The sequence below is a fragment of the Bubalus kerabau genome, chromosome 4 (assembly GCF_029407905.1).
Source record: "Bubalus kerabau isolate K-KA32 ecotype Philippines breed swamp buffalo chromosome 4, PCC_UOA_SB_1v2, whole genome shotgun sequence".
NCBI classification, from domain to species: domain Eukaryota; kingdom Metazoa; phylum Chordata; class Mammalia; order Artiodactyla; family Bovidae; genus Bubalus; species Bubalus kerabau.
In genome coordinates this window covers 161,702,381-161,774,064 of record NC_073627.1, presented here as the reverse complement: position 1 = coordinate 161,774,064, position 71,684 = coordinate 161,702,381, and the positions used below count along the sequence as shown (strand labels likewise).

Below are 71,684 nucleotides of genomic sequence, written 5' to 3'. Positions count from 1 at the left end.
TGTAGTTAACAGTGTCCTCCTTTGTGAATCTACTCAAAGTTCCAAGGGTCCACACCAAGTTTCTCCAGCTGATCTGAGGTTTCCCTTGAGTATGCGGATGAGGTCTTTTATTTCTGCTGAGTACCCTTCTCAGCTCTGGTCCCTTAGCCAGTGCTCAGCAAGCACTTGAATGAAAAGCTGAACAAAGAATGTTAGAGCATAGCATCCTATAACCCAGAGAAGGGATTTCCTAAGATTTCTGGGTCTGGAAGATCCTTTGGAGGAGGGAAGGGCACCCCTTTTCAGTATTCTTACCTGGAGAATCCCATGGACCGAGGAGCCTGGCGGGCTACAGTCCATAGGGTCGCACAGAGTCAGACATGACTTAAGCGACTTAGCACACACTGGAAAGGGAGTCCTTCTGGGAGGTGAAGAGGAGAGTTCGAGATTTGAGTGGTCTCTGCTCCCTGAAGCATGAGTGGGTTGAGATGTGCAAAGTGTGAGAGGGGAACTCTCCAGAGTCACAGAAGCAGCTGTAAAGTTCCAGCCAATTCCCAGTGCAGCCTGGAGAGGCTGGCGGCTGATGAGAAAGCAGTTTTTGTGTTGGTCCTCCTCTGGAGAGATCCCAGAGGCCCAGAGCTGTAGCTTTGAGCAGCCCAGAGAGATCAGCTGGTGTTCGCTTTGTTCATCCACATCCCACTTGCACTGCTCCCCGAAGGATAGAGTGGGGCCAGGTGCAGGTGACCGGCAGGACTCCTTTATGCTTCCTCCACACCAGAAAGATGCTAACGCGAGTCCAGGTCCTTTTAAAAGCTGTTGGAGCCCTGCTCACAGGTGCTCAGCAGATGGGTTCATTGAAGGCTGTTGGTATGGGAGATTAGCCTTTGGGGAAGGAGGGGTTCTGAGCAGGTCAAGGGACCACAGAGGGGTGGCAGCCTGTCTATGGGAGACCAACTGTCCAGGCCAGAGCCTTCTGAGTTCTTCGGAACTGCTGCTCTTTCCCTAAAGCTGGACCTTGCTGCAGCCTGCTCCATTCCTTCCCATTCACAGGTGGTATTTCCTTAAACAAGCAAAAGCTGCATGTGGGCCATGCTGGAGTACCTGTACACTGGCATGTTCACCTCCAGCCCCGACCTGGACGACATGAAACTCATCATCCTGGCCAATCGCCTCTGCCTGCCGCACTTGGTCACCCTCACAGGTAGCTAAGCCCAGGGGAGGAGCCTCCAGGGAGGAGGAGGAGGAGTCAGGGGATCCCCTGGGAGTCATGATTTCTTCTCTCACCTGTCTCCTCCTAGGGGACAGGCCACCAGCACCAAGGGGATATGCTAACATAGCGTGAGATACATCGGTGCGTATTGGGGTTGCGGTGAGGACGTGGATATAAAGAGATGTGTGAGACGGATGCTTGGTGGGGTCACCTTATAGGTCTCTCTAGAGGTTATTGCAGTGCAGCACGTGGGCACCAGTAGATGCCAGGGCTCGAGGTTCTCAGCTTGGCCACACTCAGGCAAGCTTAAGAAGCCAAAAAGAACAGAACACCATTCCTCATTCCTACCCTTGCATCTCCTCTTTCTGCCTTTCGTTTTTCTTCCCCTTTCTCATTTGCTTCTTCTCTTCTACCTTCCCTTTCTCTTTCTTCTTCTAGAAACACAGTAAACATTGACCTAATTGTTGGTCACTCCTAATTCTTTGATTCCTGGAAGATCCTGTGAGCTAGAGCTCAGGTTTCAGGATGGACCAACCCCAGAGGCTTGGGTGGAGCAGGGACTGGGGCAGGAGGGAGACAAGGAGCAGGGCTTGGGGTGCCAGGGCAGGAGGAGAGATGGTGCAGTGCAGATGAGAAGCCGTCTGGAGCCTGTGGTGCCCGCCGACAGGTGGTGCTCCTGAGCTGGAGTCAGCATGTGCGTTCCTTTGATGTTGGTGTTGGTACCTGTACTGGCATTGATGTCCAGGTTAATGTCCTTGGGTGGGTCGGCGGCAGAGAGCAAAGCCTCAGATACTGAGCTGAGGTTCAGGGAAGGACCTGGTGTCAGAGCTGCTGTGGCCCTCGGCAGATGATCAAGACTGGGACTTGGCTATGAGGGAAGCAGCGATCCTATGACGAGAAATGAATTGAAAGGTGGCGCTTGGTCCCTGGAAGAGGTGGACATGATTGACCAGAATCAAATGTTAAGAGCTGAGCCTGCAGAGGCAGGCCAGGGGACACTGAGGGCTTTAGGGCAGGGAGTAAGAGGCTTCTAGAGATTTCAACTGCAGAATTCCCTGGTGGTCTGGTGGTTAAGGCTGCACTTCCACTGCAGGGGGCATGGGTTCAATCCCTGGTTAGGGAACTAAGATCCTGCATGCTGAGTGGTGGGACCAATAAATAAATAAAAAATAAATAAGATCACAGCTGCAACAATTTGAAAAAGTGGTGCAACATTCCCAGAACACAGAAAACAGTCCAAACTCTTAGACTAAATAACTTTTGAAAGACTTGCTACAAAGAAATGGCCCAAATGAAAAAAAAATGTATTCAGGTGTTTCTTTAAGTTTGTTTCATCATAGCAAGCAATCAGAAACAAGTCAAACAGGCACACTGGTTAAGCACATGTGGATGGATTTTGCAAGGTAGCCATTAAAAATGTTACCTCTCACTGCTGCATGGAAAGGCTTATAGAAAATAACATTGAATGACCTTTCCTGGGAAATGCTTCATAATTGCTAAAAAGCATATTTAAAAAATATGTTTCTATGTACCTTGTAAAGGAACAGTGGAAAATGCCAAGTGTTGTATAATAAGTGACATGTTTTGTGATATAAGCTTACTATGAAGTTATTAATTTAAGCTTAATTTTTAAAATGTTAAATATTGCACGAAAACATGTAATATGTGTTCATCTTAATAAACTATTACAAACTGAAGTGGCCCTTGCTCGCCACACCAGAGCCCCCAGTCTGTCCCTCTCAACCATAGGCCCTCCCCACCCCAAAGTAACCGTTCTGCCTATTGCACTAAGATTTTATAACTGCTCTGCCTTACTCTTCTTCATAGTTATATCATCCAAGTGTACATCCCGAAACACTGTAGCATGATTTTATTTTTTATATATCTTTTAAGGTTTTTTTAATCTGTAAGTACCTTGTCTGTTAAAAACAAAAACAGAACTTGCCCTTGCGATACGTTGGAAAAACCCTCTGATCCAGGGAACCTAGAGTTTTTTACTGATCGCCTTTCTGTATCCACCATGTTTCCTTCCTATCAACTGGCCTTCAGGTCTAGAGGCTAGATTAGATCCAGTCTTCTTTTGGTGAGACTACATTTTGTAGGCTGTTTCTGCTTTTCATCAAGAAACATAGATCATCTGCTTTTCTCTCTTTTTGTGGTGTTAGCAGCCTTTGAGTTTTATTGCCTGGATCCATTTATTTATTAACTGTTGTGAAATGGTAATATTCCAGGTCTTTTTTTTTTCTTTTTTAATCTGTTAGAATACTTTCAAAAGGAGGGAAACTTTCCCTCACCTATGGTTTGATTTCCCAGTAGAATAGTTCATGTAGGAAAGGCAGGTGAATATGTGGCATTTTAATTTACCAGTTGTTTTTCTTTTCTCTCATATTCATGTACTTATTTGGCTGCAGTGGAGTCTTAGTGGTGGCATGAAGGATCTTCAGTTGCGGCATGTGGGATCTAGCTCCCTTACCAGGGGTTGAACCTGGGTCCCCTGCATTGGAAGTGTAGAGTTTTAGCCACTGGACCATCAGGGAAGTCCCTGTTTACCAGTTTTCAAGACACACATTTGTTTCCTATCATCCTTTGAGAGTAACCATTATTTGTTATTAATATTACATGTGATTATGAATTTTTGGACTTGAACATACTCTATTGGCTTTTAGTTCAGGTCACTTGCTCAGTCTTGTTCGACTCTTTGTGACCCCATGGACTGCAGCATGCCAGGCATCCCTGTCCATCACCAACTCCTGAAGCCTACTCAAACTCATGTTCACTGAGTCAGTGATGCCATCCACCCATCTCGTCCTCTGTCGTCCCCTTCTCCTGCCTTCAATCTTTCCCAGCATCAGGATCTTTTCAAATGGGTGGGTTCTTCACATTAAGTGGCCAAAGTATTGGAGTCTCAGGTTCAGCATCCGTCCTTCCAATGAATATTCAGGACTGATTTCCTTTAAGATTGACTGGTTGGATCTCCTTGCAGTCCAGGGGACTCTCAAGAGTCTTCTCTAACACCACAATTGAAAAGCATCAATTCTTTAGCACTCAGCCTTCTTTATAGTCCAACTCTCACATCCATACATGACTACTGGAAAAACCATAGCTTTGACTAGATGGACTTTTGTTGGTAGAGTAATGTCTCTGCTTTTTAATATGCTGTCTAGGTTGGTCATAGCTTTTCTTTCAAGGAGCAAGCATCTTTTAATTTCACGGCATCAGTCACCATCTGCAGTGATTTTGGAGCCCCCCAAAATAAAGTCTCTCAGTATTTCCATTGTTTCCCCATCTATTTGCCATGAAGTCATGGGACCGGATGCCATGATCTTAGTTTTCTGAATGTTGAGTTTTAAGCCAACTTTTTCACTCTCCTCTTTCACTTTCATCAAGAGGTTCTTTAGTTCTTTGCTTTCTGCCATAAAGATGGTGTCCTCTGCATATCTGAGGTTACTGATGTTTCTCCCGGCAATCTTGATTCCAGCTATCGGTTTTAAATCATTGCAATTAGCTTTATGGAAACTCAGATACTCTGCTGTTCCTTTAACCTGTAGAAGTCTTCTCGAGTTGGCTGCAGAGTCTCTAGAGGAGCTTTCGATGCTCTGGAATGACAAGATGTGCCAGGTTCATTGTGTACATTTCCTGCCCCATACCCGGTATCAGCCATTTCTCTAGGAAGTCTTGGCTTCCTGTAGTTGGAAATGGGATTTCAAGGCTACAGTATTTGCATTAGCAATGCTTTTGCTATTGGGATGGCTGTTCTTTCTGGGTCTTTTTCCATGGACTCAGCTGAGAGATATTACTTTTAAAGATAAAATACTTTATCAGTTTATACTGCTACAGTTAAAATTCAGAACTCAAAGTGTTTACTTCTTCCCTAGAAAGGTCTTAACATGAAATGCAAGGTTAGTACACAATTTGGTACAAAATTTAAATTAAAATGAACAACTTGATTTAATCCTTAGTTCTAATCTATAGTTCTCAGCAAATTTGAGATTTAATACCCTCTCCCATCAGTATCAGTGGCTGATTCTCAGGGGTGGGGGCTTTCACCCCACCTGTATAACTCCTTGCTGCAACATATGTAGCTTAAAAAACTTCATAGGTTATTCTAGTCTCTGCCTTCACTTCCCACCTCCTCTCCAGTGGGAAAGTCTTGCTCCAATCCTGGTTTTCTCACTGGTAGGAGCCGACTTAAATCTCCTGTGGCCTTTCCTGGCCTGTTGAGACTTGCCCTGGACCTCTCTTTGCCCTGCTGTGGGCCCCTGCTGGGGTCGGGGCGGGGATAAACAAGTGCCTGTCCACTCCTGTGGTTCTTCAGCCCATTCCTGGCTGTGTGTGTGTCACAGAGCAGTACACAGTGACTGGGCTGATGGAAGCAACTCAGATGATGGTGGACATCGACGGGGACGTCCTTGTGTTCCTGGAACTGGCTCAGGTAGGATGGCAGGGAAGGAATCTCTCCAACATTTTCAGCTCTGGGCTCTGCCTGTTGGCAGCAAACGGGGAGGGTTCGGGAGGTGGTGGGTAGGAAGGGAACCCATTGACAGACTTGGTTCCCCCAGGGGGCAGACCCATCTTATCCTGCAGGCCAGAGGATTCACCCCAACATGCCAAGAGAAGAGGCTGGCTGTGGCAGGAAGGGACGGAGACTTCAGGCAACCGTTGGGCCGGAGAGGGAATCCAGAGCCCTTGTATAGACGTGGTTGCTGCCTGCTGGGGTCATTTAAGGCACACTGGGGACTCTTCATCTAAGATGGACTTCCTTCCTCCAATTTCCCAAGTGATAGTGTCAGTTGCTCAGTCATGTCTGGCTCTCTGTAACCCCGTGCACTTTAGCCTGCCAGGCTCCTCTGTCTATGGGATTCTCCAGGCAAGAATACTGAAGTGGGTTGCCATTTCCTCCTCAAGGGGATCCTGCTGACCCAGGGATTGAACCCAGGTGTCCTGCATTGTGGGCAGATTCTTTACTGTCTGAGCCACCCAAAACAGGCAAGCAAAATCTCCCCTACGAATCCTCAGGGTGCCAAACATTCTAAAGATTAGTTTATGAAGTTAAAATATGGCAGATATGCCTGGGAGGCCAGCTCTCTAAGCCCGGTTGTCAGCACCTTAATGCAGGCTGCTCTGGTCCAGCATGGAGGATGAGGGGTCAGATCTGAGGAGGGCAGACCCAGTAAGAGGCTACCTCATAGGACTGTGGGTTTCTGGGGCTGCTGGGGGCAGGTCACGGGTGAGGTGGTGGTGGTGGTGGGGCCAAGGAGCAAATCCATGTCATTCCGTCATGGTTTTGTGTGGCCTTGCCTCTCGAGGTGGGTTCTTTGTGACTCAGGGCCTTTGCCCACCTGCGCCAAAGCTCTGGCTCTGAAGGCAAAAGTAGACATCTGTGTGCAGACCTTGGCCCAGAGGTCCCAGCACAGACATGCTCCTGTCTGTTCCCAGTTCCACTGTGCGTACCAGTCGGCTGACTGGTGTCTTCACCACATCTGCACCAACTACAACAATGTGTGTCGCAAGTTCCCCCAAGACATGAAGGCCATGTCCCCAGGTGAGCATCCCCAGCGGCATTTGTCATCTCCCTCTCCTTGGGTCCAAGCCTCTGACCCAGGGCGCCCAGAGGCTGCCAAAGACCCCTGTGGGTGGGGAGTAGCCTGCAAACATGCACCCAGCCCAGCGGAGGGGGTCCTGGAAAAAGCACTGGTGTGGAGGGCGGCCCCCCTGCCCCGGCCCACCAGAGACCTTGGGCAATTCACTCTGCCCCTCTGAGCTCCTGCTTTTCACAGGTACAGTCAGACTAGAGGTGATATTTTTTAGATGTTTGTGGACCAAACTCCACATTAAGAAAAACATTTTTGTTTGTTTGTTAATTTTTACAATGTTGGTTGGTTTCTGCCAAACAACAATGCAAATCAGCCATAATTATACATATATCCCCTGCCTCTTGAGCCTCCCTCCCATCCCCACATCCCACCCCTCTAGGTTATCAAGAATTACATTGTATCTTGTGACCTAGTACACATATTGAAAAATTCATCAGTTGTTTTTAATACTGTTCACGACTCATGACATTAATTTCATAACCTAGGAATGGGCACAAGTCACAGCTTGGACAACACAGATCTGGGCATCCTCTGGGGTCCCTGCAGCTTGGTCTCTGCTTAATTGATGTCTCAGGTCCTGGGGCCTGACAGGAAGCCAGGGGTCCAGGATTCATGGGATCCAGGGAGAGGTGTGGCTGGCCTCCCCCAGTTTCTTCACTGGGCACCGTCTGCTCTGCTGTGACCCTCCTCCCCACTAGTACTCTACCAGGTCTCCCACTCCTGCTCTCTCCTCGTCACCCTTCTAGCATTTTCTTTCTAAAGCACAGCTCCAACTGCCTCACTTCCCTGGCCCCAAACTTTCGTGGAGCCCCCACACCTTCTAGAAGAAGTCCAAACCCCTCAGCCTAGCCTTCCCTCCCATCTGACCTCCTGCATACCCCCACCCCCCACACCTCCCCTCTCAGAACCTCATCTCTGCCAGCTGCACCTGCTGTCGGCCCAGCCAGGCTGAGCATCTTCTTGCCCACAGCTCTTCTCACTGTTTCTCCCTCATCCGTTGTTGCAGCCTGCTTTATTCTCCAAGCCTTGATAGGATCTTCCCTCTGCCTTTGAAGAAAAACGCAAGTGGAAATGCCTTTCCCCGGTGTGGACTGTCGGCTCCACTCCTTGGGCAACTGACTCTCTTTGGGCGCTCAGTGAAGGCAGGGCTTCCGCTTCTGGTCCCCAGGGGTTGGCATGTGGGCCTAGGAGGACCAGAGGCATGTTCCATGGCAGCGGGGCAGGGGTGGGAGTCCCTCTGCCCCTCCTCCTGCGTCTTCCTCACCCAGCTCTACTGCCGTTCTGCCCCAGAAAACCAGCAGTATTTCGAGAAACACCGGTGGCCACCCGTCTGGTACCTGAAGGAGGAAGACCACTACCAGCGGGCCTGGAAGGAGCGTGAGAAGGAGGACTATCTGCACCTGAAGCGGCAGCCCAAGCGGCGCTGGCTGTTCTGGAATAGTCCATCCTCTGCGTCCTCTTCGGCCGCCTCCTCGGCGTCCCCATCCTCCTCCTCGGCTGTGGTCTGAGATGCTGCCACCCTCTTCTGACCCTGCTGCTGTAGTCCCCACTTGTCTTTGCCCCTCTGCTCCTCCGCATCGCCCCTTCCACCTCCCAGGGACAGAGGACTCGCATAACCAGGACCCTTTGCGTGGAGCTGCCCTCACCAGCCAACATAGCTCAGCACAGAGAGGAGGGAGCCTGGCCTCGTGGACCAGAGCAGTGGCCCTGTGCAGAGGTCCTGATTCCATGGCTGGCCGGGAGACAACTCTTGGAGGCGGGCATCGGGGAGAGAGCTGAGGACTGTGGCATCTTGTCTGTGGGTCGCAGAACCCTAGCATCAAAGGGGAAACTCTCCTGCTGGGAAGCTGTGTGTCCTGGTCTGCGCAGGCGGCCCCCTCCCAGGGAGCAGCAGTGGGCAGGCAGGGTCCTACCTCTGTTGGCCCCACGTCTCCATTTATGGACTTGAAGGGTTATAGAGGCTTTGTGGGCCTTTCCACGTGGAGCCTACTCAAACCCTCACTGGAAAAGTCAGGGCAGAAATTAAGCCTTCAGAGCCCAACTCCAGGCTTCCACCTCTGTGGTGCAGCTGCCAGAAGCCGCAAGCAGAAGGCTTGCCCTCTGCCAGCATTGCTTCCGGGGCTGTGGGCAACCAGGCCTGAGAAGGTGGCAGAGGTTTTTCAGAGCTTCAGCCCTGGAAGCAGTGCTTCTTGGTGCAATGAGAAACTTCTCTTTCCCCCATCCTTTACCGCTCAGGTTTGGAGATGGAAACAAAAGGAAACACTGGAACAGGGGGAGAGAAAGTAGAGGGTGATGGGACCTGAGTACAGCAATCCCATGCTCCTTTGGGCTCCTCCCCCCCGCTGCTGGCCAGCACAGCTTCTAATGGGGAGAGGGTAAATTTTGCAAAAATACGCAGACAATGAACAAAATCACTACCGACAAAAACATTGTGGCCTCTGTCCCCTCAAAAGAAGAAAAGCAGAAAAAGACCCTGGATGGCTCTCATTCTTATAAAGCCAAGCAGGGGACCCCATGTGGATGAGGCAATGGTCAAGGTGGGAGAATTGACTCCGATGCTTTTCAGGAAAGCAGTGTCACCGGCTGTGACCGAGGATGTCCTGGCCCCACTGACTGACTCTGGAGGGCACGGTGCAGGCCTTCAGCATGCTGGGGATGAGGTTGCAGGGGCGGGGAAGGTGGGCTCGGGAATCACCATGGTGTTGGACCCATCGTGAGAATCAGTCTGTTGTCAACTTCAGCAGGTAACTCCATAGGATATGACCGTGTTGAAGGGGTGGGATGCGGTAGGGGTCAAAGGTCAGGGCAAAGGGCACTGACATGGAGAATAGGAGTCTTTGTAAAGAAGGATCATAATGAAGTACGTGACCTTACCCAGTGCTGGTTGGTGATAACAGGGAAGAATGGGGGAATTGAACAGGAGCAAAACCAAGGTCAGTCCAGAGAAGAGGAGGGAGGAGACTGGAGGATGGTGGAGGATTAAGACAGTATCTTGCAGCCCCATGGGGGAAAGCTGGGCCACAACTGACCCTGTCCCCCTTTTCTGATTCTGATTTGTATCTCACTCCACACACCCTTGTTAGAGTCAGAACACAGGGTCCCTCTGATGAAGGTGGAGCCAGAGAGACTGAGCTCCTGTCCTCAGCACTCAGGAGTCATCTCATCTAAGAAAGATGCTTTAGGGAGAGGAACTGGGTTTTGGTCCCAGGGCCCGGTGTGGGGGGCTCCACCTCCAATAATCTGGCATAGAGCAAACCCCCCCAAAATGGAACCTCTGCATCAATTTTGTGGTGCCAAGACCTAGAGATTTGAGGTCAAGGCCTTGTCAAGAGAAGGAGCAGGAGGTGGCCGGTCAAGTGGGTCTTGAATGACTGTGACCCTTGGTGTCTGAGCCCTAGACCTCAAGGCCATGGCTGCCTCCCCTCCAAGTTCTCCAGGTGGCAGGCTTGGAAACCAGACATGTGCTGCCCTCTACTGGCTGGTCAGCTCACTTCTGCTGAGCTCAGGCTGAAGCTGAGGTGAAAGGGACAGAAGGGGAGCCTCCGAGGTGGGGTGTGCTGCTCTGCACCAGCCCCTTCACTCTGGAAAGGGTGTAGGAGGGGCCTTGGGGGCCTCTCAAGAACTCTAGGGGGATGGGAGAGCCAGGACCTGAAATCCAACGGCAGGGGAATTAGGTCTCCATGAGCTTGCAGGCCTGAGTCGTCTGGCCCAAAGATGAGGATGCAGAAAGGCCAGCAGGGACAGAAAGGAAAGGTGGCTCAGGAGTGGCAGGAGGCTCACAAGTGAGAGGCCACAGCAGGATCCCAGCAGGCAGGGTCTTGGCACCCCTTCCCAATAGCTCCGTCAGAGCCAGTCCATACCTCCAGGAGCCCAGCAAGCCCAGGTGGGACTCAAGAGATACCACCTGGGGAGGCTGTGAGGGACCTCGGCCAGCCCAGTCAGGGGAAGGGCAGGGAGGAGAGGGATGGAGGAGGGGCTGAATTCCAGTCCCCCAGGAACCTGGTGCCCAGAAATCTTGAGTCAGAGCGGGAGACACATTCATACAGGGCAAGCTTGAGCCTGAGGCATAAAAGCAAGAAGGAAGGAGGAAGAACACACACACCTGCACCCGTATCACTCAGAACTCTAGAGGAGAATGGGAGGATGGGGGAGAAAAACACACACATGCCTCTTTTTATATAAAATTGCATATTTAATTTGGTCATGAATTCATAAACACATGAGGATTTTGTACCTAATGGCCTTTCTTGTACTGTTTGATATTTCCAACAAACTCTTCTAAAATAAGAACTTCCAACGGAGAGAAGAGTAAAAAGATAAACCACCACTAGTGAAAAAATTAAGTGCCTATCTTGGGTCAGGTGCTCTTTGGATTGGATATAAAACAAGGCAACTTCATGCTCTCACCAAGCTTACCTTAAATAAACATGATGAACACTGACAAGGCTAATACTTTAGGTGGGCACTAAGGAAGTCCTCTGAGAAAGGGATAAGTGACCTGACACTTGATTGAGAAGAATTCATTTCTATCTCCCTCTGAAGATGAAGGCAGAGTGTCCTCCACAAAAGGAACAACAAAAGCAAGAAACACGTGACTTCCGGGGAACAGAGGGGCAGTAGGGCAGGACCTCTGAAAGGGAAGAGGAAAGGGCTATTGCACCAAGGCCACTGAGGTAGGACCCCTACCAAACTCCACTGGAGCACCATACCCTGAATGTCCCTAAATACTCAGCCAATTCTAGTTTGGGTCCAGCCATGCCAGTCTTGGGCACACAAAGTTTTGAGATGGAAAAGATAAACTGAGGAGTACTACTTTCATCACATCATCCTGCCATGACTGGAATACTATAGAGATAGGTGTGCTGGAAGGAGGGCTGAAGTGCTTACAAAGTATTTTCTACAGTAAGAGGAAGTGATCTGCCCTCCCTGAGCTGAGGGTGCTGCAGTGCATCTTCCACACTAAGAGTACTCAAGCAAGGAGACCTCCCACCAAGAACTGGGAGGGCAAATGGAGGAGGAGCCAGAGAAGGGGAGGAGACACCAGGAGAGGCCCGCTTGCATGTGTTTATTCTGAAAACCAGATCACAATACAGACAGGGCAAGATGGCAGAGCAGAAAGACCCTGAGCTTGGGTCCTCTCACGGGCAGCCCAAATTACAACTATTTGCAGAGCAAGCACTGATAAAAAAGACAGGAACCCACCAGCATAGATCTTCTACAACTAAAGACATAAAGTAGGAACCACACTGAGATGGTTGGAGTGGGCAGACTCACACTATCATCAAGTACCATACTCCTGGGTGGACAACCCACAAAGTAGGGAATTATATTGCAGGGTTTTTCCACCGGAGAGTTCTGAGCCCCAGGTGGGCTCTCCAGCCCAGGGATCCTGCATCAGCAAGATGAACCCTCAGAGCCTTTGGCTTTGAAGGCAAGCAGGGTCCTAATTTTGCGTATCCCACAGGACTGGAGGAAACAGACACTTCAGTCTTCAAGAGCACACACATGCACTGGGACCTAGGGCAAAAGTGGTCACTTGATGGAAAGCTGGGTTAGAGCTGCCCGTTGGTCTTAAAGAGTGTCCCAGAGGGGCAGTGGGTGGGTGTGGCTCAGGCTGTGGGTATAGACACTGGTAACAGCTGTACTTTTCACACTGTCCATGGGATTCTCATGGCAAGAATACTGGAGTGGGTTGCCATTTCCTTTTCCAGTGAACCATGTTTTATCAGAACTCTTCACCGTGACCCACCCATCTTGGGTGGCACTGCATAGCATAAGCTCATAGCTTCATTGAATTATGCAAGCCCCTTTGCCATGACAAGACTGTGATCCATAAAGGGGATTGACAGAGGAGCCTGGCAGGCTAGTCTATGGGGTCACAAAGAGTTGGACACAACTTAGCGACTGAACAGTAACAGCCATACTTGGAAACTTCTTCTGTTGGTGGACACGGGTGCTTATAGGCACTATTGTGGGATCTTCCCCCTAGCTCATTAGCCCCAGTAGCTAATGAGTTGGGTGGGATTGATCAGCCCCACCCAACAGCCTGTAGGCACCACTGCTGGGATGTGGTTATTGTTGTTTAGTTGCTAAGTCATGTTTAACGCTTGCTGCTACTGCTAAGTCGCTTCAGTAGTGTCCGACTATGTGCGACCTCATAGACTGCAGCCCACCAGGCTCCCCTGTCCTTGGGATTCTCCAGGCAAGAACACTGGAGTGGGTTGCCATTTCTTTCTCCAATGCATGAAAGTGAAAAGTGAAAGTGAAGTCGCTCAGTCGTGTCTGACTTTTCGCGACCCCATGGACTTCAGCGCACAAGACTCCTCCATCCATGGGATTTTCCAGGCAAGAGTACTGGAGTGGGGTGCCATGTCTAACACTTTGCAGCATGCGAATGGACTGTAGCATGCCAGGCTTCTGTGTCCTTCACTATCTCCCAGAATTTGTTCAAATTCATGTCCACTGAGTCAATGATGCCATCCAACCATTTCACTCTCTGTTGCCCCCTTCTCCTCCTGCACTCAATCTTTCCTAGCATTAGGGTCTTTTCCAATAAGTCAGCTCTTGCATCGGGTGGCCAAAGTATTGGAGCTTCAGCTTCAGCATCAGTCCTTCCAATGAATATTCAGGGTTGATTTACTTTAGGATTGACTGGTTTGATCTCCTTGCTGCCCAAGAGACTCTCAAGAGTCTTCTCCAGCACCACAGTTCAAAAGCCTGAATTCTCAGCCTTCTTTTTGGTTGAACTCACATCTAATCATGACTACTGGAAAAATTATAGCTTTGACGATACAGACCTTTGTCGGAAAGTAATGACTCTGCTTTTTAACACACTGTCTAGGTTTGTCACAGCTTTTCTTCCAAACTGCAAGTGTCTTTTAATTTCATGATTGCAGTCACTGTCCACAGTGCTGGGATGCTTCAGGCCAAACAACTAACAGTCCCACCCATCATCAGACAGCTGAGTAAAGACAGTCCTGAGCCGACCGCCACCTCTAGGCATGCCTCTAGACATGGCACTGCCCACCAGTGGGCCAAGACCCAGCTTCCCCCGCCAGTGGGCAGGTAAGGGCCCTGCCCTCCAGGAAACCTTCACTAGCCTCCGGACAGCCTCACCCACCAAGGGGCAGAATGCAAGAAAACCACAGTCCTGCAGACTGTGGATGCAACCTGTACACAGCAGGTGACACCCTGTCCTAGGACCAACTGGGCCCCAACCCTGCCTGTTAGCAGGCCAATACAAGCTTCAGGACATGCCAGATTCGATCCCCAACTGTGTCAGGAACTACCCCCTACCCCCACCCTGCCCCAGTGATCTGACCCCAACTCGGGATACCTGGGCCCTATAGCCAGACTCCAGGGCATGGCTCTGCCTGCCAGTCATCTGGCACTAACCCCAGGACCTGGCTTCACCCACCAGTGGGTGGGCAACAGCCCTGGCGTTCTCTGGACCCTGGCCATGCCCACCAGTGAGCCAGCACTAGCTCCAGGTCCCATGGGGCTCTGCAGCCAGCTTCCTTGGGACCAGGTACCACTAATGAACAGCTGGCAGCCTCCACACAGGGTAGGCCCCAGCAACCAGGCCTGTGACACCGCCTACAGAGCCCACCCCCAACAACAGAGGGAACACCCCCTAGAGCAGGGGTCCCCAACTTTCAGGATCTAATGCCTGATGATCTGAGGTGGAGCTGATGTCATAATAGCCAAAATAAAGTGCATAGAATTGCCAATAAGATATTGAAGAGAAGTAGTAAAACAGAGCATCCTGGTCTTATTCTCGATCTTACAGGAAAAGCTTTTTGTCTCACTACTGGATAAACTCTTTGAAAAAGCCCTTTGATTTTTTTTTTTTTTTTTTTTTTTTTGATGATTACTTTTTCCTTCTAAAACCCAGGAACAATATTAAGCAAAATGAAGAGGCCAAGCCTCAGAGAAATGTGGCTCGGTATTTTAAGAAGTATGAATGTATAGTTGGCCCCTCAGAGGACTTACAGAACAAAGGAGTTTGACCACAGCTTAGTTTGCCACTTCAAGCAGAGCTGTATTGGAGAATCCCAGAAGTTTTAAAAGCAGATAAGTTTTCTGGACTCTTAGAATCTCTTACCAAAACTTCGAGATCAGCTTCGAGAAGTCTTACAATAAGTAGGAATGACTTGTCAATATTACAAAACTTATTTCCTAGCTTCCCTTTTATTCTGGTTTGAAAACCAATAGCCAGGTCAAGATTCTAAAGTAATGGAAAAGTATGTTTAGTCACTGGAAAATTCTTTCAGGGACAATATAAGCATATGTATCATACAAAGCAACCAATTATCTATTTCTTTCTTGGGAAAGGTAATAATATGAATAGACTTGTTCACAAAGGAAAAATCGATCGACGTTTTAAAAAGACTGCTGCTGCTAAGTCGCTTCAGTAGTGTCCGACTCTGTGCAACCCCATAGATGGCAGCCCACCAGGCTCCTCCGTCCATGGGATTCTCTAGGCAAGAATACTGGAGTGGGTTGCCATTTCCTTCTCCAATGCATGAAAGTGAAAAGTCAAAGTGAAGTTGCTCAGTCGTGTCTGACTCTTAGTGACCTCATGGACTGCAGCCTACCAGGCTCCTCCGTCCACGGGATTTTTCCAGGCAAGAGTACTGGAGTGGGGTGCCATTTAAAAAGACAGCTGATATTAATTCCTTGTGGCAGAGTGGAGATGCACAAAAGGAGGGAAAAGCCCAAGAACTTTTGCTTTGTTTCAAGGGACGAATTGAAAATAATTGTTTGTGCAAGGATATAGATCAGTGGGAAAAAATTACAATACCCATCATACCTGCTTTTTTGGATCAACTTAGAAGTGGTAGAAGCATAGAAAAAATAATCTTTTTATAATACCTGGGGTTTTCCACTGGAGACCCACAGGCTTCTGACAGGTTATGTGAAAGTCTAATCTTCTCCCTCCAGTTATGTGGACACAATAGCACTTAATTTTTTTTAGACCCAAGATCTATCCTTTAATTTGACAGATTTATAGATACAGCCTCTGACTTTTTGCCCCTGTATGTGCAATATTTATATTTCTTCTTAAGCATGCTATGAGTCCCATACGGACTGTGGTGAAAAAGGAAGGAATGAGAGATGTGGAAGCTATCAAATGTCTTCCTTGGTTTGGACAACACCACTGAAGGCAAACTAAGGGGGAGTTATGGATGGAATTGAGCTTCCCTGGTGGCTCAGACAGTAAAGAATCTGCCTGAAGGGCAGGGGACCCGGGTTTGATTCCTGGGTTGGGAAGATCCCCTGGAGGAGGAAATGGCAACCCATTCCAGTATTCATGACTGGGAAATCCCATGGACAGAGGAGCCTGGTGGGCTACAGTCCATGGGGTCACAAAGAGTTGGACATGAATTAGCGACTAAAACAACAAGCTCTTCCCTTTTCCTATCCTGACACCTTGACAAGCCCACATTGTACATGAAAAGGAAAGGCACAAGAACCTTTCCTGTGATGTGAATGGAAATTAAACCACAATACTGTGGTGCCCCATTTTTACTTCTTAGACTAGCAAAGGATTTAAGTTCAATGTGGCGAGGGTGTAGGGAGACAGGGAAACTTGTTTACTCTTCAGTTCAGTTCACTTGCTCACTCGTGTCCAACTCTTTGCGACCCCATGAACCACAGCATGCCAGGCTTCTCTGTCCATCACCAACTCCCAGAGTTTACTCAAACTCATGTCCACTGAGTCAGTGATGCCATCCAACCATCTCATTCTCTGTCATCCCCTTCTCCTCCTGCCCTCAATCTTTCCCAGCATCAGGGTCTTTGCAAATGAGTCAGCTCTTCACATCAGGTGGCCGAAGTATTGGAGTTTCAGCTTCAGCATCAGTCCTTCCAATGAACACTCAGGACTGATCTCCTTTAGGATGGAGTGGTTGGATCTCCTTGCAGTCCAAGGGACTCTCAAGAGTCTTCTCCAACTCCACAGTTTAAAAGCATCAATTCTTCAGTGCTCAGCTTTCTTTATAGTCCAACTCTCACATCCGTACATGACTACTGGAAATACAATAGCCTTAACTAGATGGACCTTTGTTGACAAAGTAACGTCTCTGCTTTTTAATATGCTGTCTAGTTTGGTCATAACTTTCCTTCCAAGAAGTAAGCGTCTTTTAATTTTCATGGCTGCAGTCACCATCTGCAGTGATTTTGGAGTAAAAAAAAATAAAGTCTTTCACTGTTTCCACTGTTTCCCCATCTATTTGCCATGAAGTGATGGGACCAGATGCCATGATCTTAGTTTTCTGAATGTTTACTCTTAGCGTGAGTTAAAATGGTCCAGCCTTTTTTTCTTTTTTTTGAGGGCTTTATCATTATCTGAGCAAAAGTATAAAATTCTCTAACCCACTGACACAACAATTTCACTTTGAAGCATTTACCCAGTAGACAATACACATACATGTATGACTCATACAAGTATATGCTACCCACTCCAGTACTCTTGCCTAGGAAATCTCATGGACAGAGGAGCCTGGTGGGCTACAGTCCATGGAGTCACAAAGAGTTGGACACAACTGAGCGACTAACACACACACATACACACACACAGACAACAGCTATTATCTCTCCTACTCACTTGACACAAGCAGGTATTGTTGTTGCTGTTGTTCAGTCGCTCAGCCGTGGGCAACTCTTTGTGACCCCGTGTACTGCAGCACACCAGGCTTCTCTGTCCTTCAGTATCTCCTGGAGTTTCCTCAGACTCATGCCCGTTGAGTCGATGATGTCATCCAACTGTGCATTACCTTCTATTTTATTTTCGTTTTGTAGACTGCTTGTATTCTGACCAGACAATTCTGTCAATATAATAGCTTTCTCATTCTCCCTTCCCATTTTTTACTTCTGAAGTCTTTTTCTTTTCCATACTGTGTCTTACATATGTTGTCTAACACAGAGTTTGTTCAGTGGTCATCGATCTTGATTTCATGGAAACATTTTTCATTTCCTGGGTCTATTTAAGCTTCCCATATGGCTATTATTAGGCCTCCCAGGCTGAGTCAGCTGGGGGCTGTGTCTGCCGTGCAGAGAGGACAGTAGACTGGAGCAGGTGTGCTGCGTCTGCAGTGAAGTGGGTGCGAGTTTCCCAGGCTGGGTAACTTGAGATGTCTGCCTTTACTCTGTGCTGAGGTATCAGCTTGGGTCGGGTTCCTCTGTAATTCCACTCCGTCCCCCTTGTGCCCAGATCAGACTCAACCCAGAATGACAGGGCTTTTCACTCGTAGCCCAGCACCTGCTTGAGAGAGGGGCGCCCCCCACGACCAGAGTGTCATCCCTGCTTCCTGCAGTGCTCTGCCTGGTGCTGACTGTCTAATAAGAAATAGAGTCTCGTCAGTGTAAGACCAAGGCCAATCTGGGGGAGAAAGCTGTTTTGATCAGAAAGTTGGGAGAATCGCTAAGCTTTCACTCTGGCCACATTTTTGGAAGAGTTTGCTCTGACTTCTTAGTGATGAAGAGTCATGCTGGGGGATCCTTTGGGTGCTGCTGCCTCCATGTTCCCTTGTTGATGTTTTCCGGGTGAGACCCCTGAAGCTGCAGATGGGTGGTCTCTGCCACAGGTTTTTGGAGGTCGCGGTGCTCTGGATTGGCTGTTAACTGTGGGCATTGGATCCAGCCTGGGAGGGAGAGAAAGTAACAGCTCCAGACTGGAAAGTAAAACCTGCTTTGCTCCCCGGCTGTGGAAGAACGCGCTCCCTGAGCTGCCTGCAGAGTTGTCAGAAGTGGTGATGACCCTGTGGGGGTTGGACCCTAAGCTGCCGCTGAAGTTCCAGATAAACAAGTGGGAGAGGAGTTGGTAGTGGGCCGGCAGGCCCCTTGCTTTATTGTAGGAGGGAGCCAAGGTGGGGGTGACCCCCTAAGTAGGAACTAGGCTTTGGATGAGCCGCCTCCTCGCCTGGCATTGGGTCATGCGTCAGTCATCTGTCCTGTGTCCTCAGTGTGCACAGAGAGGTCCATGACCACTCTCCATTCTGCCGAGGGAGCCTGGTGCCTTCCTCTAAGGGTCGGGCCTGGGCAACTAGAGCAGCACGGGGCCACTCAGGGTTCGGGGTGTAAATATTTTTAGCTTCCTGGCCACCACAGGGTCTCGGGTGGCTCCTGAACTAGCTGTAGTGTCTTGACACAAAGTTAGGCATCGATTTTCTGTAAACGAACAACTGTTCAGAAACATATGTATGTTCCAGAAAGCTTTATTTACAAAGAATCTCGGTGCTGGAGGTGGGCATGGGCCATGGCTTGCTGACCACACAGCGCAAAGCTCGGGGTGGACTGCTCAGTCAGCATGTGGGCTTGGGAAGTCACCAGACCCACTTCCCTGACTGGGGTCTGATGAGGCGGTGGCAGGCCCCACTGCACACCTGGGCGGGCTGGATGTGTGGCAGGTGTTGACCCTGAACGTGGGGTGTGCCTGAAGCATGTCATCCATGTTCCAGTTTGTGCCCTGATTCCTGGGTCACGTGCTTTGACAGTGTCCCACTTGAAGAGGGTGATCACTGCCAGCAGTCTTCCTGGAAGTGGGCTTAGGAGTCGTTGGCAGGCTGCTGGCTCTGTGGTTCTGGTTGGGGGCTGGCCTCCTGTTTCTTCATGCTCAGGCACCTCAGAAGGCTCTCTATGGCTGGGGTTCTTGGGAGACTTCTGGGGAGCCTGGTGTGGAAAGGGTTCAGGAACACCTGACGGGGGGCCTGGTGTTGCGATGCCTCCTGGAGTTACCTCCCTCTGGGCCGGCTTCCACGTTGAGTGATTTTGTTTGCACCACCCACACTGAGCAGAAGTGCAGGCTGCCTCAGGGTTGGGGGGCGGGTCCAGTGTGGCAATGCTGGTGGCATCTGATGCTTCACTTTTGCCCCTGTTCCAGTCAGCTGTCGGCCATGAATACCAGTCAAAGCTCTCCAAGCACTGCTTTCAGGTTGACTCCGTCTGGGGATTTGGAGGCAAATTTGGTGTCCAGATGGACAGGTGAGTGAAATAGGTGAGTGAAGCGTTGTGAGCAGACAAGAATCGGGGTAGTGGCTTACCCTTGGGGATCAGGAAGGGGGCTCCTGGGTGCTGGCCGTGTGCAAGGGCTTCATTACCAAAAAGATATCGTGTGTGCCTGTCTCTGGCACATGTGTGAAGCTCCCACAAGATGGTTTGAAGACATCAGGAGAGGGCAGTGCTGGAACCCACCCCTGCTTCAATCTACCTCCGCATTCTCACCAACCATGTAATCCCACCATGGAATTATCCATAACATGACTTCTGTCTACACGGGGTATCCTGTGTTGAGCTTGCTGCCAAACCCTACACAAGGGTGAGAGACCAACGGCAGGGCGGTTAGGACAGATGTCAGGCAGCTTCCGGGGTCTTCTCTTGCAGAGGTCATAAAAGAGCCTTGGTCAGAGACCTGCTTCTCAGGTACAACACCAGTCTCAGACACCAAAACTCACTCTTTATCAAGCAAAGAGTTGGCATATGTTTTAAGTAGGGTATCCAGTAAACTAAGAGGTCTATGCTAGTGGGATCTTAGAGCAGAGAAAACTGTGCCAGAACCTTGAGTCCATGAAAGAGAACAAGTTGACATGGATGAACTGACCACCCAGAGCCACCATAAGAAGTATATTAGTTAGCTTGCACTGTGTAACAAACAACCTCAGATCCTAGTGGCTTAAAATAACGTGTATTGATTATCTCAGGTTCTTTCGGTGGGGTCAGAAATTCAGAAATGGCTTAGCTGTGCGATTCTGGCTTGGGAGTCCCTCATGAGGTTATCGTCAAGATGTCATGGAGGGCTGCAGGTTTCTGAAGGTCGTTCTGGGGCTGGAAGATCAGCCTGCAAGATGGCACACTCACAGGGCTGTTGGCCGAGCCTCAGCTCCTCCCCACACGGACCTCTCCTCAGGCTGCTTGAGCGTCCTCACAACATGGCGGCTGGCTTCGCCCAAGGCAGGAAGTCCAAGAGAGAGTGAGGAAGAGTCTGAAATGCCTCTGATGGCCCTCTTTTCAGTAGTTACATGCTGTCATTTCTACCTTATTCTATTCATTAGAAGCGAGTCACTAAGCTCAGTCCATACTTAAGGGGAGGGAGATTGGGTTCCCTTCTGAGCAGAGGAACACCCCAAAACTTGAGGACATAATTTAAAACCACCTCAGCAAAACCCCAGGGACAGCAGTATTCTGGGAGCTTCTTTCGGCTTAGACTTTGTGACGGACTACGGGACGGTACCAACTGTCGCTAGCCCCCCTCCCTCCTCCCCAGTCAGAAAGTGGCCTCAGCTGGCTGTGTCTACAGGGCCTAAGACCTCTGGGTGTCGGCCACCGTGTCCTCACTCTGGAGATCACACTCATTCTCCTCTAAGCATCGCACACCTGGAACCCAGCATCCTGGGCAACCCAGGGAGCATACCACATCCTCTCCCACAAGTTGGCTCCAGCACCAGTTTTTAAATATTTACTAATTTGGCCATGCTGGGTCTTAGCACCAGTTTTTAAATAGTTACTTATTTGGCCACGCTGGGTCTTAGCTGCATCGCGCTGGATCTTTTAGTTGCAGCACGTGGGATCTTTAGTCGTGGCATGTGGGATCTAATTCCCTGAGCAGGGATCAATCCCAGGCCCTTTGCATTGGGAGCATGGGGTCTTAGCCACTGGAGCATCAGGGAAATCCCAGTAGCATCATTTTTTGAAGCAATAAGACAAATGGAGCCTTCGATTTGATAAAGTCTCAGCCAATTCTGATAAAGAGTGCCTGGTCACATTTCTGAGTTTTGGGCAACTCGGCAGGATGTCAAAAAATTGGGCCCAATCACACGTACAGGCTCATTCTATGATTTCCAGGACACAACCGTAAATAACAGTTCATGTTCAACAGGCCCAAAGAGAACAGCCATTGTGGGTTATCTACTGTTGCACAGTGAACCACCCAGAACTTAGTGGCTGCAAACAGCCACACATTCTCTCTCATCAGGCTGTGGGTCGGGGGGCTGATGGGGGCCTGATGTGTGGTCGATCTCCAGTGGGGACACTCCTGCGTCCACAGTCGGCTGGTGGGTTAGCTGAGGTTGGCTGCTCAAGGGTAGCCATGGTTCATGATGGACAAGCTGGCTGTTGGCAGGGATAATGATGGGAGTCTTGTCCTCCAGCAGGCTGGCCTGGGCTAGTTCACAGGGAAGTGGCCAGAGAGCAATGCTCTCAAGGCCCTGGAAGCTTGTCACTTTGCCTCTTTCTGTTGGCCAAGCCAAGTCACAAGGCCAGCCCAGAAGCTGTAGAAATATGCCATGCCTCTTTACAGGAAATGTTGCGAAGTAATGTGGCAAAGGGGGCAGTTACAGGCCAGGGCAGGAGAATCATGGCCTCCTACAATCCCCTCCATGTGTGGTCTTCTTGACTTGAAGCTGAAGAAGAGATTGGATAGAACGCAACATCTTCCCGCTGTTGTTATTGTTGTTCTGTTGCTAAGTCGTGTCTTACTCTTTGCAACCCCATGAACTGCAGCACCCCAGGCTTCCCTGTCCTTCACTATCTCCTGGAGTTTGCTCAAACTCATGTCCATTGAGTCTGTGATGCAACCTGACCATCTCATCCTCTGTCTCCCACTTCACTGGATAGAACTGAACATCTTCCTGCTAAAAACTCTTTAAAAGCAAAAAAGACAGCTTTGAAACAGAGTTAGAAAGATCTATTTCAAGCCAAGGGCCAAAATCGCACTGAATAGTGATGCGTTACTAGTGGTCTCATTAAAGTCAGGGACAAGTCAAGGATGTTGTGATCACCTCTGCAAATTATCAATGCTCTGAAAGTTCTAGAATGTGCTATCAGACAAGAAAAGTCAATAATAATTGTAGCTGCTGAAAGAGGGAAATAAAATAGCCACTGATTGAAGATGATATGATGGCCTACCTGAAAAACTCAAAAGTATCAGCTGAAACATGGTGATAATAGAACAGCTCTGTCAGGGAGTCAGATGCTAACAACTCTCCAGAGTTATTGTTGGCAAAAGAATCAGTGTACCTGCTGGAAACTGCAGCGGAGAAAGGATGCAATCCAAAAAAGCAAGGTGCTGGGAGAAATAGAAATACTCTATGATTAAACTTAAGAGGAATAAAATACCAATATGCACAAAAACGTCAAGTTCTACTGAGGAACGAAGGATGGAAGGAAAGGATTGGGGGAGGGAGGGAGGAAGTTTGTATAGATGGATGGATGGATAAATGAACAGATAAATGGATAAATGAACAGATGATTGGATGGATTAATGAGTTGATGGGTGGATGGATGGATGGGTGGTTGGATAGATGGATGGATTGATAGACAGATGGAAGATGGATGGAGGAGTGGATGAATGGATTAGTGAGTAGATAGATGGCTGGACAGATGACTGGCTGACTGGATGGACAGGTGGATGCATGGATGGGTGGATGGATGGATGGATGAATTACTGAGTGGATGGATGGATGGATTAGTGAGTGGATGGATAGATGAACAGATGGCTGGCTGGCTGGAAGGGTGGATGAACGGAGGATGGAATGAATAAAGGAGATGTTTACACTCCAATTCTAGAAACATACTCTACAAAATTGAGTAGGAGCTGGGCAATAATTGTTTTCCCCAGAACAGTGACAAGTGTTTGGAAACGGCCTAAGTGCTCATCAGTGAGCGGGGAGGTACAATCTGTGGATACCCCACAAGGAACAGCCCTCCCCCTCCTTCCTGCCACCTTCCCCATCCCCAGGAGCTCATCAGGATTCTTCGCATGCCCCACCCCCAACCCCATCCTCACAGGGGTGCTGCTTGAGTTCACCACCTGTTAAACTCAACTCATAAGAAGCTCCCTTTACTGAGATACTTTAATAAAACCTCCGGGGAACCCTCAGCACCTTCATTTCTAAAAAGGTGGCTCTGGTGAACCCTCGGGCACAGAGAGCAGAGCAGACACGCTAGGAACAAGCGCATCAGCGCGGGGTGATTGACCACCCTCACGCTGACACTTAGAAACAAGGAAGACAAACGGACGAGAAAGCCTTCACGCTTTTTGTGTAAAATAACCGTGAGCCTGAGTCAGGCTCCACCTGCTCCTCAGGGCAGGTACCTCTGGGAGGTCACGTCTCCTCACCAGGGTTCCTCTCCAGAATGGACACACCAAGTGTGGGGACTGAGCTGTGTCCTGAGTCTGCACTCGAGAAATGAGGAGCTGGCCGGCCCTGATCTCCTGGCAACAATCCACGTTTCCACCAGATTCGTTTTCATTTTTCCAACTAGGAGGACCCTCTTACAGGACTTTCAAGGTCTTCCCATGTGGAGGAAACTTGGATGAGCATGATACGACTTGGTGTGACCTGGCGGATGTACGGACTCTTAAACCCTGAGAGCCCAGGGTCTACAGCTCCTGAAAAGGAATCTGCTGAAGAGGACAGGCCTGACAAGTCAAATGAGGGAAAAACAATGCAGCCTGGGGGCTAAGCCTTTTCTCTTCCACTTTCTTGACATTTATATTTACATTTCTTTTAATACATTTTCAAAAACTTCCTTTTTTTTTTTTTTTTTTTTTTACAATTTTCACGTTTGCAGAAGTCCCTTTTTCATGTTTTCAAAAGCTCCCGTTTCTCTATTACACTGCCGCTGCAGCCCATCTGTTACAAAGATGATCTGTCTGAAGTATTCAATCATCTATCTTTTAACAACACAACTGCCGCAAATGAAAAGCTGTCATGGTTTTGAATGCTAGAACCTTATTTAAGCTGGAACAGTGGACATCTGTATAGAGAACCCCGGAAGCGACACAAACGGGGCGCGAACTCTCCCTACGGAAGGAGGGAGGTGCACCGTTCTGGACGTGGGAGGGGCGGAGGGGCCGGTCAGGGACATGATCTCCTGGATCGCCAGGCGCAGCTTCAGCAGGTGCAGCGGGTTGCTGATGCCGATCTCACGCTGGATCTCCGTGTCCAAAAGGGGAGGCACGATGATGCCGCTCTTCACGTTGGCTCGCAAGCAGCCACGTACCAGGCTGGCATCCCGACTCAGAACTGGGACTGGAGACAGGAGGCAAGAGGTTATGCATGGCCGTGGAGGGACTGACACACGGGGCCCAGGACGGGGGTGCGGGTGCGGGTGGGGGTGGGGGGGCGCATACACACCTCCAGCCAGACCACAACAGTTGGCCCGTCCCACTGTGAGAAGGCACGCCTTGTCTCCAGGCTTCCTCCAGCAACTCATGCCTACAAGTAACGAAACATTCAAAATTCAAGAATCACTACTACACACGGGTATAAAACAAGTTAACCTAAGTATTTATTCTCTTTATAAATTTGCAAAAGTGAAATAGTATGCATCTCATCATTTTCCTTTAATCTTCTAAGCCATCTACTTAATGAAAGTTCAGACATATTACAAAGAACCCTGAGTCATGAAATGCTGAATGAGTCCCCGCAATTCCTTATAGAATCACATCCTTCCCGATGAAAGAGTTATTGCCAACCTTAAAGGATTCAGAAGTCTGCACATCCAAGGGAGGAGGGTAGTCAAGGAAAAACATCCACTCTTCCCTTTCTAAACAGGGAGGACAGATACATAGAAGAAGAAACCACACCAGGGTCTGAGCAGAGGAACCTGTCCCTGAGAGAGCTTCAGGGATGCACAGCATTTCACACCAGACACACAAAGAGCAGCGCAGACTTTCAACACAGAACACTCTAACACAGCAAGCAAGGAGAGGGGTGGATGGGGGCTGTTTCTATCCTACACTGCTGTTCAGCTAATTAGCTATGTGCTAAATTAAGATACTGGTCATTCTTTTTTGACTAGGCCCCTGTGTGGCTTGTGGGACCCTAGTTCTCCAACCAGGGATCAAACCCCAGGCCCCATGCAGTGGAAGTGCAGAGTCCTAGCTATTGGACTGCTAGGGAATTCCCTAAAGATACACAGTGGCTTTTCAATACACTCAAATGGCATTAGACTTTACTTAAGATTGTGAAGTCTATGTGTGGTTAAAGCTCGAAATGGTTCACATCAAATTTCAAGTAACTGTTCCTTTAAGTCAACCTTAAGTTTCCTAGAATAGTAAATATTCTGTTTTCTAGGAATAATTATACCAGAAAACACAACAGGTATCTTAATAGCTCAAGAAGTGAAAGTGAAAGTGAATTCACTCAGTCCTGCCCAACTTTTTGCAACCCCATGGACTGTAGCCTAGCAGGCTCCTCCACCCATGGAATTTTCCAGGCAAGAGTACTAGAGTGGGTTAGTTACCATTTCCTTCTCCAGGGGATCTTGGATCTCCCAGGGATCAAGCCCAGGTTTGCCACATCGGTGAAGGCAGATGCTTTACCGTCTGAGCTACCAGGGAAGCCCCTTAATAGCTCAGGGAGAGTTTTTTAAAAAGGCAAACTTTTTAAATTCCCATATCCCAGGGGAACAAGGCATGTATCACGTGCCTGGAGTTTGCGTCCCAACCACAACCACCATCCAGAAGCAAATGGAAGACTCGCTTGGCTTCTGCTGGGGTTTATTTCCTTCCTCGGCTATAGGATATTGCATCACTCTGCTGTCACCGGCTCACTCTCAGCTGAAACCTAGCTTTACAGAGACAGCTTCAGAGACGAGCCTGGGGGGCTACCTGCTCTGTGGAACGCTGTGGTGACCCTGCTCGGGCCACCCTGCGGGGCTACTTAGCTCAGACCTCCTCTGCCCCCTCGAGGGTCAAATTTGAGACCCCAAGTACAATTCGTTAAAACACTTGCTTAGCAGTCAACTGACGTGGCATGCTTCCTTGCCTTAAAGTTAGAGTCACAGGAGAAAGACATTCGGAAATACCGTGAATTCTATGGGGAACAGACACGCCCGAGAGAAAGCCACACCATCTGTGGATGACAACGGGCACTTTAAAGCAGGACATGAGCACCACGGTCAAGCTGTCTTTCCTAACAAGATGGCTGTGTGAGCTTCTTCCCATCAAATGCTACACACGTGGCACCACCCAGACAACAGGTGTGGCCTTGTTTTCAGAGACTGACCGTCCACACAGCCCAGCACCTCCTACGAGGGTTCGCTGGGCTCCCCTTCACCAACACCATGCCCCACTCCTGCAGCGCTGCTCAGCTCAGAGCCTGGAGCTGGGGACGAGCCCCACGGGGAGGCTTCAGGACACACACAGCTCAGCACACCTGCTGACTCGGCTTCCCCTGGAGCTGGCGCGTGACAGTGTCCACCAAGGGGAAGAGGAAAGACAGCATTTGGAGCAGGAGGTACGTGATGCCTGAGGGGAGTCCCCGCACGCCCGGGACACTGCGATGACCAACAGGGATGCGGACGGTCCCGCGGCCTCGGCCTCCCTTCCTCACGGAGCGTGTCCAGCACCTGGTGAGCCCGCAGTGCTCTCCCTGCGAGTTTCCACACAACGTGAAAATCTGAGATTCACCAACCCTCAAAAATGCTCTGAAAGTGGATGCGTTGGCTGTGTACATTTAGCAATTAAAAGAATAACTTTGAGACAAATTGGGCTTAATAGAAAGAAAATAGTTTTGAGAAACAAACTGATTCTCACATCTATAATGCCAAAAATGTTAAACTATATTCAAGTGATTTTTTTTCTGGAATACTAAAACATTTTTTCACGTTTTATAGATAAGGCATTTTCCCTGAGTCAATGTTGTCTCTGGTTGACTGACAGAACTAAGATTATCCTCTGTGGTCAGAAAATCTTCGTACTTTGAATTGTTCCCTATGAAGCCACCAGAACCTCCTAGAGTTTGCCACGTGTAGCAACAGAGCAAAGAACAACCCACTTGTGCATGTGCGCACACACACACAGAGTTAGACATCCACCTTAACACCAGATCCAGAGAAACCTGCCTACCAGAAAACACACACACGCACACACACACCCCTAGACACAGGCACCAAATCCACTGGGATTCCTTTAAAATTATCCTACCATCACTTTCAAGAGGCACAGGGCTCCTGAAACTGACGACGAGGCGCACAGGCTCCTTACTTGCGGGCGTCCCTCAGGTCCCCGTGGCTGGCCGTGCACAGCACCCCGTCTGCAGCCGGTCCAGCCGAAGGGACCGCAGAGAGGTGGGGGTCGAGGTTTCACATTTGATGGTGGTCTTGTCATCTCGTACCTCTTCCCGTAAAGCTGGCAGCTGAGGGAATGAGGTAAGTGTAAAACTGGGTAACAATAGACTGTGTCGAATATGTGAATCTGGAGCTCTGTGAATCTGGAGGTCTCAGGAGAGACTGGCAGCTAGCTGGTCACGTGGAGTAGCTGTCCCCATGACGGCGTTTCTGTCATCGAATGTGCCGGTGCTGCTCTAGTGTGACCACCCCGCCCCCCCAGGTGGCAGGGACCCCCACGTGACAGCCCCCAGGCTCACTCTCTCCGCCTCATCCACCCTCTAAAAGTTTCCCCAGACCCTCAGTAGGAGTGGGCGCTGCTGCGGGTGTGAGTGTGAGTGTCCTTGTGCCCCATGTGACGTTCCACGATTACCCGCAGTCTGTGTTTGCACGCTTCCTCCCGCACTCTTGGGACCAGGAAGCGTGGCGGGAACGCAGAGGCTGGATTCTGCTACAGTCAGGACTTACTCCTGCTGAGTTTCGGGGTGAGTACAGGCTGGCCTGGTCCCGCAAGGGCATGGAGGCGACACCCTAGGACTGGAGGGTCGGCGGGTCTCCGGAGGTCAGCCCGGGAGAGCCCTCAGCAGCAGAGAACATGACCTTGGCACCTGGCTGCCGCCGGAGTAGTCAGAGCACGGCCCGAGTCTCCCTCGCGTCCATGCACACGGGTGTCCCTCCCACAGCGGCAGTGCTGCTGGCCACGCCCTGCGTGCACGTTCTCAGAGGGAACAGGGCCCAGAGCATCAGGGTTCACGAGGCTGCCCTGCCCTGGGCCTCTCCGTCCGGAGGCCAGTGTTTAACACTGAAGTGCACCAGCACTTGGGGGTCGGCTGCCGCTGAGGGGCCACCGTCCCTTGCAGGTGCTGCTCTGGGTGGTCCTCTGGTGGGTCCAGCCCGGGAGCCCAGCCCTGCTCCAGCCGCTCTGAGAGCACGAGGCTGTCTGCTCTGTCCTGTTCACGGCTCAGCTGGAAAGCTGGATTGAGTTTTAAGTTTTTTTACCAGCGGCTTTTAGCTATATGTCAGAATAAAGTCAGCCACAGAGTTCTCTCCTTGATCTGCTTGGTCCTTCGTGTTTCTCTGGATTCTCAAAGCAGCTGAAGCCCAGAATGGGGTGGGGGTGGGGTGTCTGAAGGGGCAGGGGCTCCGGCACCAGCCGCCGTCCCTGGACTGACTCGTCTGTTTGTTTCCAGTTTACCTGCACTAATTCTGCAGGCGATTATACAGCGTCCAGAATACGACAAAGACTACATTTTGAACTCAATGCAATCTTTAATCTGTGAATACTTGTTATATGGACCCTAAGATATTTTATTACAGAGTTTTTAATTAGTGAAAAATTCATGAATACCACAGAGAAAATATTTTAAAATTTAATGTTTCTTATATTTATGTAAACTTATGACTTCATTTATATACTTACTTTTTCTTGTATATCCGGGCTATGAATCTCCTTTCAGATCAGTTCATGTTCTGATACCTGATTTTAGTCTTTCAAATGAATGTACTGTAATGCTTGTCTGTATAAATCCTATGAACAAATATAGGGCTTTTGTAAATGATGCATTTATTGTAATTATTCTTGTTTAATTTTTAAATGTTAAACCATGAGAGAAGGGGTTTTACTGCGATTGTAAAATTATCCTTCCAGAATGTAACCAAGCTGTCCAACAATCACTCTGAAATGAGCGAACTTAATTTCAACCAATTGTTGTATTTTAACGACTGACTTAAACTGTACTTTTTTTTCTAGGAAGACATGCTTTTTGTCTGCAGTGTGAAGCGATTTAAAAGTACTGGGTGTTAAATGTGAGCTTCTAATGAAATTTGGGCTGAAAGGATGACTAGAAGAAGACTATGAAAATCTCTCCTGTAACCTAGTCTCTGTGGACCTGGATCCCTCGCCTCCAGTGAGACTCTTCGAGGACCAACCGCGGTGCCCTGCACCCGCTGCGGAGCCATCGAGCTGAACACTGAGGGCGCCACATCCCAGACAGACAGACAGCAGAGTGCAGCTCTGACAAAGGCCTTATTTTTCTTACGTAAATCATCTTTTTACATCTGTTTGTAAACATGTTTAAAGAATGGACCTAGGGGTACATTTTTAGATTTTGATGACATAGCCATTTTGGATAGTTTAAGTAGCAAAGGTAACTTTTACTTTTTCGGCAGCACATTAAAGAAGCTAGTAAGAGATGCGTTCAGATGATGCTGCCTTATGCAGCTGATATCTCGGTAGACAGAGACAGCATGTCTCTCTACATGTGGGTTCTGCCTTTAATTTCCTTGTACAATTCATTGTTACCATTCTGTTTTTCTATTAATCTTTTGTGATCTTCCTGAATATGTGACAAAGTATGTCCAGTCTACATTTGAACTATTTTTATCACAGTATTATTTATTGCTTTCTTTCAATAAAGTCAGAGCTTCCCTGGTGGCTCAGAGGATGAAGCGTCTGCCTGCAATGCCGGAGACCCGTGTTCGATCCCTGGGTTGGGAAGATCCCCTAAAGAAGGAAATGGCAACCCACTCCAGCATTCTTGTCTGGAGAATCCCATGGACAGAGGAGCCTGGCGGGCTACAGTCCACGGGGTGGCAAAGAGTCGGACACGACTGAGCGACTTCACTGCACTCACTGCTTCAATAAAGTACTGGAGCAAAATTTCCCGCTGCCAATAGAGAGTGCCGAGGGTAAGCTGTACTCTCAATGAGAACAGACCAGAGCTGGTAATGGGAGCCCGTGTCATCACACGTACATTCTGTTAAGAGAAACGGATGGATACAATGGAAAGGCTAGAAGGTGGAAGTATAGGTGTCCCCAAAGGACGACCGACTAGGTGTTCGTACCCTTGGCTCCGGAGACAAGAGGCTTCATCACTTCAGCATCTGTGGGGACAGGGCCCCTCTGCTGCTGAGGCGTGGGCAGCGGGCCGAGGGTGGGAACAAAGTGCAGGTGTCAAGGCTCACCGTGGATCCCAGGGCGGGCTGGCCGAGGGCAACCCTGACGCGGACCTGAATGATGCACTAGGGAGTGTGCGTGTGCATGCTTGTGTGTGGGAGCTTTTTATGTTATTTTAGTCAACAGTCTTTATTATTCATATATCCATAGAAACAAGAATGTAGCAAAGGGAGGTGGGAGGGAGATTCAAGAGGGAGGGGATATATGTACACCTATGGCTAATTCATGTTGATGTATGGCAGAAATCAAATCGATATTGCACAGCAATTATGCTTCAGAAAAAAAGAACATAGCAAGGTGGTCAGGAAAGTATGAAAAAAACATTTCTCATATTTATAATCACAACTCTGTGTACATCTGGGAGCAGGCTGCCCACCATCATCACACCTCCCGCCAGCATCAGACGTTTGCCCCCAGCATCAGGCCCTAGTCCAGGATCAGGACCTCCCCCAGCATCAGGCCTTAGTCCAGCATCAGGCCCTCCTCCAGCATCAGGCCCTAGTCCAGCATCAGACCTTCCCCCAGCATCAGACCCTAGTCCCGCATCAGGCCCTCCCCCAATATCAGGCCCTAGTCCAGCATCAGGCACTCCCCCAGCATCAGGCCCTTCCCCAGCATCAGGCGTGGCAGCCCCACTTGTCTGACACTCCTGAGCACACTTAGGCAGCCCCAGAGCAGCAGGACGATAGCTCTTGCAGGAGGTGCATCTTTAGGAATCACCTGCGGAACAACAGTAGCAGCTGGGGCCTGTTTCAGGCCAAGGAGAGGCAAAGAAGAGGCACTTGTGCCGGAAGCAGCGGTGGGTGTGGGCACGTTTCAAAGCTCTGCTTCCTCCCCGAGGGGGCTTTGCTCTCCAGCTCTCTCACGTGGTCACTCGAGGGCCCCAGGGCTGTGTCCTTCCAGATTCACGGTCTCCTCGATATCTCAAGCCCAAGTCCTGAGTTGAGTCCCGGTCTGGTGTGGCAGAGGGCTGGGAACACACAAGCTCAAGGGCTGAAAGGATCCCAGGGGAACAGTCGGGCCCCAGCGGGTGGCAGAGCAGGGGATGAGGGTGGCCGCCCACAGAGGGCCCCGCAGCAGCACTGGAAGGAGAGCAGGGATGCCTTAGCTCACTCGGGGACGTTGCCCGGCCTCAGCGCCCAGATGTTACCACCAGCAGCTCTGGGGACGCAGAAAGCTCACTCGGGCCGTGTGAGTGGGCTCTGCTGACCATGGCCTCGGTTTTCATTCCGGTTCCATTCCGGTTCCAACTGTCCCTCCAAGGGCTCCTCTTCCGAAGGGCGCATTTTCTTGATGTGGGTGAACGCATCCCTGCTTGTTTCTGTCAGCACTGTTGTCGGTCATCGTGTGTTTTCCTCTTTACAATCTGTGCTTGCTGCTCTTCTAACTTAGGAGCAGCCCTTATTTTCTGCATTTCCTAGTTGTCAGCGTTCACTGGGGCTTTCCAGGTGGTTCTAGTGGTAAAGATCCTGCCTGCCACTGCAAGAGATAACAAGAGATGGGGTTTGATTCCCCTGGAGGAGGGCATGGCAACCCACTCGTCTTCTTGCCTGGAGAATCCCATAGACAGAGGAGCTAGTGGGCTACAGTCCCTGGGGTCACAGAGAGTCAGACACAACTGAAGCAGTTCAGCACACACTCAGGTTTTAGTTCAGTCGCTCAGTTGTGTCCGACTCTGCCACTCCGTGGACTGCAGCACTCCAGGCTTTTCTGTAATTTACTATCTCCTGGAGTTTGCTCAAACTCATGTCCATCGAATCAGTGATGCCATAGAACCATCTCATTCCTGTTGCATCCACCAGAGAGGTGGCTGGGGCTCGGCAAAGTGCATGGTCACACTGCATGGGTGTGAACCTGCCCTCACCACTCCCTAACCGCATGACCATCACTGTCTCCTCCTCTGTAAATAGGGAGGTGGCAGCACCTGTTTGGTAAGGGGCACACACAGCATCTGGTATATAATCAATGCACCATCCATCTCAGCGTTATATTTATTAATAATAAGGATAGCATTTAATAATCTGCTTTTTCTCTCTTCTCACTTAACTGTGCTCCAGACCATATCTGTTTTACTTACCCCTATACATCCCACACCCAGCACAAACAAGACACTCAACAAATCTCTGGCTGAAGAGGCAGGAACATACCCTGTCCTTCAGGAGATGAAGCCGAGTGAGATGGGGGCCTGATAACACTGTGTGATGAGGAGACGCCAGGAGGACCTGTGTGGCTGTGGGATGGAGTAGGGGGCATGGGCAGAACCCATGATGAGCTCCTGGGGATGGGGAAAGTGGCAGGAAGAAGAGGGTGCTGTTCCTTGTGGGGTGTCCACAGATTTTACCTCACCCCTCACTGATGAGCCCTTAGGCCGTTTCCAAACACTTGTCACTGTTCTGCAGGAAACACTCATTGCCCAGCTCCTACTCAATCCATTTCGTAGAGTATGTTTCTAGCACTGCAGTATAAACATCTGCAATATTCATTCCGTGCTCTGTTCATCCACCCATCTGGCTAGCCATCTGTTCATCCATCCGTCCACTCACTAATCCATCCATCCTTTAACTCTTAATTCTTCCATCCATCCACACATCCATTCATCAACTGATCCAATCATCTCGGACCCTAAAGAAGACAGACGCCTCCTCTGCTCCTCCCAGGAGGACACCCAGGGTGAGTGACAGGAGCCTCGTGGGGACAGTGGGGGAGACACAGAAGAGACACGCATGCAGACCCTCCTCCCTCTGAACGGTGAGGCACCCACCTGGTCCTAGCGCCTCCTTGCCGGGGTGTCCAGGCCGGCCCTTCTCCTTCTTGCCAAACAAACGACCGATGGAGGACTTGATGCCCTTCTTCTTTGGGGCTTTCTGCAGTGAGTCCTGGCTGCTGCTGGGGTTGCCCCCGGGGCTGTCTTGAGAGCCTGTCGAGCTTTGGGGAGAGAAAACAACCTTTAACCGGTGCCCTTGTGCAAACACACACCCCTCCACAAGACCTACTGATAGAACTGGCCACCCAGCAACACCCGTGCCTCAACCTCACAGCAGACAGTGGAGTCTGCTTCACCAGCCACACTCCACACGAGCAATGCAGGCTTCCGGCCACAAACAACGGCCCTGGGAAGCTGAGATTCTCTGCCTGGAGCTCTCCCCTGAGGAGGGCTTCACTCCAGACGAGCTGGTGCAGAGGGCCCTCCAACCCTCCCTCAGGGTCGCTGCTTGGCAGGTGACGACCCTCCCAGAGAAGGCGAGCTCCCCTGCTCTGGGCAGTTCCCCCCGCCTCTCACAGAGTGACCATCCCCGGCCGTGGCAGGAGAGTGACGGTCACCGTGCGCAGGGCTGCAGGTCAGGTGATCGCATGTGCCCTCCATCGAGTGCTGCCTGGCTCACGACGGGAGCTCAGCAGGTGGGGGTCTGAATGAGGACAGGGTCAGTCACAGGAGGTGACAGACAGTCTCCTGAGAGGAGACCCCTGAGAAAAAGGGAGGGACCCTCAAGAACAAATCCGAGAGGCACGGAGCCATAACCATCAGGAACGCGTCCCAGACTGGGCAGACCTCTAGCAAGAGCAGGAAGAAATCTCCCACAGGAGTCAACACATAGAGACGGATGTTTTTTAAAATCACTGAGGTCACTGAACTCTTCTACCCCGGCACCTGAAGTTCACCACTAAACACAGGCACCGAATCCAGTGGGATTCCTTTACAATCATCCTTGCAACTCTTTGAAGACAAGAGGCGCAGGGCTCCTGAGACTAACGACGAGGCGCACAGGCCCCTTACTTGCGGGCGTCCCTGATGTCCTCGTAGCTGGCTCTGTGCTGTGACCCCCTGTCCAGCCGGTCTAGCCGAAGGAACCGCAGCAAGGCGGGGGTCGAGGCTTCACATTTGATGGTGGTCTTGTCATCTTGTACCTCTTCTGGTATAGGTGGCAGCTGAGGGAGTGAGGTAAGTGTAAAACTGGCTAACGATAGACTGTGTCAAAAAAGGCAATCACACAGGCTTTACATTATAACCAGAAACTTATTTGAAAACATATTAGCGATGCTATCCGCCAAGTACAAAAAAATGTGTTGTTCTAGCTTAATGCCATCTTAAAGGACTGTCTTGTTCAAGAGAAGCAGGGCCATGGGGCAGCGAGAGCACCCTACTGAGTGCAGAGATCCTGGCCAGGAGCCTCCCTGCAGCCAGGCTCCGCCCTCCTTTGCATCCAGCGACCCGATGGCCCCGACAGGCAGGACAGCGGAGCCACGCCAGCACTGTGAACCCTGCATGGCATGAACTGCCCTGATGAAAGGACTGTGTTCATCGCCAGATGCTGCTCAGGAGCACTACTAGCAAGAGCAAGAAACCTCTCAGCAAAGCCGTCCAGACCTTTCTGTTTGAAGGAGAAAAGGAAACAGCTTGTACCACCACCCAAGATCATGTTTAGTGATGATGCAGGTTACTGAACCCATGACAGCAAGTGAAGTACAGAAAAGGTACCTAACCCCTCCATGCGAGCACCATGTGTCTGGCTTGTATTTCTCAGTAACATACAGACTGGGGGCTACACACTGAAGTACTTGCAGTTTGAGTGTAGTTCGCTCACTGTGGTTTACATAAAGTAAACTGCTGCTGCTAAGTCACTTCAGTCGTGTCCGACTCTGTGTGACCCCATAGACGGCAGCCCACCAGGCTCCCCCGTCCCTGGGATTCTCCAGGCAAGAACACTGGAGTGGGTTGCCATTTCCTTCTGCAATGCATGAAAGTGAAAAGTGAAAGTGAAATCGCTCAGTCGTGTCCGGCTCGTAGCGACCCCATGGACTGCAGCCTACCAGGCTCCTCCGTCCTAGGTCTTCACTAAGAACTGATTGGTTTCAACCTAGAGGGGTGGGATGGGGAGGGAGATGGGAGGGAGGTTCAAAAGGGAAGGGATGTATCTGTACCTATGGATGGTTCATGTTGAGGTTTGACAGAAAAGAACAAAGTTCTGTAAAGCAATTACCCTTCAATTAAAAAATAAACTAATTAAAAAAAATGATCTCGCCTGGACTCCCAGCTTTTCCGCTGGTCCTGGGTCTGAAGACAGGAAAGACAGTGGTGGCAACAGTGTGGGGAACAGATTAACCCCTTCGGGGTCCAGACAGGTCTCACTTATACAGTTGCTACTGGGTGTGCGAGCCTGGGCACGGTGCCCGGCCTCTCGAAGCCTCAGTGTCCATGTCTGCTGAATGGGGATAACAGCAGCCTGGACCTCACCTGGGTGTCTGCGGGATTACATGACAGACTCGGAAAGCATTTGACACGGTGCCTGGCGCACAGAGTCACCTGCACACTGCTACCCACCATCATTAAATTGGCTTCCTCCAAATCTAACATCTATGGCTCTGAGTCAGTCATTTGTTTTTAAAAAACTCTAAGCGGAGATTCCATGGTAGTCCAGACATTAGGACTTGGCATTTTCACTGTCGGGACACCAGTCTGATCCCTGGTTGGGGAACTAAGATCCCATAAGCTGTGCAGCATGGCCAAAAAAATAAGTAAAGAAAATTTTAAAAGTAATAAATAATACTATATCTACTATAAATAAGCATGAGATGATTAGAAGGCAAACAAGTGGGATATAGGCAAACTGTTACAATGGTCCCAACGAATGACCTATTTCCAACAGAACCATCAACATATTTTAAGTGGTGGGTGAGTTTCATTACTTCCATTAAAATGTCAATTCTTCACCAGTACATAACCACACAGTGTTCATTCACGTAAAATGATAAGGACTCTCTAACACTTCACAGAGAAACAAAGGCATGCTAAATTACTAAATAGTTTACCTTTCAACAATGCTTCCTTAAATCACTAGGCTGATAGATGCATGCAAAGAAAGGAAGAGAAACCAGATTTATTGTGACTTTGAAACTAAAACTTCAAGAATCAGCATAGACAAACACAGTATAGCAAAAATGATGGCAAACATAGAAGTGAGATGACGATTTAGAGAACGTGTAACTGGAAACAGAACATTTTTTTTGACCACAGAAATTAAATAAGCTATTCAAGATTTACTAAACACTATAAATTATTACTCAGGAGGATACAATTCTATTACAACATCATGATTTATTAAAGCACAGCATTCTCTACAATAAAGGGCCTTAACAGTTGTCTCTTCTCAGCCAAACTTCTCTATACGTTAGTTTCTCTTAATAAAAAAGATGTTATACTTTAAAATAGTGATTTAACTGATGAGGAAGTTACCATAATACCTATTTTAACACTGAACAAATCTAACCACCTATTGGATATTAATGTAAAATGCTTACCTAGAATTTGATTTAAAATTTCTCAAAATAAATTGATTAAAGCAGGTGCCCTGTGAAAATATGTAAGAATGGAAGCTAGCATAATAGCAGGTGCAGTCTTTACATTTTATTCACCATAGAAGATAGTTTTTTAAAGAGTCTAGTAGAGACATTAACTGTGCAAAAGCTGATGAGATTTATAGTCTTAAATACAAGCACCAACATAGAAAGGATATTGTGTCAAAAGTCCATTAATTCTACACTTAAGAAGATCATTTCTATAGGTAAGGATAATCTCATTTATGAATTACACATGATATGTAGTTGAGGATCCATCTACATTATGCTTGTAACTGCATAGTGATAGGCTAATTCAAACTTACTGCTCTGGGGGAAAAACACCATTTAATGAGACATGAAGACAAAGCACAAACCCGACTAAGTGCACCCACAGCACTGCTATGACCTGAACAGGTGGGAGGACGGGGAAGGGGAGATGGATGGGTGAACTACAGCCTCGGGGGCGAGGGGGGGCAGTGGTGGGAAGCTGCGCTCTGAATTGACAACCACTAAGCAGACAACAGGATGAGCCAGGAAATCAAAACCAATGATGAAAGCAGACGCACCGTCAGAGAACTCCAACAACAGGACAAAATATACACAACTGTTCTTTTACAAATACTCGGAAGGAAATCAAGCATGAAACCACAGAGAAATCGTCAAAGAATTTTAAATATCAACTAATTAGCCAATGATGCAAATTAGAAAAACAGTGTCTCCAAAGACCACACAATGGACTAGTTACCACTTCACATACCGCTACAATGATTCACACTTAATTTAATGATATGCTGACTAACAATGCAGCTAACATGAAGTGGGTGGAACACCAAAAAAGGGACAATACAAGTGCAGTGACAAAGCAGAGTGTTGTGAACCTGATTTCATGGGTAAACAGCAATGCACAAAACCTAAGCAAGCAGGGAAGAAAGCTGGGACACGTGCTTCAGAGCCACACACTCTGTCACCAAAAGCCCTAGGTCGTCATCCCGTTTTCAGACTCGGAAGAGTGAAGAAGCCTGACCTCTTCCCTGGGGCCCTGGGGCACCGGGCTTTTAACCTGGTTTCACACGCAGAGCTGGCCTGAGCGCACGGCCAGGCCCATCAGCAAGCAGACCAGTTTAGATTCCTGGTTTGGTTCCCGCCGCACGCCCTGCACCCTGCAGCCAGGCATCCCCAGTGGGAAATGTGCTGCCCGGTTTCCACACTCCGTGAGAGCTGCCTACGGTTACTCTCACGAAGCAGTCTGCTCCCTGAGAACAGCAACTTCCCTGCAGCTGCTGTTGTCCCAGCACAGGCCAGGCCCAACGTTACAGAGGCAGGCTCTGGCTGAGTTCATGATGACGTGCTAAGCTGGTGGTCCAAATATCAAGACTAATTTGTCGCTGTGCGATTATGGAATGATCTCGCTCAGTTGTGTCCGACTCTTGGCGACCCCATGGACAGTGGCCTACCAGGCTCTGCGGTCCATGGGATTTTCCAGGCAAGGATACTGGAGTGGGCTGCCATTTCCTTCTCCAGGGGATCTTCCCAACCCAGGGATCATACCCGGGTCTCCTGCATTGCAGACAGATGCTTTACTGTCTGAGCCACTAGGGAAGCCCGATGAAAGCCTAGGCAGTTTTAAAAATCTTAGACCTCTGAGTGTAGCAAATGTACCTGATTTTCTTCTGGGTGAAAAGAGAAAAAACAAACAAACAAAAGAAAAACAGTGTGCTCGGAGAGAAGCACAGACACATACCAGAGTCTTGATGTCCAGCTTGTCTACTTTCCGCGCCAGCCTGCGCCGCCTCCTTCGGGGCTTGGAGCGCCCTCTGCTGGGCGGGAAGGAGCTGGCATGCGAGGAGGCGGGATTCAGGTTGAGGGAATTCAAGGTTTTAAAACGACGAAGGTTACTTGGGCTCCTCTTGCCCACCCTGCTCTCAATCCCCTCGGCCTTTTCTTGGATCAACCTAAAATAGAATAAAATCACCACCTGCATTTGTCACCAGAGGCATGTGTCTGGACAACAAATTTGGGCTTGCATTCTGTGTCACGATTAGCAAATTCCACGAACAGTTGCTCAATTAACATCTCAGCAAAAAGGTTCAACTTTCCCTCTTTGGAATCTTCTCAAACTTAAAATAACTTATCATTGAGTCTTACAAAGTGGTCCCTGATCATTCACGTTTGATTTGACTTATTTACTCTACCATTCTGATGGGGTCTGGGTGGCGACTCTCTCCATGTGAGGAGATACCTGAAGTTGACAACCTTTACCTTCCCTGCCCTCAGGGCAGAGATGCACGTCAGTGCCTCAAGTCTTTTCCATTGGGAATCCGGAACTCTGTATAACCAAAACAGCTATTCATGAGCAAGCTGGAGTTTCTAAACACGAGTCTCCAGACCAGATGAAGTGCTGAGTTGATCTTTTAATTTTTTTTTAAAGGTTGTATATGTGCAAACGCATCACTTGAAGTTCTCCACCAGCTTTGTGTGAGTTTCTGGATTCATGTCAATCTGCTGTATTAACCTAGAATTTAGTTACTGCTCTTCTCCCCTAATGTGTCGTGGATGATTTTATATACAGGTTAAATGCATGATTATGCAAATGGTTTCCAAATTAAAATACAAGATCCTTACAGGTAGTAAACTCTCAAGTTTCACTTCTACTTACACATCTTGAAAGTTTTTCATTGTTGACAAGTTGATGGACAGAATTTACCATTTACATCATGTCAACTTGTTGCATAAGGAAAGAATCACTTTTACCTGACCACCTGCTGTAAAAACAAAAATATTAATATATAACCGTTCCAAATTTCCTACAGGGATGGGGAAAGACAGTCTTTCTGAGCTTGTCTGTGGCTCAAACACGGCCCATAAGGCAGTCTGTCTCGGCATCAAAAGTGCAGGCGGCACTATCTGCGTTTGCTGGCTGTGCCGTTCACCCCTGCCTTTTGCCCGAGCCCCCCGCACTCGACCGGCAGAAACAGGCACCTCGGCCAGGGCTGACGGGACGAGAACAATCTGAGCAGCAGCTCTGCCAGGTCCTGTGCAGGGTCACCGGCCTGCGGCCACTCTGAACGTGGACTCGGGACGGGAGGCACAGGTGCGTGGGTGTGGCACCAGGCAGGCCTCAGGGCCCCCAGCCACCCCGCTGCACCCAGACCCCAAGGCCCCCTGCTCACCACAAGGCGGGCCTTTGGGTTCTATCCTGTTTTGTAAACTGTTAGAACTGCCAAGACTGTGTCTAAAGAAAACATTTTAAATATATTGATGAGATGAGAAAAACTCAAACACATGTCCTGAGAGTAACATACAGTAACATATCACTATCTTACCACAAGCCAATCTTCACACTGTATTAAGTTAAAAAGGAAATGCAGATCTGAGTGGGAATTTGCCAACCCCAGAACCCCAGCTTTTCTGTTCCAGGTTGCTTTTCACCAGAACGTGGGAGGCTCCGAGGGACACACGAGGGCGAACCCTCAGTGCCGGAGGATGCACGGGCCGCAGGAGACACCGCCTCGGCACCTCACCCACCTTGGGGCCCAGAGCCGAGAGGGGGACACCCCACAACACCCGCCCCCGCAGAGTGCCGACACCACACTGTGGACAGAATGCCCTGGCTGACTGAGCTCTATAATCAAGGGCAAGCTCAGAACTGAAACTTCTGGAAGCAGACCTGAAGTCCGTTTTCTTACTAAGGAACACTCAGACTTCTCTAAGCAGAAGACAGCTCCTCAGAGGAACCGAGTTTCTGGGGAGTTGGGCTCAGGCACACCCACCGGATCTCTTCGTTGATCTTGTCCAGCTGCTCCTGAATCATCATGGCCAGAGTCTCGGCATCGGCCTGCCCGCTGGGCGACAGCAGAGAGGCCGAGCTGAAGAGGGTGACCCCGTCACCCTCGCCGTCAGACGCGCCCTCGTCACTCTCGAACGCCTGGGCCACGTTGGCTAGCACGCTGGCTTGCTGCCCGTGCTCCCGGTCCTGATCCTTCAGGGGCTGCACCTAGGCACGACAGGACCACGTCTCGTCAGCGACATTCTGGGCAGCTCAAGTCTATCAGGAACTGAACACAATTTTACATGGAAGCCCTGACTTTGGACACATGGGCCATGCTTATGAGACACTGCCATCTCTTAAGCGAGCAGTACTGAAGAAACGGGCAGGAGGAGACTCCAGTTCCTAGATGGCCTGGTGACACTCAGGTCTTAGTGTGGACGGAAGGCAATCCTATGAGGTTATTCACAAGGGTGGGCTGATGGAGTCAGAGACAAAAACCGAAAAGTAAAAAAATACATCCATGCTTCCATCAGCCACGCTGAAGGAAAATTAGAAAAAAATCCTTCAGCTCCGCAGCCGCTGGGTCCCCCCTCAGAGGTTATCACTGGTACTAGTTCACCGGGGAGTGCCGTCCTCGCAGGTTCCCAGCCCTCTGTTTCCCATGCTGGTCTGAACACACACAGACAGGAGCGAGCAGGGGCAGCCGGGGACGGGAGGGCCAGCACCCCCGTGGCTCTCCTCTCAGGGCACAGGCCCTCGGGCTGTTCTGGGGATGGCCCCTCACACCGCGAGGTCGGCTCTGTCATCTGAGACGCACGGGAGAGTGCCTGCTGGGCCCCATGCCACCCTCCCGCTCTCACACCTCACACCCTTCTCTCCACAAGTCTCTCCCCCCTGCCCCACTCTCTCCCAGGTCCTGCCTTGATTTCCCAGATATGACCTCAAAGCAACCAAGGGGCAGCCTCGAGGTGCTGGCTTGCCGGCTCCCTGTCCCCCATGGGCAGTACCTTCGCCCTCTGTCTGTGTCACGACCCCTCCCCAGGGCTGGGCCACCCCTTTTTGAGCCCATGGAAATAAAACCTGTCACGGCTTCCCCAATAAGGCATCGGCATTCAAATATTTTTAAAGCAAAACAAAAATTGACTTTGAATTGGCTTAGTCATAAACAGCATCCCAATCGCAACAGCCTCTGAATAGCAGTTCTGAAAGTAAGGAAGTGCACCCCCGATCAGGAGACCTTGTCCTCTCTGCCTAAGCAGGGAGGGAGCCTCACTGCAGGTCTCATGATGGGAGTCAGAACCACAGCCCCCCGGGAGCCCGCGTGTGAGGCTCTGCAGTCAGGCCCAAGAACACAGGTATGGTGGGGACAGTACTGACACTTGAGGCTGGACCTGGGATCCCCACTCCATTTCCTGAATGGTCTGCATCACCGTGTGGCCAACCCTTCTGGGAAACCTCTCTCAGGACTCTCTGATGCGAGCCCCCACCATTGCCCTTTCCTGACAGGCCTTCTGTCACAGCAGAACTATGGTTCTCCTCCTGCCTAGGAGCAGCCATCCTACACACACACACCATGTCTGGACCAGCAGTTGGGCATGTGGGACTCCAGCGCCATGTCCGAGGCAAGCACCTCCACAGCTGGGCACCATAGGCCTCAGGCTGTCACCCTTAGGTTTGTCTGAGGGGCACTAGTAAGGTCCAACTGTATCCCGAGCAGCTCCCCGGCCTGGCTGGTCAGAGCAACAAGCAGCCTCTTTGAACGTGGGGACCCCCTGGCCCCTGCCCACCACCTACGGGTGACCACATCTGGCCCTGCTCCCAAGGTTGGGTGCCTGGACCAGCAGACAGGGCTATACACACACACTCGACGGCAGAGACCTGAGCGGCAGAGACAGCAGAACTGGCCCCCGCCCAAGCCACGTCTCTGGCCCGGACGCGGCCTCCCCATCAGCACACGCACCCACAGCAGCTCCTTCTTGTTCTCCTCCAGTTGGGCCTCCATCTGGCGCAGCCTCTCCTTGATGTTACGGTGTCTCTCTTCCACCTGTCGGCCAAGAACAGCGTCAGCTCCGCTCGCAACGACCCTGTCCTGATGACACGCGGGCTGTGACCGCAGGGGTGGCAAGCGGGCTATGCTCTGTGCAGACCACTGGCTCCGGGTTCGCGGGGGGCACGCCCGCTCGCCTGCTCACGCAGCCAGCGCAGCTTCGCGTGTGACACGTGGCTGACGGAGGGTGATGGTGACCGGCTCGTGAGAGGAGACGTGCTCGCCCCCGCCCCGGGCCCCGCACCCGCGGCCGCTGCACAGCCTCCTCAGACTGCCTGTGGCGAGCCAGCGCGGGCAGGGCAGTGGCAAGCACGGGACGCACAAGAGCACACATTCTACCTTCCTAAGCTGGGAGGTCAGTTCCAACAGTTTAGCCTCCTTAGTGACAGAGCTTCCGGAAGACCAAAGTTCAGACTACAAGGCCGACCGGGGACAGACAGCAGAGATGTCAGGGGAGAGAAGAAACCAACCCTTGAGAGGAAGATCACAGGCAGAAGGGTGCCCCCTGGCGGCTGTTAGTGACCCTGCTCTGGGAGGGTTTGGGAGCACCCGGCACCACCGGCCTCCCGCGAATGGCAAGCCCCTCAGCCGCTCACTGAGCTCTGGGCAACGCTCCGGACAGCCGCACCAGCACAGGCCCACCTCTCCATGCCCAGCCAGTACCCACCAGCAGTGTGGGGCAACACCTTTCCCACCAGAAGGACGGGGTGGCTGGCGGGCTGTGGGGAACATGCCCCCAGCAGCGCCACGGGTCCGGGACGCGGCCTCTCACCCGTGGGCTCCCGGGGACTGCAAGCTGGGAGTGGGGCCCCGGGTCTGCACCGTGCCCCGCTGTGACTTACTCAACAATGTATGAATCAAGACTTAAAACTGTGTTCATTACAGAGCTATTTTGGCCATCTCTTAAACGAGAATGGGATTTTTCTAGCTCTCTATCCTGCTAGGCTTTGAGGTGCTGACTGAACTCTGAGCAGCAGTGACTCGGAGCTGAAGCGTCCTGGGGACACTCAGAACACAGGACAAAACTGGAGGGAAATTAACGGAGGGATGACACGGGAGCCGGGACTGTCTGACACTCAGGGCGTGCTCCCATCTCAGCCGGGCAGCACGCTCCCCGCGGCTGCGCTCCTCTGTGGACTGAGCAGCACGGGGAGGGGCACGGTGGGAGCACGGTGGGACAGCATGGAACAGGCCCTCCCCGCGCCAGCCCCGCAAGGACCCAGAGCAGCACCTTGGAGAGCGCGGCCACCCGCTGAGCCAGCTCAGCCTCCACTTCTGGCAGCGTCTCCGCCCTGGGCAGCGTCTGCTGCAGCTTCTGCTCCTCCAGCTCCAGGTGCTCCTGCAAAGGTCGGTTTTTATCCTCCTCCTACAAAGGGAGAGCAGAGCATCCAAACAGGCCAAGTGGTGTAGCCGCTGCCGTTTTTAGTAAGCTGAGACAAAACCTAAATGCACGTGTCTACTGGATTAGTTCTGTTTCGGAAGCTGCGTCACGGGAATTTTTCTCTCTGTTCCTGGGCTTGGTCTCAGTGGGCAGAACACCTCCTGCCAGAGTATTTGCTTTTCCTAAACGTCCCCATGAATAGTATGAAAAGGCAAAATGATAGGATACTGAAAGAGAAACTCCCCAGGTCAGAAGGTGCCCAATATGCTACTAGAGATCAGTGGAGAAATAACTCCAGAAAGAATGAAGGGGTGGAGCCAAAGCCACAAGAATATCCAGCTGTGGATGTGACTGGTGATAGAAGCAAGTTCCGATGCTGTAAAGAGCAATATTGCATAGGAACCTGGAATGTCAGGTCCATGAATCAAGGCAAATTGGAAGTGGTCAAACAAGAGATGGCAAGAGTGAATGTCGACATTCTAGGAATCAGCGAACTGAAAAGGACTGGAATGGGTGAATTTAACTCAGATGACCATTATATCTACTACTGCGGGCAAGAATCCCTCAGAAGAAATGGAGTGGCCATCATGGTCAACAAAAGAGTCCGAAATGCAGTACTTGGATGCAATCTCAAAAACGACAGAATGATTTCTGTTCGTTTCCAAGGCAAACCATTCAGTATCACAGTAATCCAAGTCTATGCCCCAACCAGTAACGCTGAAGAAGATGAAGTTGAACGGTTCTATGAAAACCTACAAGACCTTTTAGAACTAACACCCAAAAAAGATGTCCTTTTCATTACAGGGGACTGGAATGCAAAAGTAGGAAGTCAAGAAACACCTGGAGTAACAGGCAAATTTGGCCTTGGAATACGGAATGAAGCAGGGCAAAGACTAATAGAGTTTTGCCAAGAAAATGCACTGGTCATAACAAACACCCTCTTCCAACAACACAGGAGAAGACTCTACACATGGACATCACCAGATGGTCAACACCAAAATCAGACTGATTATATTCTTTGCAGCCAAAGATGAAGAAGCTCTATACAGTCAGCAAAAACAAGACCAGGAGCTGACTGTGGCTCAGACCATGAACTCCTTATTGCCAAATTCAGACTTAAATTGAAGAAAGTAGGGAAAACCACTAGACCATTCAGGTATGACCTAAATCAAATCCCTTATGATTATACAGTGGAAGTGAGAAATAGATTTAAGGGCCTAGATCTGATAGACAGAGTGCCTGATGAGCTATGGAATGAGGTTCGTGACATTGTACAGGAGACAGGGATCAAGACCATCTCCATGGAAAAGAAATGCAAAAAAGCAAAATGGCTGTCTGGGGAGGCCTTACAAATAGCTGTGAAAAGGAGAGAAGCGAAAAGCAAAGGAGAAAAGGAAAGATATAAACATCTGAATGCAGAGTTCCAAAGAATAGCAAGAAGAGATAAGAAAGCCTTCTTCAGCGATCAAGGCAAAGAAATAGAGGAAAACAACAGAATGGGAAAGACTAGAGGTCTCTTCAAGAAAATCAGAGATACCAAAGGAACATTGCATGCAAAGATGGGCTCGATAAAGGACAGAAATGGTATGGACCTAACAGAAGCAGAAGATATTAAGAAGAGATGACAAGAATACACAGAACTGTACAAAAACGATCTTCATGACCCAGATAATCACAATGGTGTGATCACTCACCTAGAGCTAGACATCCTGGAATGTGAAGTCAAGTGGGCCTGAGAAAGCATCACTACGAACAAAGCTAGTGGAGGTGCTGGAATTCCAGTTGAGCTATTCCAAATCCTGAAAGATGATGCTGTGAAAGTGCTGCACTCAATATGCCAGCAAATTTGGAAAACTCAGCAGTGGCCACAGAACTGGAAAAGGTCAGTTTTCATTCCAATCCCAAAGAAAGGCAATGCCAAAGAAAGCTCAAACTACCGCACAATTGCACTCATCTCACATGCTAGTAAAGTAATGCTTAAAATTCCCTAAGCCAGGCTTCAGCAATATGTGAACCGTGAACTTCCTGATGTTCAAGCTGGTTTTAGAAAAGGCAGAGGAACCAGAGATCAAATTGTCAACATCCGATGGATCATGGAAAAAGCAAGAGAGTTCCAGAAAAACATCTATTTCTGCTCTTTTAACTATGCCAAAAGCTTTGACTGTGTGGATCACAATAAACTGTGGAAAATTCTGAAAGAGATGGGAATACCAGACCACCTGATCTGCCTCTTCAGAAATTTGTATGCAGGTCAGGAAGCAACAGTTAGAACTGGACATGGAACAACAGACTGGTTCCAAATAGGAAAAGGAGTACATCAAGGCTGTATACTGTCACCCTGTTTATTTAACTTATATGCAGAGTACATCATGAGAAACGCTGGACTGGAAGAAACACAAGCTGGAATCAAGATTGCCGGGAGAAATATCAATAACCTCAGATATGCAGATGACACCACCCTTATGGCAGAAAGTGAAGAGGAACTAAAAAGCCTCTTGATGAAGGTGAAAGTGGAGAGTGAAAAAGTTGGCTTAAAGCTCAACATTCAGAAAATGAAGATCGTGGCATCTGGTCCCATCACTTCATGGCAGATAGATGGGGAAACAGTGGAAACAGTGTCAGACTTTATTTTTCTGGGCTCCAAAATCACTGCAGATGGTGACTGCAGCCATGAAATTAAAAGATGCTTACTCCTTGGAAGGAAAGTTATGACCAACTAGATAGCATATTCAAAAGCAGAGACATTACTTTGCCAACAAAGGTCCGTCTAGTCAAGGCTATGGTTTTTCCTGTGGTCATGTATGGATGTGACTTGGACTGTGAAGAAAGCTGAGCGCCAAAGAATTGATGCTTTTGAACTGTGGTGTTGGAGAAGACTCTTGAGAGTCCCTTGGACTGCAAAGAGATCCAACCAGTCCATTCTAAAGGAGATTAGCCCTGGGACTTCTTTGGAAGGAATGATGCTAAAGCTGAAATTCCAGTACTTTGGCCGCCTCACGCGGAGAGCTGACTCATTGGAAAAGACTCTGATGCTGGGAGGGACTGGGGGCAAGAGGAGAAGGGGACGACAGAGGATGAGATGGCTGGATGGCATCACTGACTCGATGGACATGAGTCTGAGTGAACTCTGGGAATTGGTGATGGACAGGGAGGCCTGGCGTGCTGCGATTCATGGGGTCGCAAAGAGTTGGACACGACTGAGCACTGATCTGATCTGATCTGATCTGAAACGTCCACAAAGAAGTCTTTAAAAAAAAAAAAAGTTCTTATATATTAAAGAAGATCAGTTTTCTGTACAAGCATATTCATTCTTATTGACAAGTTAAGGGAATAAGGGTTCAGTACTGACCCTTCTTAAAACATCACCAGAATCATCATTTGAAGGGAACCCTACCGACCGCAGATGGCCACGGGCTTGTAAGCCACAACACGGCTTTCATCTTCTCTGAAATACAGACCTGATCAGAGTGTGCCTGGTGAAATGCCAGTCAACTAATATTTGTAAATGCACGATTATTCTTTGAACAGATCTTCTTACTCTGAAAAACTTTCAATGTAGAACATTTAGATTCTTGTTTGAAAAAGAAAAAAAATTAAGTTATCTATACGCTCGGGTTCCTGAGAGGTTAGCATTTGCTTCTAAGCAGTTTTCTTATGCTTTCTGTGTGGGTATTACTCTATGTACACACATAAACAATATGATATGCTTTAAAACCCTCAGAAAACAACAGCATATGGTACATAGTATTTTCTTATCTGCCTTTTACAGCCATTATTTTGTATATCGTAATGCTCTTAATTAGCATTTCGCATCATAAATTTCAATGGCTTTCTAGGATTTTATTTTTGTGGTGGGGCCAATGATACACTTTGTCACACACACCAGACTGACTCACTTTGTTTTGGAGAAGCCAGATTTGGTTTTCCTGGGTAAGTCCTGATTATCTGAGACCACACGGGAACAGGAGCGAGTAAAGCTCACCAAACCATAGGAAGTACACACCCTAATCAGACTGGAGCTCTAACCCTGCCTTTTGTCACAGAGACCCCAGTTCCCAACAGGCAGCCAGCTGCCCTGAAGTTCCCTGCTGCTCTCTGCTCTTTCAGGAAAAATGCTAACAAGCCAACAGATTCAAGTCAAGTAAAACAAAAGAGTCAGGAGTGGAATTCCACAAAATGGTTAAACCAAATCCCAAACCATTCAAACCTGTAAGTTGCAGTCACCCTCAGTTTTTAAACATTGTATTTCTTTTCAGTACAGTTGATTTATCATGATGTACATCCACACTTTCGAGCACAGTATTTTCGGGTCATAAGAACTTTACACTGGGACTTGATTTCCAACATGGGAGTCACATGAAAAGGTCTTTACCTTCCTTCCTCAGTATTCACTACTATAAAAGTCAGACACAGGTCAGTAAAGGCCATTACCTGTCGATGCAGAGAATCCTTATTTGTGATTTCATTTTCAGGTTTATCATCAAGGTCATGCACAGAGGAGGCTTTGCGCTGTGCGGCAAGGTAGCGTTTCTCAAGTGTAGTGATTCTCTTCTCCATGTCCTCCTTCTGGGCCATGGCCTACACCGGGCATTACAGAGGAGAAAAGTAAGTCATTATCATGGAATACTCCAGCACACTTAAGAGTAAAAAAGCTGGACTAAATCCTAAGTTTCAAATCAAACACAAAATTAGCATCCTCAAAAGTAAACTCCTAGACATGGCAGTTTTCTTAGACGTGAGCAAAATCGCGCGTACCTCAAATGTCACATTTGCCACAATGGCACCCATCTGTCTTAATGTCTGTCTGGCCACTCGATTTACCAAGCTTCTTTTCTACATAATAAACCCAAACAGCAAACAAAAAGTACACTAAACTACCCTGTCATTGCAAGAATTCCAGGAGGGAAGGGATCTGGCATGAAACGAGGACCTCTGTCTCCTACACCATACAGGCGTGCTTGACCCAGAACAGGGAGGGACCTTCAACAGATCCAACAGGGAGCTCTGAGGTTCATTTCCTCAGGTAAAGTTGGAAAAATCTCATGCAATTTCCTCAAAATTAAAGTAAGAATATCAATGAGTGGAAACACAAGTCAAAGTGTAACACAACTGGAAGCAGCCTTCTCAAGCCTAGTTCTTCTAAAGCAGAGTTACACCACATGTGTGAAACGCTCACACCAGGACCAGAACTTGCTGCCGGTGCAGCTCCTGTCCGCCAGCTCAAACTCCATTTCAGGTCCCTCCGTAGTCACTAAGTAACCAATGTAGTCCTGACATTAAAAGTGAAAGGTTCTAAAAACGCTTTTTCCAGAATTCTCTACATATTAAACTCTGCCACCTAATCTCCTCCTATTGCCAAAGAGTAATGTGAACAGGTTATACAAAGATGTGCAAATATTTCTGTTTTGAGTTCTCACACAGAATTACTCACACCAAGCTACTAAACAAGTCCACCTGCTGGAAAACATGTTGGAGGGGTTCTCTCTGAGACGGTCTCACGGTGGAGGGGTGGGGCAGGGTGGGCTGTCTGCCTGTGTACAAAGGAAAGCTGAGGAGGAGGCCTGAGCCCCCAACACTCTTCTGTTTTCACAATCACTGTTAGGTAGTTTCTCATAAATCATGATACCCGCAGACATGACCACCAGAAGCATCATGATTCTACATGGTTACACAGCACGGGCCTGAGGATCTGAGGGTGAGCAAATGCCACTCGTCTTGTCTGACCGCCGTGTCACTGTCACACATCCCTTCAAGGAGCGGAACCTCAGAAACTAGAGAAGATGGCCAGGCAAGCTGCCTCAGCAGAGCCCACACAGCATGCTCCCATCTCTCCGAGAGAACGGGCTCCACAGACGTCACCAGGCTCGCCTGAGTGAATCAGAAGGAAATTTCAGCATCATCGGGAATACATTCAACAGGCAGGTAGGGGGATGAACTGGGAGACTGGGGTTGACACATATACACTACTGATACTATGCATAAAGTCAACAATGAGTAAGGACCTACTGTACAGCACAGGGAACTCTACTCAGTGCTCTGTGGTGAAGTTAATGGGTAGGAAATCTAAAAAAGGAGATGTGTGTGTGTGTGTATATATATGTGTATATTTATGATTGATTCACTTTGCTGTACAGCAGAAATTGACACAGCAGTGTAAAGCAACTATACTCAAATCAATGAATGAATGGATGAATGAACTTTTTAAAAAGGAACACACTAGGCCCCCTAGAACTTGTAGAAATGAGCAGCCCACACCCAGGGTGCAGCACAGCGCTAGGGCTACCCTTATGTTGGTCCACTGCCAACGGACCGCCTGGACCAGGCCTCTTCTACCCCGAGACCTCGACGCAGAGGTGGGGAGGCAGCCAGTTGCGGTCTCGCCAGAGCTCTGCTCTTGCTCACGCAGCCATCCCCAGGCTGAGACCACCGGGAGAACAAGGGACCCACATTCCACCTCAGGACAACAGACACGTCCACCGTCACTCACTTCGCGGAGGTCCCGCTCTAGTTTCACGTTTACTTCCTCGGACTTGAGGAGGTCCTTCCTGGCCGTGTCCAGGTCCTCCTCCATCTCTGTCACCTGGGCAGAGAGGGCTGCCAGAAGCTCCTTCATCTGGCTCAGGAGCTCCTTCATCTGGCTGTCCCGCAATTGGTTGTTTATGATTTCCTGGAGCTGGATCACCCGAGCCAGAGAGCCGTCGCGGGTTCTCTAAGGGGGAAAGGAAGCCTTAGACAGCCTTGTTTTGGGAGGCAGGGAACACAGCACTTCCGGGCAACCGGTGAGGTCAAAACTGCCTTCTGTGCTCTGGAGCTCACACGACTGCCACAGTCTCACAGAACTACATGGTGCTTTGGTGAGAGGTCCCAACAGCCCTGCACAGACTGGATGGTAAGACGAGAACCAGATCGAGTGGGACCGGGGACTTGCCTTTCCATCGGCGCTTGGCATGTTTTCTTGCTTGGGATTTACATCAAGCACCCCGTCCATCAGTATCTTTTCCGGGTTTTTCTTCTCTTTAAGAATCATCAGCTAAAACCAAAAGTTTGAATCAGAATAAAGAAATAAGTCAAGACAGCAAAACTCCATTTGGAAAAACTCAACTCAAAACTGAAATACAGCATAAAAAGAAAATACATGGTGATGCTATCCATCCCAAAGAGAACCAGGTGATTAGAGTCAGAATTTTGTCTTCTACTGGACAAAGGGGTACTTAAGCGATTCTGCAGCTCTGAGCCACAAGTCTAGGTTACTAGTCATTAAAATAACCCAAGTGGGAGGGTCCTCAATCAGAAAGATAAATAACATCTGATGTCCACTACAGCCTTCATACTTCTTTTAAATGAAAGGATACAAATGACAAACCCTTCACGGAAATTACACGATGACTGATCAAACTTATCTCTTTATGTGTGGCACCTAATTCTTCTTCTAACAAACTACACCTTTCAAGTGCTCCTCGTAATCGCTCTCAACTGAAATAAAAGGGGCCGAGTCACTGTGTGTTGAAGTGTGTATATATGTTAGTGCACGTCTTAGTGTACACTCACCCTAATTTAACACGGCTACTGTAACAGAAGACATTTAATACATCTCATTGATCTTAACGTCAAGAAAATCTGCTTATTAACAGCTTTAAATTCTAAGTTAGAGAGGGAAAAAAAAGTTCCTAAAATAATCCTATTACCTAGTTTTTAATTGCAAATTGATATACAGAATACAATAAATCTTGAGACATTTATGCCAACTAATACTTTTTACCTGGGGCTTCCCAGGTGGATCAGTGGTAAAGAATCCGCCTGCCAATGCAAGAGGGCAGGTTCTATCCTTGGGTCGGGAAGATCCCCTGGAGTAGAAGATGGCCACCCACTCCAGTATTCTTGCCTGGGAAGTCCCAGGGAGAGAGGAGCATGGTGGGCTACAGTCCACAGGGTCGCAAAGACTTGGACATGACTGAGCATGTACACAGGCAACACTTTTTAACCATATAACATTCTGACTTCTTACAGAAAAAATGTATTTACAAGAATTCAAGAAGCTCAAAAGTCAACCAGTTACATAAATACATGCATCATCCACCTAACAAGGCAGCAAGTGTCCAAATCCAGGACGGCCGGGTGGCGGGTACCTTCTCGTCCAGGGCCTTGTGGTACTCAAACAGTGATTTCAGGGCCGTGAGCACCTCCACCTCGCTTCTCATGCCGGCCGGGGACTGCGCCTTCTGCTTGCCCATCTTCATCCGGAGGGACGGCACATAGCGTGAAACCAGGCATTCCAGGTGCTCCAGCAGCAGCTGCAGGGCGGGGCCAAAGGAACACCTTCAACCTCATACTTGAATTCAGGGCCGATAACTCCTCTCAGCCTCATGCTAACACCGAAACCATGCTAAGGCAAGTCGCAATCCCGCCAGTTCAGTCGAAAGTTAGAGTGGACTTCCCCAGTGGCCTAGTAGTTAAGACTCCACACTTCTGCAGGGGTCCTGAGTTTTAATCCCTGGTCGGGGAACTAAGACCTCACACACACTGTAGCATGGACAAAAATGTAAGTTAAGAGAACTCCCCCCTCAAATGTACTAAAATTATATTAGCTCTCATCATCAATTTGAAGCAAAGTATGAGAACCCCGATCTGATCCACCCCGGTCTGCTCAGTGGGAAGATGTGAAAAATGACTTGAAAACCAGACAGAGTTTAAAGACAGCAACACGGAACCCAGTGGTGACCCCCGTGGGGCAACTGTCCACACGTGAGAATCCCCCTACTGACCCTGGTGTTGTTCCTTTCAGCTCTCATCTCGGCAATCTCTTTTCCTCTTGCTAGAAGCTGCTCTTGGCATGCACTGACTTCTTCCGTAGGTGATGCCAACTCCTAGAAAACAGTTAAATGAGTAAGTAACTAAATGCAAACACAAATTAAAAAGAGAGCGAGACTGAAGACTGACCCTGTCAAGTCTCTCCAGCCTCCACACAGAGGGTCTCCCTGCCCCTCCAGAGAAGAGGGGTCCACTGACCCCAAGACCACACAGACCACCACAACTCAGACCAGCCTTTAGCCTCCACCTCGATCTGGCAGGCACGCGGCAGGGGAGAACCTGGAATCCAAGCCTGCCTTCTCAAGACCCAGGGAAGTCTGAGAAACTTTCCTAAACATAAACCTAACAACAAACTGGACAAAGAGGTTCTTAAACGACACACAGACCAGTGACCTAGAACCACTGGGGACAGGGCAGAAGAAAGGGAAGATCTACAAGGCCACCAGGCTTTGGAGTGTTCCTCTGGGAAAAAGGCTGATGGCACCCCACAGCCATCTGTTAGCCTGACCCCACTGAAGTCACACAGTCATTCAATAAACTGGTTAAAGGGTTAAATTCATGTTTTATGTATTTTATCACAATTTTCGTGCACACGGTGCCATCTACGTGGTGAACTTGCTCAAACTGAACCACACGGCATCTTTCATTCTTCTATTTTTCTTCACACACATAAAAAAATCCTGGGCTGCATATCCCCTACTACACACTGAGCATTCAGCACCTAGAACACTGCCCAACACTTGTAAGAGGCATGTAGTAGACATGTGAACTATGAGGGTGTATGTTATACATGTAAGCAGTAGGTAGCCATCATTAAAATACTGGACACACTGTTCTGTGCTTTGTAAGATGGGAGACGATAAGGGGCTTAGCCTTTCTGCTTCAAGGACTGACTCTATAGCTCAATCCACGTGCCCCAGTGACTCCTCCAGCCAGCGTTTCCCTTCAGAAGGTGGGGCCCCCGGCCATCCTCCACGCAGCACCTGCACAACCACTTACAAGGTCAACCTGCTGGGGTCGATCTTGCCCAGAAGACCAAAACGCCCTGGCTGGCAGGGACCCCCGGCAGGGCCCACAACCATGCTAACAAAATGAAACACAGCCCCAATGCTTCACTGGGTAAGGGACAATCCCACGGGCCCAGCCCCCAGCTGTTCTCACGTCAGTCCACTCCGCTTCCAGAACTTGGGCCGAGGCCGAGGTCTTCCTTGTCTTGGCTTTTGCCTTGGGGTTGCAGCGCTGGAAAAGTGCCCATAGGCGGGCCCTTCTGCGACCCATCCTCGCGTATGGGGGCAGTCCCCCACTCGGGGGCAACTGCTGTTTCACGGTTAGATAGCTCAGCACTGGAGCTATCACCACCGATCTCACACTACGGCCACCGCTATTCACACTACAACCACTGCTCTCACACTCACCACTCTCAGACACCACTCTCACACACCACTCTCACACACACCACTCTCACACACCGCTCTCACACACCCCGCTCTCACACACCACTCTCACACACACTGCTCTCACACTATGACCATCAGCACTGCTGTCTCTAGAAGAAATGGCACGAAGGCTCTGCCTCCAGCATGTCTCCCAGGAGCCCAGAACCTGAAACCCACTCAGTCACAAGGGGCTCCATGGTAACAGGGGGGCTGGGCTCAGGCCCATCATCAGGGGTGCACAGAGAGGGGAGGGGCTGCCAAAAAGACGTCAGGGGAGTGTGGTGTGTGGGAGAAGGAAAGCCATGCCCACAGCTCAGGCCCACCGTCAAACATAACCCTGCAAGGATACTGGTTCACAGTCGAACCAAATAGTATAAACTGCTTCAGAAACCACCAGCACTAGGAATGAGCATGTCTTCTAAGTGGGCTTCTGCCTCCTTCACCCCCCAAACAAGTCTCCAGTGAGGCTACTGAAAGGGCACCCCTGAACTCAAGGGTGCCCCCAGAACCCACTCAGGTGAGGAGGACTCACCGCGCTAGCTGCCCCTCACTCTCACCCTGAGCTCGGTCCTCCCTGACTGACTCCCTCACTCGAGCTCAGCAAGGGCTTGACCAACCTCGCTCCAGGCACTTAAAATGAACCCACAGTGGATACAGGAGTTCCGTCAATCTGCTGTGAACTCGCCCTCTTAACTTCGACCCTGGGATGCCAGACAACTCTGCCCTGTGGTGGCTGCACGGTGGAGGTTCAGGGGTGTCCCTGCCTCGAGCCGTGACAGCCCGCGCCTCCCAGACCCAGCCAGGTGCTGCCCCTACCTCCGCGCCCGAGTCTCCCACCCCCTCTCCTGGCCCCACTCCCAGCCTCGCGGCTCTCCACTCACCAGGGCACAGGCCACACTGCTCCTGGCTCAGCTGGGACCTCAGCTCTCAGTTGAGGACCTCGGTCCCCAGGGTGCTTGGGACCCTCTATCCACCCATCTCAGCAATTACAGACTCTGGGAGGGACAGAGTACAGTTTGGGGTCCCGCCCGCAGTTCACGCTGAACACATTCTCTTTTTTTTCGCTTTATCTGCTGGAGTTCTCGGAGATGTCTTTTTAAAACCTCAACTGTTGCTTTCAAAAAGACTGTAAAATCACTGTGCTCAACTTTAAGAATAAAATCTTCATTTTCAACCTTAAAGTCAAACTGGAGGGAAGACTAAAAGCAGTCATTTTTTCAAACTGAAAAAGGAAACACGCATGTGACCACGTCACAGAATACAGTTCATGCAACCCTTGCCTCCTCAGCCTTCTCCTGGACCACAAGCAGCCCGTCATCACAAGGCCTGCCCTGGGCCGTCAGGGGCAGGGGAAGAGGGCAGACCGGCTCCTCTGTCCCCAGGCCGCATGGGCCGCTTGCTCCACCTTCTTCCCAAGTTGAAGTGGCACTGACACAGCCCAGGGAAGCTGGGGATTCTGATCAAGAACACAACCGTGGGTACTAAGCATGGACCTCTGGTTCTTGTTTTCCCCGGTATGAAAGATGATCAATATAATTACTGTGAATTTTACATGTGGCTTCAGATGAGAGAAGACACCCAGGGCTTCCCCACTTCCAGTTATAGACACAGGCAGCTTGTGGGTCAGCCTACCAAGAGCTAGAGAAGCTAAATACACTTTAAAAAGAGGTCCTTAGGCAGCCACAATCCAAGATTTCAAACAAAAGCCCAGTGAGGGAGCTGGACACTGAGAGGGCCACTCCTTCCCTCGCGGCATCTGAACAAAGCTGACTCTTGGAAGAAAAGGCAGGGGAAAAGTCAAGCAGAGGGTACTGGCTAACACAGCTCTGGGTGGTTCCTTGGGCTGGGAAGACAAAAATTCGAGCTCAGGCCTGACAAGTCAGTCCGGATGTTAGAGACTAAGCTCCCCAAGAAAAGGGAGGCACAGAAAACGTACCCAACACTCTGCCCAAACCGGCTGAGCACTGAGTATCAATCACCTCGTGGTGCTCGGGAGACAGATGGTGGGCCTCAGGACTGGCCGAGAAGAGGCCATGGGAGGCATCCCAGGCTTCCAGATGGACATGCTGGAGGGCTCCTCCCTGCGGTCGGGGGGAAGGTGGGTGAAGGCTGCTGAGACTCAGCTTACAAGGACACCCCAGCCTCAAGTCACTCAGGCCCTGAGTGAACAGACGTCTCTGTCCCCACTAGAGGTCTGCCTCAGAGGAACCTCTGGAGAAGACAGCATCACCAGAAACTCTAGGGTTTTCCATAGATAATGTCCAACATGCAACCAAAACAAGCAAAAAGGGTGTAACAACAAACAGGACCAAGAGAAAAAGAACTGAAACCGATCCAGAGGTATCAGATGTGTATCAGCATATCAGAGGTATGCTAGAGGTATCAGATGCAAACTTCACCAGTTCAAAAATATACTTGACAAAAGGAAAAATTTCTGAGAATCAAACCCGATTCTAGAACTTTCAAATAACAGTGACTGAATTTAAGAACCCAGTCTCTGGGCTTAACATCAAATTGGACGTAGCTGAAGAGAGGATCAGTGAACTGAAGAACAGATAGGTTAAAATATATATATATATATATATATATATATATATGAGGGAAAAAAGTATAGAATATAGCAAAGGAGCCTGTTGTTAAACCACATTGTTAAAATGTGGCCCCTCATGGTAGAGAAAAGACAGAAAGGGGAATAAGAAATGCCTCCAGGGGCTGAAACTAAAGAGCCTCTTAATGAAAGTGAAAGAGGAGAGTGAAAAAGCTGGCATAAAACTCAACACTCAAAAAATGAAGATCATGGCATCCAGCCCCATCCGCTGCTGCTGCAAGTGGCTTCAGTCGTGTCCGACTCTGTGCGACCCATAGATGGCAGTCCACCAGGCTCCCCCATCTCTGGGATTCTCCAGGCAAGAACACTGGAGTGGGTTGCCATTTCCTTCTCCAGTGCATGAAAGTGAAAAGTGAGAGTGAAGTCGTTCAGTCGTGTCCGACTCTTAGCGACCCCATGGACTGTAGCCCACCAGGTTCCTCCATCCATGGGATTTTCCAGGCAAGAGTACTGGAGTGGGGTGCCATTGTTTTCTCCTAGATCCATCACTTCATGGCAAATAAATGGGGAAACAATGGAAACAGTGACAGTCTTTATTTTCTTGGGCTCCAAAATTACTGCAGATGGTGAAATTAAAAGACGCTTGCTCCTTGGAAGGAAAGCTATCACAAACCTAGACAGCATATTAGAAAGCAGAGACATTACTTTGCTGACAAAGGTTCATTTAGTCAAACCTATGGTTTTTCCAGTAGTCATGTATGGATGTGAGAGTTGGCCCATGAAGAAGGCTGAAGGCCAAAGAATCGATGCTTCTGAACTGTGGTGTTGGAGAAAACTCTTGAGAGCCCCGTGGACTGCAAGGAGATCCAACCAGCCAATTCTAAAACAAATCAGTCCTGAATATTCATTGGAAAGACTGATGATGAAGCTCCAATACTTTGGCCACCTGACGCGAAGAACCGACTCATTGGAAAAGATCCTGATGTTGGGGAAGACCGAAGGCAGGAGGAGAAGGGGACGACAGAGGATGAGATGGTTGGATGGCATCACCAACTCGATGGATATGAGTTTGAGCAAGCTCCAGGTATTGGTGATGGACAGAGAAGCCTGGTGTGCTGCAGTCTGTGGGGTTGCAGTGGGTCAGACACCGAGCGACTGAACTGACTGACAGGGACAGTGGCAAGAGTTGGTTCAAGAATCAGAGCATTGACTCAAAAATGAAAACTACACATTGGTTTCAGCAGCTCTGTGGGTGTCGAAGGGAAGAAGAAAATGTTCAAGCGCTCAGAGGAAAAAAGGAGTGGCTTTTAATGGCACAGCAACACTGAAAGCTGACTTTTCAAGTCAAAGGAAGTCAGAAGATAATGGACTGGCATCTGTAAAATGCTGAATAAGAAATAACCACCAACCTGGAATTCTATACTCAACAAAAACACTCTTCGAAAGTGAAAGCAAAATGAAGACTTTTAGGGCAAATGGAAATGAGACAACTCATCACCCACAGGCATGAACTAAAAAAATATCAAGGCAGTGCTTTGGGAGAAAGAAAAGTAGTCTCTGACTGAAATATAAAAAACAAGGAAAGACCAACAATGAGGTAACTGTGAGGGTAAATATTAACTCTACAATGATGATAACGCCAAAAATATATCTAAAATTTTAAAGGATAGCAGTGACAAGGAGGAAACAGTCGTGTCAGGGAGGCAGTAAAAGTGCTAAGTTAGACTTCAATGTAAAACACGCGCTGTGTGTGCGAATGTGCCCCCAACAACCTGACAGAGGAGCACAGAACCAGAGAAACACCTCACACTTCTAAAGGATGGCAAGATAAAGGAGCACAGACTAGGTGGGGCGAACAGAAGACACACAGTCACATGGCATCTACAGACTGAAATATCAACACTATAAATAGAGCAAATATTCTCATTAAAGGATAAAAAGTGTCAAACTGAGGAAAATGAAAACTATACACTATTCACAGAGGTACATGTTAAGATGGAAGACCACAGACAGGTGAAAGTAAAAGATACCCAGGCCAACAAGGACAGAAAACTGACGTGGCAATATCACCGTCAAATAGTGTCTGAAGTAAGAGGCATTACTAGTGATAGAGAGGAGCATCTCATACTAATACAAGTTCAGTCTACCAAGAAGATGAGGATTCTAAATTTGAATGTACCTAATAACATAACCTCAAAATATCAATGCATAAAAACTGACAGAAATAGAAAAGGAGTGACAGCCAAGTTCATAATTGCAGTGGGAGACATTAAAGGCACATATCCCATGCAGCTGGGCTCCCTGGTACGTAGTCACCTGCAGCCACGAAGTACCTGAAATGCGACTGGCTCGACAATGAGATGTGCTGCAAGCATGAAACACACACTGGATTTGAAAGGCTTAGCATGAAAAAATGAATGTAAAATATTTCATTAGGTTTTATTATGTTGATTACACAGTGAAATAATCATATGTTGAGAGTGTAAAAATAAAATATATTACAGGTAATTTCGCCTACTTCTGCTTTATTCAACATGGCTACTGAAATCTGAATTACGATTGAGAAACCTGATCTAACTGATAGGCACGTAACACTGCATTCCTACTGATACATATTATTTTCAAGAGCCCAAGGACATATAACAAAATGAATATGTATTGGGTCCTTAGGAAAGCTCGAATTATTTCAAAGCACTGAACGAATGCAGGGTATACTTACGGATTGCAATGGGCTGATGGTTTATGTGCCCTCAAATTTCACCCTGCACGTGGTGATGATCCTAGGAGGCAGGGACTCTGGGAGGGGTCAGGTCAGGAGGGAATGGGCTCCCGTGCTGCGAGGACAGGGAGAAGCAGCAGGCAGTCTAGGAACCAGGAAACAGGCCTCACCAGACGTGGCACCTGCTGGTGATCTTGGGACTCTGCAGCCTCCAGGACTATAAGAAACAACTTTCTGTTTATCAGCTAGTCTATGGTATTTATAACCGTAGCCCCAAAAGACTAAGACGGGGCTCTTCATGGAATTCATAGAGATCAAAAAAGGGTCACTAGAAAAACCTCCCCAAACATTGGGAACATAAATGACATACTTCTTGTAGAATTTCATGAATAATCTTTAAAAACACAATGTAAATTAGAAAATACTTTTACATAAAAGATAATGAAAATTTGGCTTATTCAAGCTTGTGGGACCCAGCGAACTGTGTTTAGATGGTAACTTAAAGCCTTAAACACATATACTGGAAAAGAAGGAAGGCTAAAATCAATTGAGCCTCTCCCTCAAGAAACCAGAAAAAAAAGCATAGCCAACGAAACACAAGGCAGATGGAAGAAAAAGGAGTAGAAAATAAGGAAACATAAAGCAAATATGAAATTTTTTAAAAAACAAAGCCAAAAGTTGGCTCTTTGAAAGGACTGATAAAACTGATAAGCCCCTAGACAGACTGATTAAGAAAAAGCGACAAAGCACAAATCACCAGTATCAAGGATTTTTAAAAGGGGAGACAACACATCTTGCAGATAAGAAAGATATCATGAACCACAGTTCACTTACTAATAGGAGAGTCTGCTGCCTAGCAAAGGGGAAATGCTTTACCTAAATATACCCAAGAAGACATACAAAATCAGAACATTTTATTTGCATGAAAAAAAATAAATCTGAAATTAAAAGCCTCCCCACAATGAAACCAACTGGTTTTGCCAATCAATTCTTCCAAAAATCTAGGGACAAAAACAGCAAGCTCACAGGAACTCTCAGGGTAAACAAGGAACACTCTCCACCTTGTTTTATAAGACTAGCATACTGCTACTGCTGCTAAGTCACTTCAGTCGTGTCCGACTCTGTGTGACCACATAGACGGCAGCCCACCAGGCTCCCCCGTCCCTGGGATTCTCCAGGCAAGAACACTGGAGTGGGTTGCCATTTCCATCTCCAATGCAGGAAAGTGAAAAGTGAAAGTGAAGTCGATCAGTCCTGTCGGACTCTTAGCGATCCCATGGACTGCAGCCTACCAGGCTCCTCCGTCCATGAGATTTTCCAGGCAAGAGTACTGGAGTGGGGTGCCATTGCCTTCTCCATGGATTATAAGAACTTTAAACATACATAAACACACAGAGTTAACTGTGTGAGGCGATGCATATGTTGGGCAATCATTCCATGATGTCTATGGGCATCAAGTCATCACAATGTAGACCTGAAATACACAAAAACTGTATCTGTCAGTGACTCCTTAGTGAAGCTAGGGTTCTAAAATCAGGGCCTGGCACCTTATAGCTGGCAGGTGTGGGAACTCGGGTTCCTGTGCAGGCTGTACACACTCTTAATCACAGGTGAGACCTGAAGCAACCAAGCTACTCTCCATTTTTCTTTTTCTGTTTTTCTTTGTTCCCCTTGCCATTTGTATTTAACAGATTCCCAGTATGGAGTGAGCAGCGTCAATGCAGCAATAATGTTCCCCATCTAAGGCAGGAGCCTGTAACACCAGCAGACTTCCCAATCGCCCTGAGAGTAACTGGGGTGCTGCATCACACAAAAAAGCAAAGAAACACAACATTTCCCGAGACAGAGCTGCCCAATGGCAGTGGGGACTATGGTCCACCAGATGTCCCAAGGGGACCCCCAGGGGCTAGGAGCCCATGCTGGGCTCCCCAGCTTGAGGCCACACTTGCCTTTCCACCATTCTGAAGGTCCTGGCAGAAGAAAGCCAGGCCATGGAAGGGGGATGGTGTGGCCGGGCCGTGGGACTCAGGGCAGGACTGACTTGGGTCTGTGCTGGGCTCCACATCCAGTCACCACCACCCTTGGAGTGTACAAAGTTCTTGGGATCATTGTAGGTTTCTGGCAAAAAGCAATGGAGCCAAAGTCACTTAGGATGGTTTTTAAGGAAAAAACCTCACTGAAGATTCACTCAGTGCCAGCCTCGCCCCTACTGAGATGCACACTCCTGGTGGGGAGTCTGGGTGGGGAGTCTGGAGGCCACAGAACCGCAGGGGCCTCGAGCCTTGGCGTGGGCATGGGGAGGGCCAAGAGGCTCGGGGAGGGGACAGGGTCAGGGCCCTTGCAATGGACCGCCACCAAATGCTGGACAAAGACAAGAAATAACAAACCCCACACCTTAAAGTTCCTAAAGAGCCAAGAAGGCCCAGAAGAGTGACCAGGACTGTGCCGTCCGAGGTGGGGGAAGGGAGGGGGAAGGCTTGCCCATGGCAGACTGGATGGGGTTCAACCTCTGCTCCCAGCTCAACTCACCGGAACAGCGACCTCACCACAGTCATTCCCAGCACTTTCCTTTTAGAAGGAAGAAGGGAATCACAGGACAAGCAAAAACTTGCCCGAGGGGGATTCCTGGTGGCCGAGGATGCCAAGGCTCCCTCTTCGTCCCCACGGCTGCCTGAGCCGGCGTGTTGTGTGTCACGGTCACCCGTTTCTGCTGAAGGGCAGCCACCTAGGTTGTTGGAAGGTTGGCCTCAGTGAGGCCGAGCCTGGGGTCCCTAGCTGCCCCCAGAGGGCTCCTGGGCAGCACACCTCTCCAGCCCAGCCTGACCCCACAGCTGCCGCCCACCACAGAGGGCCCTGTCACTGCCATCAGGGAACTATGGGTGCCAAGTCTCAGGCCCGAGGGTGGTGTGGGAGCCTCCATGGCATCCTGTGTGTACACCCGTCCCCGGCTCATGGTCCAGCAGGAGCTGCGGGGAGCGTGTGTGCACGGCAGGTACACACAGGACGGCTCCCGAGCACCGCCGGGCCAGGAAGCCACAGAGCCCCAGTGGGAGGCCTGGGTCGGACTTCTGACCACCACAGGGGCCTGGTCAACTTCCCCCCTGTGCCCTCGGCTTCCTCAGCTCCAATGATAATACCACCACTCGGAGGGCCTCTGATGCCAGGGCTCCTCCGTTCTCCCCAGACGTGTTCAAGGCACGTGATGCCTGGTCAGTCCCTAATGACCGGGTGCATTCTTGGTAGCCCTGGGTCCTGCCTGCTCTTCCTGTTGGCACTGGGGTCCCACATGGGTGTGAGCTGGAATGCTGGTTCCAGGCTGGGTCTGTCTGCTTAGGTGACCGACGGGCCCCCCAAGAGGGAGAGTGTCTGGCATGGGGTGGGCCTCACCCCCTCCTTCTCCTGATCGGCGCCAGGACCACCCTCCTTCCAGTTCCCGGAGTTGGAAGACAGGGGCCCTTTCTGGGTCACTGAACGTGTCATCTCATGGGAGCCTTGATTGATGATATTTGCTGAGTGATCCAGGGGGCCGGGGGGACAGTCCTGCTGAGCTCCTACTGTGTGCTGGCCAAGGATGTTCCTGCGGTCCTTCCCCAACCTCTGGCAGCATCCTCGAGATCATTTTAATACTCATGGACGAGGGGGCAGGCTGGGACTGCCACTGGTGGCTGACCCTGACTTGCTCACGCCTGCCCTCCACCTGGACAGCTCCCGAAGGCGACAGCAAAGTGCTCAGTCCCTGGGCAAGGGTCTGCAGGGAGGCATTTCTGCACCGTGGTTCCTGCTAACCATGTCTGCACCCCCCGGGAGGAGCGGTCACATGGGGTGCTGGCATAAGCATGCCTTCTACACATCCTGGACATGGTACCCTCGACTGTCTCCAGTAAGCCAGGACCCAGAACGCGGTCTCTGAGGGAGCTGGGGCTGCAGGACCGGCTAGGGCGGACTTACCCCTCAGCTTCGGCATAGGGTCTGGCTCTCAAGGCCTGGCTTGTTGAAGGAATAAAAGACATGTATTCATTCACAGTTCTGCTTTGATGATTGGTGGGTAGGTTACTCAGATCCACCCTCTCATGGAAAACAACAACAACAAAAAGTGTCACGCCTTTAAGTTGCTGAAGACCTGAGAAGACCCAGAGGGGCAACTGCCAAGAGGAAGAGTCTAACAGAAGACCCCTCCCTCCCCATGGAGCTGGACTCCCAGGAGACGACACTTTCAGGTGACCCAGAAACCACCTCCCTCCTCCAGCCACGGGAATTACAAGGAAGGTGGTTCCGGTGCTGAGCAGGAGAAGGAGCGGGTGAGGACCCCAGGGGGTCCAGGCATGTCACCTTGGTTCAAGGTGATCCTATTCATAACACCCTCAGATGAGTGGAGAATGCAAGTGCCAAGTCTTTCTGGATAAAGACACCTTCTTCCCAGGCTTGGGAACTGCCCCACGGGTTATGGAAGGGTGGTGGCCATTGTGGAAGAGCATCAGGCACACCAGGATGAAAGACAGCTGCAGGAGAACCAGCAGAAGTGACCCCTCAGCTTTGGGATTCTGAGAGGATTTGATGGATAATAAATCTAACCAATCAGCTAAGCTCACCTCATTTAGAGAAATTAACCTCAAGATAGAAAGGTCCTGCACAGGACAGGAAACCATTAAAGAAAATCACACAGCCAACTTGGAAGAGAACCAAACAGAACGCGCAGAAATAAAGAAGTGTCACAACGAGAAGCGAAAATACAACAGACACCTTTGAAGACACTTGACCTCTTCAGGAAAAGGAGACACGTGGCCACACAGCAGGGGCATGCTGATAACGTATGCAGCTCCCTGCCCAACCCCTTGCTCTCCAGGAAGAAAAACCAACTCTGATCTGTAGCTACATCATTTGCCAATTTCCGTGGTGTAAATACTCCTGCCGTGGCCTGTTTCATGTACCAAAGGGTTAACACCCAGCTGGCAGAATTCCCCATGAGCCAGAAAGAGCTGACTCTGGCACACAACGACCTAGAGACATGGGAGGACGTCAGAACCGCAACCAGAGGGGCACAGATTTCAGCCCGACTACCTGGGACCGGGAAGAGCCGTCCTTAGGAACTTTAAAGACAAGACTCTTAAAACATGTCCAGAATTCACTTTATAACTTTGCCATTTCCTTCTCCAGTTTATAACAAGTACGCTTCCACAAAACCAAGAGAGGCCCAAAGGAAGCCAGGTGGGGTGTATAAAAGCCTCAGCACTTAAGACTCAAGAGACATAAAAACGTTATGGCCAAAGAAATGAATGTGTAATGGTGGAATTATGAATAGAGATATGAATAGCTTCGGGACTAGACAATGGCCCCTGAAACCTCAGTGTAGGAGAGGCTCATGGCATAGGCACTAAGCCTGGGGGTAGGAGTGAGATGCGGGCTGAAGACCACATTTTGTTGTTTTTCAGTCACTAAGTCACATCCAACTTTTGAGACCCCATGGACTGCAACACACCAGGCTTCCCTGTCCTTCACCACCTCCCAGAGCTCACTCAAACTCATGTCCATGGACTCAGTGATGCCATCCAACCATCTCATCCTCTGAAACCCCCTTTTCCTCCTGCCCTCGATCTTTCCCAGCATCAAGGTCTTCCAATGAGTCAGCTCTTCACACCAGTGGGCCAAAGTATTGGAGCTTCAGGTTCAGCATCAGTCCTTCCAATGAATATTCAGGGTTGATTTCCTTTAGGATTGACTGGTTTGATGTCCTTGCAGTCCAAGGGACTCTCAAGAGTCTTCTCCAACAACAGAGCTCAAAAGCATCAATTATTTGGTGCTCAGCCCTCTCTGTAGTCCAGTTCTCACGGTTCAGGGAAAAGAGTCTTGACACGAGGACCCAGCACCCAGGTTCAAGTGCTGGCTCTGCCCCTGTCGGGCCCAGTGGCCTTGATCTCCTTGCCCCACCTCTCAGAGCCTCAGTGCCTTCCCTCGGTAAAGGGATCTGACCCCTGTACCACAGGCCAGGTCAGGATGCCCACAGAAGGTGGGGTGGGGATGCGGCTTTGCATCCAGGCTGACAAGTCCCTGAGAACATCTGTTGCTGCATTATCCTTACATACGGAGTTGTTGAAATTAGACTTGAGGTGCCTCCAAGTCGAGAACCCCCACCCCAATGTCCAGGCTATGAGGAGGGACCCCTGCCCCCCAACTCCATGCTTATCACCACACTTAGCCAAGTCTGGGAACTGTCTCGGACACCAGCTCATGCCCACTAGGCCTCAGCTGGAAACTGCAAGAAACATCCCCCTCTACCTTGTTCCATGTCCATGGCAACCCTTCCCACCCCCAGCAGATGAAAGCCCCTCCATTGTAAGATGGAAAAACCAAGGTCCCAAGTGGGGAAGCCACTTGCCTGAGGCTGCTCAGCCCCCAGGAAGTGGCCAGGCTGGGTCTGGACCCACACACGTGGCCTCAGAGGGGCTGTGCGCGGTCTGAGCCTCCCTGGGAGCTCAGGTACCCTCACCGCCTGACCAGCCATCCTGGAGTCTGGTGTGGAGGTGGCTCCCATCCTCCAGCAGGTAGTTGCTCGCTTGCTTTTCAAAAAACAAGATCCACGAAGACGGGAAACAGATACCGCCACGGCCCACACCAGCTCCGGGGAGGAATGAGGAGAAACTACAGCGTGCCAGCCCTGGGGCGCCGTGGCGAGCCCTGAACTGCAGCTTGAAAGTAAACTGACCGTGTAGGGTTCACGTGTCTGCGGCCTTAACAATTCTGCCAAATCTGGAGTCAAGTTCAACATCAGGGAGGTGTGGACCTCGGTCACCCCCAGTACACAGCCCCAGTACACAGCTGGGAGTTTCCTGTGTGGCCTTTTCGGCAATTACCAGTGGACATAAAAATGCCCTGGCTTTGAGTTTGCACTTGAAAAATGCTGATGGGTTTCAGTTACAAGGAAACATGTTGGCCCACAAGCTGCTCCTTTTTTTTTTTTTTTTTTTTTTTTTGAGTACTTGGGCCCCCATGGACCAGACGTGGTTGATTCAGTGTGTGAGAAAGGAAGCTGCAATACTTTGGCCACCTGATGCAAAAGAGCCAATTCATTGGAAAAGACCCTGTTGCTGGGAAAGACGGAAGGCAAAAGGAGAAGAAGGCAGCAGAGGATGAGGTGGTTAGATAGCATCACCGACTTAATGGACATGAATTTGAGCAAACTATGGGAGTTAGTGGAGGGATGGAGGAGCCTGGCGTGCTGCAGTCCATGAAGTCACGAAGAGATGGACACGACGTAGCGACTGAACAAGTGAGGAGGGCAGAAAGGACACAGGTGAGCTCACAAATAGGCCCAAGGACTCCCCAGGGCTGTCAGAGCCTCTCTTAGCTCTGACTCCTTCCAGCCCCTCCCTGTCCTCAGGGAAGACTGCAGGGTCACTGGGCCCCATGGCTTAGGCCCAGGGCAGGCAAGGATGAAACTCCAAGCCAGCTAGGCACAGTCCAGGGGTGGGAAGAGAGCCAAGAGCACTGACCCACGAGGCCCTACATGGCAATGGAGCCATCCCGGAGTCCGTGCTCCCGACGAGGATGCTGACCACAGCCGGGGGGCTCTCTTGGCACCGCTGCTGGGCGTCACGCACCCTGACCACCTGATCCTCACTCTTGCGTGAGAGCAGCAAGCTCTGGGCCCCCAGTCCCTGGGCTGCCTTGTGATAATCAGTGTAAGCCAGGCTACAGGCCACATTGCTGCCCAGAGAGGGCACCTGCTCCCTGGAAATCTGGGTCCAGCCAGCATCATTTCCTATTAAGGCCATCACTGGGATCTTGTGTCCAACGAAGGTGTCAAATTTGATTAGGCTATAGCCAAACGCTCCATCCCCAAACAGGCACCAGACCTCAGCATCCGGCCGACACAGTTTGGCCCCAAGTGCAAATCCGGCACCAACCCCCAGAGTCCCGAAGGCCCCAGGATCAAGCCAACACAAGGGCCCACGGGGCTGCACCAGGTAGGCAGCTGTGCCCACAAAGTCCCCGCCATCGACCACCAGGATGGAGTTGTCAGGCGGAGTGTCCTCCACCAGCTGCAGGACCCGCACTGGGTTAAGATGCTGGGCTACGGGCATCACTGCCTTCTCCCGAAAGTTCTGCTCCTTCTGTTGGTCAGTTTGCCGAAGCTCCTCTCCCCAGTCTGAGGCCCACATCCGACCCTGGAGGCCCTCCACCAGCTTCACCACGAGGAGCCCACATCTCCCTGCACAGCCTCTTGGGGCTTCCAGAAAATGTCTGAGTTGATCAGCATCTCCTTCCGGTCACGGTTGACAACAATGAGTTTGCTGCTGCAGCTGAGGACACGCCCACAACAGGCGGAAGTCACACACTGCTCCTGCCAGGACAACCACGTCTGCCTTCAGGGCGGCCCTGTGGTTCTGCCGGAAGTGGAGGGGGTGGCTGCGGCCCAGCAGTCCCTGTGCCATCCCCGCCAGGAAGCAAGGGATGCCCAGGGTCTCCACGGCAACCCGAAGTTTGTCTGAGGATGTCGAAGACAGCAGGGCCTGGCTCCCAATTAGCATGAGGGGCCTTTTGGCCCGACTCAAGATCTCCACATATTGCTGAACCTGCTGGGGGGAGGCCTGGGGAATGTCCAGGGGCAGAGGCCCCTCAGGCTGAGGCTCCCAAGCTCCTGCAAAGAGGTTGGCCAGGGAATTCGCTAAGTACCAGTGGACCACTCGACTCATGAGGCCCTTGGGCGGCTTACCTGGCACCATCTCCTTCTGAACGAGGAAGTAGGGGTACAGCACATCCAGAGACAGTTCCACAAACACCGGGTCGGCGGTGCCCGACTGTGCAGCGGCCATCGCGGTGCTCAGGGTGGGGATGATATCCCACACTCTCCACACAGAAGCACAAAACTTGCAGAGCGGCCTGAACAGGGCTATCTGATCAACTGCCTGGAGTGCACCCTGATTCGGCAGCAGGGTGCTGGCCCCACCACCCAGGAGCAGGACTGGGGACTGGGCTACCGAGCATTCTTCACCGCAGTCACTGCGTTGGTGAGGCCGGGGCCGGCCGTCACTGCTGCCACGCCCACCGTCCCGGTCAGGTGGGCTACAGCATCAGCGGCAAAGACAGCTGTGACTTCGTGGCGGGTGTCCGCCACGCGGATGCCCAACTTCTCACAGGCCACCAGCAGTGGCGAAATGTGCCCGCTGACCAGCGTGAAAAGGAAGCACACACCGTGGGCCTTCAGCACGGCTGCCACATTCTCCCCACCATGCCGGATGCTTGCCGTGTCCACCTTGTGCATCAACTGATAGAAGAGCCCCAGGCGGTGAGCGGCGCCCAGCAAGGCGGCCACTAGCGTCCCAAAGGCCAGGAGCAGGAAAGAGGAGAAGCAGCCCCAAGTTGGGGCGGCAGCTGCCGCGGTCTCCATGAGCTGACACCTGCTTCTCAATGGGTCGGCGGGAAGCCCCGCCTCTCTTTGATATCAAGGACCCGAATCTTCGTCCTAGTGGTGAGACCACCCCACGACTACACCCCCAAGTCAGCGTGCCCCTTCTCCTGAAGCCAAACCCTCCGCTGCAGCGAGTGCCTGGACTTCAATCTGACTCCGGACCCCAGGCCCTGAGTCAAGGTCAGATCGTTTCAGGATGCTCCTCCTACCCCCGTGGCACTTTACCCTTCATCCATAGGAAATGGCGCTGGCTCCAGAGGAATTCCCCACAAGCTGCTCTTGTCCGTTTCCTGGGAACCCTGGCCACTAACCCCACCGCCATCGGAGGGACAGAGCAGTGGGGGATGGGCGGAAGAGGCGCTTCTGCAGAACACAGGCCTGGGCCGCCTGCCTCCAGGACCTTTCCCCACCATTTCCATCCTGTCTGCCCCCCAGGGGTCTCTGGTATGACACCCCTCCTGGACCTTCATGCATGAAACTGACTTCGGGGCCATCTTCTGGATCAAGGTGTCAGATCCTAATTTGACAATGAGGGCCCCTCTTGTGGGTGGGTGGGGAAGCAATTTTTAAGCTGAGTTCCTCTGGGCCCACAGTGCCTGGCAGAGGGCGGGGGGGGGGGGGGCAAGTGGATCACCTGTGGTCACAGCCAGTCAGCCAGGCTCAGCCTCCATCTGTCCTATACGCAAAGTTATGAGCACATTTCTTCCAGACCCACCACTTCCCCCTCCACTGGGTTCCTGGCCCGGGCACCCAGTGTTGTGTACAGGTCTCTGTCTGGGGTACCTCTGGGGCACTGGACAGGGGATTGGGGACTTGCGTGGACAGTGTGGGGGGGGCTTCCTTGGGGAAGTTTCCGACAGCTCCTGGGAAACAGGCCTGCACGCTCCTTGCACCTCTAAGCATGGACCAGGGTCATCAGTTTATACACCCTGGGAGCAGGTGAGAAGCGCACTGTGGGGCACTCCTAGACCTGCTAAAAGTCAGAACCTGCATCTTGATGACCTCAGGGGCTTCCATGCACAGCCGGGGACCCTGCACTGAGGCAGCCAGGCCAAGGCTTGGTCCCCGACAGACCACCTACCCTGCTCAGCCCTCCAACCACGCACCATGTCTCCCCCACCCATGGCTGTACTCGAGGGGTCCCGTGTGAGCTCCCCCTACTCCTGGGATAACCGCTCGTGTGTAAGGGCTCAGCTTTGTGGCAGGGTGAATGGTGCCCTCCAAAAGAGACACCCACATCCCAACTCCCCATATTTGCCAGGGGGCCTTTTTTTGGAAATGGGGTCTTTGCAGATGAAATCAAGTTAGATAAGGTTACAGTGGATTAGGTGGGCCTTATGCAGGATGATGGGTGTCTTTATAAGAAGAGGAGAGGCACACAGAGACAAGGAGGCCGTGTGAGGAGGAAGCAGAGGTTGGGGGATGTGGCCACAAACCCAGGAACACCTGGAGCCCCAGAAACTGGAAGAGTTGGGAGTGATGCTCCTCCAGAGCCCAGGTCGGGGGCCCGGTCCTGCTGACCCTTGACTTTAGACTTCTGGCCCCCAGAACTGGGAGAGAATCAATTAGTATTGTTTTAAGCCTTCCCGCCACCCCAGTTTGTGGTCGTTGGTATCAGAAGCCCCACCTGGGACACTCAATGTTCTGTGTCCCTAAGATCCACCAATCGACCGCTACCTCATCCAGGCCAGTCTTCCCCCGGTCATCGTGGGGTGTCTTCTCAACAATAAATCTCCTGACTCGGGAGAAAGGCTCACGCTGCACACAGGGGCCCCATCTGTGTGGGGCTCGAAGCCCATGTTGCCTCGGAGCAGCTCAGCCTCACACACCTGCTGGCCCAGAGGGAGCAAAGGGGGTCACACACCTCTGAGCCCCTGTGACCTCCACACCCTGCCCAGTCATAACTGCAGACGACCGGGCCAGCAGACATTTCAGGAGGGCAGACTTGCTTATCTGCCCCCATTCCTCTTGCTTCACTGTCCTTTTGCATCCCCCTACCCCTGCTCCTGGGCTTCCCTTGGGCCTCCCTTGGGGCTCAGCGGGTAAAGAATCTGCCTGCAATGCAGGAGACCTGGGTTCGATCCCTGCGTTGCGAAGATCCCCTGGTGAAGTGAAAGGCTACCTACTCCAGTATTCTGGCCTGGAGAATTTCATTGACTGTGTAGCCCTTTGGGTCGCCAAGAGTTAGACACGACTGAGCAACTTTCGTTTCATTCATCCCTGCTCCTGGTCCAGCCTGTCGAGCCGGTCCTCATGTTTGGGTCCGGGGGACACTGGTGACATCTGGGGACATTTTCAGTTGCATTTATGAATGCTGCAAGATATTAAATGCCAACAACGCCAAGGCTGAGAAATCCCACTTTAAGACTCTTCATCTTTTG

The 71,684-nt window shown here is 50.1% G+C and overlaps 1 protein-coding gene and 2 pseudogenes across 1 annotated transcript; 1 reads left to right on the top strand and 2 right to left on the bottom strand.

Annotated features, from left to right (window-relative positions):
- LOC129651719 (rho-related BTB domain-containing protein 2-like) overlaps positions 1–8,291 on the top strand; it is a 12,562-nt pseudogene extending 4,271 nt beyond the window's left edge.
- Positions 8,292–24,519: 16,228 nt separating this feature from the next.
- LOC129651023 (liprin-alpha-1-like) lies at positions 24,520–54,472 on the bottom strand. The gene is given in 20 exon segments (XM_055579753.1): positions 24,520–24,770; positions 24,773–24,809; positions 24,921–24,961; positions 24,964–25,001; positions 29,318–29,336; positions 33,585–33,778; positions 34,629–34,780; positions 36,662–36,691; positions 38,931–39,141; positions 40,960–41,183; positions 42,919–43,002; positions 43,345–43,419; positions 44,237–44,371; positions 48,818–48,964; positions 50,874–51,095; positions 51,315–51,416; positions 51,766–51,857; positions 52,509–52,677; positions 53,149–53,250; positions 54,356–54,472. Coding segments are annotated over 20 exon segments (2,442 nt in total).
- A 12,922-nt stretch (positions 54,473–67,394) lies between these two features.
- LOC129651718 (2-hydroxyacyl-CoA lyase 2-like) lies at positions 67,395–69,297 on the bottom strand (annotated as a pseudogene).
- Between the last annotated feature and the right edge of the window lie 2,387 nt (positions 69,298–71,684).